Genomic DNA, 72,089 nt, shown 5'->3' on the forward strand with positions numbered 1-72,089 from the left:
CTGCAACAACAGAAAGCCATTTACCCAATACCTGACAGATTGTCCTGCCACAAATCCCTCCCCACCCCAAAAAAAAAGCTCTGTGCTGAGATTTGATTCATAGGAGTTGTGAACTAAAAACAAGTGAATATTTTTATGTGCTTCCAAATCTCCAGTTTCTTCCCAAATCCATGCTTTTGTTGTATCCAAATAAAAGCCAGAGAGCAATATAACCCAAGATTAGCAGTAAAAGAGGAAAGAAATACAAATACAAATTCAAGAATATTAAGATACAACCACAAAAACAAAAACCTGTAACCTTTATTTGAGAAACTATCACTATAGACAATTATTTTTCTTAATAAAATAATGAATGTTTGCTAGCTCTGAACACTGAAAAGTCTTAGACGCTATAGCAATAGCATCAGTGAAGACCCTAACGCCTAACTTATCACATTTAATACCATGTCTTAGAAATAATTTGGTCATTTTAGCCACTCTGACCGGCATGAGGTGGTATCTCAGTATGATTTTGATTTGTATTTCTCTGATGAGGAGTCACATTGAGCATCTTTTCATGTGCCTGTTGGCCATCTGGATGTCTTATTTAGAGAAGTGTCTATTCATGTCTTCTGCCAATTTCTTCACTGAATTATTTGTTTTTCAGGTGTGGAAATTGGTGAGTTATTTATATATTTTGGATACTAGCCCTTTGTCTGGTATGTCATTTGCAAATACCTTTTCCCATTCCATCTTTTGCCTTTTAGTTTTGGTGATTGTTTCCTTTGTAGGGCAGAAACTTCTTGTCTTCATCAGGTCCCAAGAGGTGTTGATGCTTTCCTGTCTCACATTCAGGTCCTTTACCCATTTTGAGTTTATTTTTGTGAATGGTGTAAGAAAGTGGTCTAGTTTCATTCTTCTGCAGGTTGTTGTCCAGTTCTCCCAGCACCATTTGTTAAAGAGACTTTTCCATTGGATATTCTTTCTTACTTTGTCACAGATTAGTTGGCCATACTTCTGTGGGTCTAATTCTGGAGTCTCTACTCAATTCCATTGGTCTATGCGTCTGTTTTTGTGCCAAAACCATGCTGTCTTGATGATTACAACTTTGTAGTAGAGGTTAAAGTCTGGAATTGTGATGCCTCCTTCTTTGGTGTTCTTCTTCAATATTACTTTGGCTATTTGGGGTCTTTTGTGGTTCCATACAAATTTTAGGATTGCTTGTTCTAGCTTCGAGAAGAATGTTGGTGCAAGTTTGATTGAGATTGCATTGAATGTGTCGATTGCTTTGGGTACTATTGACATTTTAACAATATTTAGTCTTCCAATCCATGGGAATGGAATGCTTTTCCATTTCTTTGTATCTTCTTCAATTTTCTTCATAAACTTTCCATAGTTTTCAGCATACAGATCTTTTGCATTGTTGGTTAGGTTTATTCCTGGGTATTTTGTGCTTCTTGGTGCAATTGTGAATGGGGTCAGTTTCTTTATTTGTCTCTCTGTGACTTCATTGTTAGTGTATAAGAATGCAACTGATTTCTGTACATTGATTTTGTATCCTGCGACTTTGCTGAATTCATGTATCACAGTTCTAGCAGACTTTTGGTGGAGTCTATCGGGTTTTCCATGTAAAATATCATGTCATCTGCAAAAAGTGAAAGCTTGACTTCATCAAAGGCCAATTTTGATGCCTTTGATTTCCTTTTGTTGTCTGATTGCTGATGCTAGTACTTCCAACACTATGTTAAACAACAGCGGTGAGAGTGGACATTCCTGTCGTGTTCCTGATCTCAGGGAGAAAGCTCTCAGTTTTTCCCCATCGAGGATGATATTAGCTGTGGGCTTTTCATAAATGGCTTTTATGATGTTTAAGTATGTTCCTTCTATCCTGACTTTCTCAAGGGTTTTTACTAAGAAAGGATGCTGAATTTTGTCAAATGCTTTTTCTGCATCGATTGACAGGATCATATGGTTCTTATCTTTTCTTTTATTAATGTGATGTACCACATTGATTGATTTGCAAATGTTGAACCAGCCCTGCAGCCCATGAATGAATCCCACTTGATTGTGGTGAATGATTCTTTTTATATGCTGTTGAATTCGATTTGCTAGTATCTTGTTGAGAAGTTTTGCATCCATATTCATCAGGGATTGGCCTGTAGTTCTCTTTTTTTGCTGGATCTTTGTCTGTTTTGGGAATCAAAGTAATGCTGGCTTCATAGAATGAGTCTGGAAGTTTTCCTTCCCTTTCTATTTTGTGGAACAGCTTGAGAAGGATAGGTATTATCTCTGCTTTAAATGTCTGGTAGCATTCCCCAGGGAAGCCGGTCAGAGTAGCTAAAATGAACAAATCAGGAGACCATAGATGCTGGCAGGGATGTGGAGAAATAGGAATCCTCTTGCACTGTTGGTGAGAATGCAAACTGGTGCAGCCGCTCTGGAAAACGGTGTGGAGATTCCTCAAAAAATTAAAAATAGATCTACCCTATGACCCAGCAATAGCACTGCTAGGAATTTACCCAAGGGATACAGGAATGCTGATGCATAGGGGCACTTGTACCCCAATGTTTATAGCAGCACTTTCAACAATATCCAAATTATGGAAAGAGCCTAAATGTACATCAACTGATGAATGGATAAAGAAGAGATGATTTATATATACAATGGAATACTACTTGGCAATGAGAAAGAATGAAATCTGGCGTTTTGTAACAACGTGAATGTAACTGGAGAGTGTTACGCTAAGTGAAATAAGTCAGGCAGAGAAAGACAGATACCATATATTTTCACTCATATGTGGATCCTGAGAAACTCAACCAAAGACAAGTGGGAAGGGGAAGGGGAAAAAAAAGTTACAGAGTGGGAAGGAAGCAAATCATAAGAGACTCTTGAGTGCTGATAACAAACTGAGGGTTGATGGAGGGTGGGGGAGAGGGGAAAGTGGAAGATGGGCATTGAGGAGGGCACCTGTTGGGATGAGCACTGGGTGTTATATGGAAACCAATTTAACAATAAATTACACAAAAATACATACATACATACATACATACATACAAATAATTTGGAATCCTTCGAAATTTGATTAATTTCAGGTGTGATGCACAAAGTGCTTCAGATGCAACATGATCATATTTTTGGGCCAGAACAAAAAGAAATCAAAGATGACTGACATTTTGGGGCGCCTGGGCGACTCAGTCAGTTAAGCATCTGACTGTAGCTCAGGTCATGCTCTCCCAGCTGGTGCGTTAGAGCCTGGCTTCCAGCTCTGTGCTTACGGCTCAGAGCCTGAAACCTGCTTCAGATTCTGTCTCCCTCTCCCTTTTTTCCCCTCCCCACTTGCTCTCTTCTCTCTCTCAAAAAAAAAAAAAATAAGCATTAATTTTTTTAAATGACTGAAGTTTGATAAAAAGGATACAAGAAATCAGATGGATGGATTATGTCAATGTCAATTTCTTCATTGTGATATTGTACTATAAATACATAAGGCATTACCACTGGGGAAATTGGGTGAGGAGTATAAAGGGAACTCTAAATCTCTTATGTCTTACAACTACATGAAATTACACAATGATGTAAAAATTAATTTTTTAAATACATTGCTGGTGGGCATCTATTACAAAGAAAAATAAAAGAGGAGAAAGAGAAAAAAAGCAGGAACTTGAATGGACTTGAATGAACTTCCATTTAGCAGAAGCAAGAAAATTTGAACACCAAAAAAGAGTAAGACCTGCAGTTTCTACAAGGATTTGAAAGCTCTATAGATAAAAAGATTCATAATTGAGGCATCAATTATCCTGAATATTGATAAGTGAAAGGAAAAATTCAAATATTTAAACTACTCTACCTGGTAATTATGTTTCAGTTAAGAAATTAAATCATGAAAATATTTTGTATATAGGGGAATTGGACCTAAAAATTTGATTTTTTAAATTATTAATTTCCAGTCTATAATGAGACAATTGACATATGCTATAATTATCAATGCAAACAATACTATTGGGTAAATGGTTGTGAGGGAATTTAGTATAAATAGATCAGACTGATAATATCTGACACTATTGATGGTAAATAGTATGGTTTCTGTTGTTATAAACAGAGTATAAGCCACACAACTTGTGGAATAATTTTGCCAAATAAAATAATTTAAATCTAATCAAATAGCTACATCTAATGATCTATCGAGGAAATAAGGGGTCAGTGGAGGAAAAGTTAAACAATTCTGTTAGAGAGTCAATTACAGTTTGTAGGAAATTCTGAGACCAAAGACCCATTTTTGCCAGGACACAGAAAAAAAAGGAAGGGATGAAATTCCTAACATATTAGAGTGATGTAAGACCATAGCAGCACAGTAAAATGTGTGAGGTTTCTGATATTCTGATTCTAACTGTGTAAATAAGTGCATTTGATTTTCTTTGAACATTCTATAAGAAGTGGGGAAAAATTGAAAGTAAAACACTTAAAATATTACTTAAGGATGAATTGTAACATATTTCAAGCAGGAAAATTGGGAATTACCATAATTACCTCAAAAAACAAAAAAGGGAGAGAGAATAGGGACAAGGAAAAGAAAGAATGATGAGAGATCAAAAGAGGAGGAGGAAGGAGAGGAGGAAGAGAAATACTAGCAGAAAAAACAATGTGTACCACATAACTAAAATTTGGAGTTTAGGTAGATCCTTGACCATTCCAGCAAGGCAAAGGCCTGATTTATTCAAGGTGAAGTAAATTTACTAGACGAAATAAGTTTTAGTGACTTCTTGAGGAAAGACACTTTCTCTCTACTATAATGTCCCTTGCTTTTGGATTTTAGAGTAGATAAATAAAAATAAAGTTTAATCTTTTTTTGTGAAAAAGATCTTTGATATTTGGAGCCATTTTGTGTATTCCTTTTCAGATTTGTGGGCTAATCCATAACTCCAAATATCTGTGGTGGTCAAAGTAAAGATTCTTACTTTATTCTAAAATAGTTTTTTTAGAAGCCTAAGAGTTGAAACATATTTTATAATTTCGCTTAAAAAGCAGTTTGAACATCTTTGTACTAAGGAAGTGATAATGATCAGTCAATTTGCTGTAGCTTTTCTATTCCTACTCAATTTCAAAAATTTCTTTATACCACATTTAACTGAGGATTATTAAAATTCAAATGGATTGTTTTAATTCTGGTTTGGTTTGTCCTACCAATATATAGAATAATTGTATGGCAGCATTAACAGCATGTGATTTTTAATAAGGAAATTATGAGCACACAAGATAGAAACTACCTACTATACTATAATTTTTTCTTACATTTTCTTACATTTATTTATGTAAAAAATGTTTTGCCATTTATTTCCTTTTTCTGAATATCCTTAAAATTAGAAGTGCCACCACGTCCAAGGACATTTTTATTTTTAATTTTAATTCCAGTATAGTTAACATAGAGTATTATATTAGGTTCAGTTGTACAATATAAAGATTCAACAATTCTATACATTACTCAGTATTCATCATGATAACTATGCTCTTAACCCCCTCCACCTATTTCATCTATCCCCCCCTACACTTCCCTACTGATAACCAACAGTTTGTTCTCTATAGTTAAGAGTCTGTTTCTTGGTCAATTTCTTTTTAGTTTGTTCATCTGTTTGCCTTCTAAAATTCCACGAGTGAAATTATTTGGTATACGTCTTTCTCTGACTGACTTATTTCACTTAGCATTATACTCTCCAGCTCCATCCATGGTGTTACAAATGACAAGACTTCATTATTTTTTAGGGCTGAACAATATTCCGTTGTGCATCTTCTTCATCTATTCATCTATCAATAAACACTTGGGTTGTTTTCATAATTTGGTTATTATAAATAATACTAAATAAACAGAGGGGAACAAAATTCTATTTGAATTAGCATTTTTGTATTCTTTCGGTAAATACCCAGTAGTGAATTACTGGATGTTATGATAATTCTATTTTTACTTGTTGAAGAACCATGATACTGTTTACCACTGTGGCTAAGTTAGCATTCCTACCAACAATAAATGAGTGTTCCGTTTTCTCTACATCCTCACCAACATATATTGTATTTTGTTTTTTGTTTTTTGTTTTTTAATTTTAGCCATTCCGACAGGTGTGAGGTGATATCTCATTATTGTTTTGATTTGCATTTCTTTGATGCTGAGTGATGTTGAACATATTTACATGTCTGTTAGTCATCTGTATAACTTCTTTGGAAAAATATCTATTTATGTCTTCTGCTATTTTTAATTGGAATGTTTGGGGAAATTTTTGATGCTGTGTTGTATAAATTTTTTAAGTTCTTTATATATTTTGGATACTAACCCTTTATCAGATATGTCATTAGCAAACACCCTCTTCCATTTAGTAAGCTGTCTTTCAGTTGTGTTGATAGTTTCATTTCCTGTGGAGAAGCTTTTTATCTTGATGTATCCCAGCAGTTTATTTTTGCTTTTGTTTCCATTGCCTTAGGAAGCAGGTCTAGAAAAATATTGCCGCAGCTGATGTCATAGAAAATACTGCTCTCTTGTAGGATTTTTATGGTTGTAGGCTCATATTTGATTATTTAATCCATTTTGAGTTTATTTTTGTGTGTGGTGTAAGAAAGTGGTCCAGTTTCATTCTTTTGCATGTAGCTTTCCAGTTTTGCCAACACCATTTTTGAACAAACTGTCTTTTTCCCATTGGATATTCTTTCCTCCTTTGTCAAAGATTAATTGACTGTATAACTGTGGGTCTTTTTCTGAGCTCTGTATTAAGTTCTATTGATTTGTCTGTCTATTCTGTGCCAGTACTACAGTGTTTTAATTTCTACAACTTTTAGTATATCTCGATATCTGGGATTATTTATTACAAAAAATCTGTAGATCACTTTGGGTAGTAAGAATATTTAAACAGCAACTGTTCTTCCAATTCATGAATATGGAATTATTTTCCATTTGTTTGTGTCAACTGCTTGCATCACTGTTTTATAATTTTCAGAGTGTGCAGGTCTTTCACCTCTTCACTTAAGTTTATTTGTAGGTATTTTATTATTTTTGCTGCTGTTGTAAGTACGATGATTTTCTTACTTTCTCTTTCTGCTCCTTATTACTGTTTAGAAATGCAAAATAAATATTCTATCCTGTGACCTTACTGAATTCACTTATCAGCTGTAGTAGTTTTGTGTGTATGTGTGTGTGTGGTCTGTAGGATTTTCTATAAATGGTATCATGTCATCTTCAAATAATGTTTTACTTCTTTCTTATTAATTTGGATGCACTTTGTTTCTTTTATGTGCTTGATTGCTGTTGCTAGAATTACCAGTACTATGTTAAATTACAGTTGTGATGGGGTGCCTGGGTGGCTCAGTCGGTTAAGCGTCCGACTTCAGCTCAGGTCACGATCTCGCAGTCCGTGAGTTCAAGCCCAGAGTCGGGCTCTGGGCTGATGGCTCAGAGCCTGGAGCCTGCTTCCAATTCTGTGTCTCCCTCTCTCTCTGCCCCTCCCCCGTTCATGCTCTGTCTCTCTCTGTCTCAAAAATAAATAAATTACAGTTGTGAGAGTGGATATCACTGTCTTGTTCCTTACCTTAAGAGAAAAACTATTGGGGCGCCTGGGTGGCTTGGTCGGTTAAGCATCCGACTTCGGCTCAGGTCATGATCTCACGGTCTGTGAGTTCAAGCCCCACGTCGGGCTCTGTGCTGACCGCTCAGAGCCTGGAGCCTGTTTCAGATTCTGTGTCTCCCTCTCTCTCTGCCCCTCCCTTGTTCATGCTCTGTCTCTCTCTGTCTCAAAAATAAATAAACGTTTAAATAAAATTAAAAAAAAAAAGAGAAAAACTATCAATTTTTCAGCATTGAATATGATGCTCACTTTGGGTTTTTTACTTATAGCCTTGATTATAATAGTGTATGTTCCTTCTGGACCTACTTTTCAAGGATTTTTATCATGAATGAATGTTGTGCTTTGTCAAATGATTTTTCTGCATATATTGAAATAATATGTTTTTATCCCTTCTCTTGTTGATGTGATATATCATGTTGATTGATTTGTGAATATTAAACCACTCTTTCATCCCTGGAATACTTCACACTTAATCATGATGAATGATATTTTGATGTATTTTTGGACTTGGTTTCCCTATATTTTGTTGAGGATTTTTGCATCTATGTTTGTCCCAGAGATTGGCCCATAGTTTTCTTTATTTGGAGTGTTTTTATCTGGTTTTGGGAGCAGGGTAGTGCTAGCCTCATAGAATAAGTTTGGAAGTTTTCCTTCTGCTTCTATATTTTTGGAATAGTTTGAGAAAAATATGTATTAAATCTTCTTTAAATGATTGGTAGAACTTACTGGTGAAGGTGTTTTGTCCTGGGCTTTTGTTTGGTTGAGAGGTTTTGTTTGTTCATTTTTATTATTACTGATTCCGTTTCATTGCTGGTAATCAGTCTGTTCAAATTTTCTATTTCTTCCTGATTCAGTTTCAGGAGATTATGTGTTTGTGGGAATTTATGTATTTCTTCTAGGTTGTCCAATCTGTCGGCAAATAATTTTTCATAATATTATCTTACAATTCTTTGTATTACTGTGGCATCTGTTGTTTTCTTTCTATCATTCATGATTTTGTTCATTTTCATTCTCTCTCTCTCCCTTGTTTGTTTGATGAGTCTGGCTGAAGGTTTGTCAACATCTCATAATGTCCACACTAATAGAATTAAAGACAGTAAACAAGAATCTTTCTTCATTCATGTAATCAGCCAGTAATCTTATGCCATTATTGATTGTTTTACTATTAATTTTTATATATTTTTTATAGTTTATTTTTTATGATTTTTTTATTATTCACAACCCTTGTGATTTATTTTCATACATTCATCAGAAAATATTTATTAAAGATAATTTTGAGTGAATATATAAATCTCACTTTCTGTAGAATAGAAGACCAAGGTGTCAAGTAAAATTTTCTCTGTCATTACATAAAGTCAGTAGTTTCAGTGTCTCTGATCTCTTTTTGAATTATTGCATAATTATATGTCAATAATGGAAATTTTATAATATTCAATAGAAATTTGCTATTCTCTGTTACTTCATGATATCCTATATGTGCAGAATACAAATATAATTATAATGTCTAATCTTAATGGATTTAATTATAGTTCCAAGATTGACAGGAACAGTCTTTATTCCATTATGTTTTGGAGCTAATAACTTTTTTTTTTTAATTTTTAGAATTTTCTTTCCTCTATATCCACTACTTCAGACATGTTCTGTCTCAAAGAAGTTAGTTTTTCTAAGTATTTTTCCATTATAAATGCTAACCTACTGGCTTGTTTTCTTGATTGACAGCTTTTTATTCTATATTACTGACTCACTGCCTGGAATTTTATCCTGACTATTTCCTCAAATTTTCAGCTAAGAGATATGATTGTCCCAAATCATAATAATTACTAACAAACATTTGTATTAATTTGGGTTTGGCACTGTTCTAAGCATTTTACATATAAAACATGTTAAATCTTAGCTAACAAAAATCATTTTAACAGAGGGATCTTTGACAGGCATTTTATCTGTTCACTAATATCTAGCTCTATAGTTGCAGGCACACAGAAAGTTTCATGATTCCATCAACCAGAAGTTAGACATACTCATGTGACTTACCCTGGCCAATTAAATATGAGGGGAAATTATTTATTTTACTTAAAGATAGTATTACTTAATTGTCTGAATTCAACACCCTAGCCTCCTCATGGAAACTGAAGGGTTATATGATATTCTGGAGATGCTTTAGGATCAAAACAATCTGGGATTTTAAGCCTACTTATGGAGGGCAGTTGACCTGTCGATTTATCCAAACCAGTAATAGGCTTTGCATGAACAAGGAATAAACTTTAGTTGTGTTAATTCACTGAAGGTTTGATATCAAGATGGTAACCAAGATATTAACAAAGAATTCTCTGGAGATAAAAGCACTCATATACACAAAAGTGATTGATGTGTAGATAGTATTAAAAGTTATTGGACTGGAGGAGATATTCAAGAGAAAACTGAGCCATGCAAACACTCAAATTAAGAAATCAAAAAGAAAAATAGAGAGCAGTAAAGGATTAGGAGAGGAGGAAAACAAAATCGACATAATCACTTTGTGAAAAGCTTCTGATAGATCAAATAAATTCACAATTAAGATTTGACAATTGCATTTGGCAACAGGTGGAATGTTGGTGACATTGACAGAAACCTTTTCAGAGGAGTGATATGGGAAAAATATTAATCCACAGCAATAAACTACACTATATATCAAGAGATTCATTTCATTAATGAAATTGCAAGGTTGAAGTACAATATATATTTGGGCGACACCATAATTTGAGATTGTGCAATTGGAATTATTATTTTGCTGGTCACCTGAACTGCTAAAAGTTTGCTGCACTAAACATACCAATATGAGAACAAACTTGGACTCGAGATATAATCATTTATATATGCCACATTTATATCATTATCGCAATTTGGAAAGAGTACTAGTGGTTGCAATAGGTTTCAAATCTTACTAAGATGTATTTTCCAGACTCTACTGATATGAATAATTTTTAGGATATTTAGCATTTCATATCAAATTCTTCCTGATTAGCAGAAGAGTGTTTAACATAAGTGTATATTTCCCTTATTTCTTAGATAATATGACAGATAGTATATGACCAACACTGACCTCATGACAGTATTACAAAAGTCAATTTATGAGATGCTGACATCCAAACTATACTAACTCTAGCTCATCTTTTATTCTAGTGATTCAGAAGACATTTTGAGACACAGAAAATATTTTAGGTCTTTCTGGGAGCAAATGTTATTGATGCACTAAGTCTGAGAATTCTTGCTATTTTGTGAAGTGAAGAACAAATCACATTTTACTAATATGTGATAATGAGATCACCATTTGTCCTGCCATTGACTTTGCTTGCAACTATTCTCACACTATCAATGTTGTGATAAAATTGTAATTTTAGTTTCTTTTAGCAAAGGATATTGACATGTAAATCATAGTATTGAGGGAGCAATACACTTTCTCAGTACATTGTAGAAAGTTATATTTTGGATTAGTATTTATTCAAAATATATTAATTTTTCACGTATTATGTACTTAAATTTCCATGTTTGTAACCATTTTCATGAAAAACCATTTTATTTTAATAATGTGCATCTATTTAACAACAAAATAAATAATCATAAAATGGATGATATCAAATATATATTTGACTAATTATTAGAATTATTTAAATAATGGAAATCTACAAACTTTAATCAGTAGGTCAAAATGTTTCCCTCTTATTTTCATCACAAGTTAGAAAATAAGAAATTTTGAATATCTTAATAAAAAGATTACAGATGAATATAACAAAATCCCGCTATGTTATGATTGTAGAAATGTTAAATATATTTACTCAGATGTTTCTGTTTTAATACTTATTTCCACACAGAAAGAGCTGAATTTCTTCCATGAACAACTAATGACAAAATTAGATTTTAATTGACAATGTCAATGTTCCACTATCTATTCTTTTTTTTTTTTAATTTCTTTCTTTTTTAAGTTTATTTACTTTGAGAGAGACAGAGACAGAGTCAGTGGGGAAGGGACAAAGAGAGAGGGAGAGACAGAGAATCCCAAGCAGGCTTCACACTGCTTGCACAGAGCCTGATGTGGGGATCGAACTCACAAAACCATGAGATCATGACCTGGGTTGAAATGAAGAGTCAGACCCTTAACTAACTGAACCACTCAGACACCCTTTATCTATCGTTTTTAAAAGTACTAATATAGATAACGCGTTTTTATAATTTCTATTCTATGTATAAAGGGTGCAAGACCTCAGTTTTCTTATAACAGAACTCAGTGAGAAATCTGAACACTAGTGGCCAGGTATTTGTCATCAGTGTCTAAAAATGACAGACATTTACAAATAGTAACCTTTTGAAGAAAAAGGAAAAAATCGCCTCCAATTCAATGTTTTAGTAGTAACTGAAAAGTGGTAAATCTAAAGTAAGCTCTAGATTCTCTGTGTTAATTGAAAAATAAATTTACTGGCTCACCTGCGGAGAACCTTATTGATAATGCGCAACTGTAAACATAAGTCTGGCCTGAGTGATTGCACTGAAGCAGAAGTAAAAGCTGAATAGTGCACCTTAAATCTCTTCTACACAGTTCAGACAGAAAAAAATCTTTCATTTTCTCAATTTCTTTTGGTTTTACTCTTGGAATTATGGGATTTGGTGAAGTAACAGTATAGGAAACTAAATGCATTAAGTCTATATCTCATTTTGACAACTAAACTTGTACTTAGAAAAACTCCACTGAGTCTGGACTTGCTTCTCTTTCAATTTTTTCTTATGTGGAATTTCTGTATTAATTTTTTTACAACTTACTTATTTGATTCTGCTATCCTTAGCATTCTACCTATTGAATAGTGTAGTAATTAATATAAATAATTTACAGTGAACTTAAAATACTGTATATTTTTTCACTTACATGATATTTTCCTTACTTTATACTTCTTAATTTACTTCTATTCTGTGCAAGGTAGGTATGCCATAATGTATAAAGAATGAACCTTTATTTTGCTAAAGATCTTATAACACATTAAAGGATAAAACAATTATGATAATACACACACATACGCACACATACACAGAAAGTTACATCATCCTAGTGTTATGAAGTGATATTACACTTCAGAGGAGACATGGATTCCTATAAAAATATTTTCTGTAAGGGAAGAATTTATGAATTTAAACCAATATGTTATTGACACAAGAGGTGAATTTGGAGTAATGGGCATAGACCAAATCATGAATATTCTTACAGGCAATATTTTGGAATGTTTAGAGTTTATCCTGATAACATTAGGAAGATATTAGGGAGAAAATACAATTAAATCAAATTTAAATGTTAGTGTATCACCCTCTCTGGTTGACTACCAACAGTGGTCTTTTGTCAATTTGTTAATTAAATTCATAAGCAGAAGAGACTCCCCTTATTACCAAGATTACTTATCTTTAACAAAGAATGCAAGATAGACAACAATACAGATTTCATGGCAACAGCCCAGCGGGAGCTGATGTCCTAGTCACTCTGTACTTGCAATATAATGATAAAAAATGACCATAAGTAAATAAAGACCATCTGAGTTAGGGAAACCATCATCTTTAAAATTGCCTAAACTTTTAAATCTTGTAATTTTATAATTAATTAGCTCCAATTGTCTAGAGTAACTGCATGTCCTCAATTCTGGCTGCTGACTATGTGATTAATGAAAAACCAATAGTAAATTATGGTGCACGGGGAACAGATGCTCATTTGTCTTGAAGCCATTAAATATATACTCCTATAAATTCCTTGAATTTTTGTTGTGAAGAAGATTGACCAAGGGTCCTATATTCAAGGGCTGCTGAAGCTAGAGGAAAAGTGACATTCAGAAATAACTATAAACTCTTTTCTTCCAATTATACACTGCATTCTAGCCATAATATAAAATATGGATACAGAAGACAGTGATTTAAATTGGGCAATGGTCCTTAGGATAAAGAAAAGTTTATGTAGTCTATAGGTAGAGCTCACATAAGTTGATACTTGGTAAAATTTCAGGGATGATTTAGTGGGAAGAGTAAAGGATCATAAAACCTATAGTCCATGTTAGATAAATGGATGAATGAATACGATAGATATTCATTCATATAAAGAATAGTGGATCAGATGATAACAGGCTGGTATTAGAAATTGGAAATGGGGAATATGAAAAAATAATTAACTGAGTTCATAGACTTCTTAGAAACATTATTCAGGTATTTTGGTTTGGCTAAACTATTAGTTTATAATTATAAAGATAGTGCTAAAATCAGGTCCTTAGTATTTAACTAAGAAGGGAAAACACAATTAGTATATAATTAAGACAAAATTAAATTTTAATATTGCCTTCTCCCAGCACTACAATTAATGAGGATGAAAAGTAAGGTACCTAGAAAAGCATATGATAAAAGTTATCATATACCAGCTTGGAATTTACTCTGTGCAGCATGGAATTTGTTAGGGAGGGAGCAATGAGAAATGCTGGTGGCCATGTTGTAGAGGTTAAATTCCAGACACGTGCAGCCAAAGGATACAGATTTACTTCTTGTACATAAACCCACGTATGACAGGTCAGGAATACTGGGGCCCTAAATTTGCTTCCATATCTTGACTGTTGTAAATAATGCTACAGTAAACATAGGGGTGTATGCATCTTTTTGAATTCGTGTTTTCTTTTTCTTTGGATGAGTATCCTGCAGTGGAATTACTGGATTGTATGGTAGTTCTATTTTTAATTTTAGAAGAAACTTCATAATGATTTTCATAGTAGTTGTACCAATTTACATTCCCAACAACAGTTCATGAGGGTTCCCTTTTCTTCACATCTTCACCACTTGTGCTTTTTATTGTAGCCATTCTGGTAGGTGTGAGGTGATATGCCAATATTGTAATTTGCTTTCCCTGATAGTTAGTGATGTTAAATATCCTTTCATGTGTCTATTAACCATCTATATGTTTTCTTTGGAAAAATGTCTATTCAGGTCCTCTACCCATTTTTAATAAGATTATTTAGGGTTTTTTTGGAGGGAGTGTTGAGTTATATAAGTTTTTAATTATTCTGGACATTATGCTAAATGAAACAAATCAGACAGAGCAAGACAAATTCCATATAATGTAACTTATATGTGAACTCTATAAACAAACATATGAAAAAAAACAAAACAGAAACAACTCATAAATGCAGAGAACAAACTGATGTTGCCAAAAGGGAGAAGGGTGGAGGGATGGGAAAAATTGGTGAAGGGGATTAAGAAGTACAAAACTTTCTGCTACAAATAAATCACAAGGATGAAAAGTGCAGCATAGTGAATATAGTCCATAATATGTAATACGGTTGCATGACAGAGGTTAATTAAACTTTTCATGGTGAGCATTTTGTAACATATAAAGTTGTTAAATCAGTATGTTGTACACCTGAAACCAGTATAGCATTGTATAGTAACACACACACACACACACACACACACACACACACACACACAAATGAGGCAAAACAATGCTATACATTTTAAATAAAAACAAGTTTTATTCTTTTGCATGCCAATGGTAGTTAAGAACAGAGATTTGGAGATACTCACTTGAGTGTTAACTTTAGTTCTACTTTCTACCTATGTATTCTTGGGCCATTTATTCAACCTGTCTATATTTCTGCTCTAACATAGGTATAATACTCTAGAGAGTAACGCTACATAGTGATGTTATTGTGTCCTTTTACAGGTGCCATGGCTGGGGGCTCATGATATGCCTATATTAACTTTGATCACTCACATAAAAAAGATTCTAGTTTCTCTACTGTATTTCTATTATTTTATTTACTCTTGCAACTAATTAGCAATCTGTTGGGAGACACTTGGAACCATGCAAATATCCTTTTCCCCCTGACTCAGCCCCTTTATCAGTCTCTGAAAGCATTACATTTTTTAATAATATACATATTTATATAAGTGCCTTTCTTTTCTTTCTTTTTTTAAAAAAGTGTTAAGCTTTTTGTTGAACAGGTTACAGAAGAGGTTTACTCAAAAAGACCAAAGCCCATGTCATCATCAGACTCCTTGAATTCTTTTTTCTTTGCTTTTACTTTATTCTCAGTTGCAACAGCAGTGATGGAGGGTGCAGAAACTCCTGCTGGTGCAGCACCCACTGCTGGGGTGGGTCCACTTGCCCCTACATTGCAGATGAGGCTCCCTACATTGGCATTGGCCTAAGCCTTTGCAAACAAACCCAGTCAGAAAGTTTCAACATTTACATGTGCTGTTTTGTTTTGTTTTGTTTAATATAATTTATTGTCAAGTTAGCTAACATACAGTGTATACAGTGTGCTCTTGGTTTTGGGGGTATATTCCTGTGATTCATTACTTACATACAACACCCAGGGCTCATCCCAACAAGTGCCCTCCTCAATGTCCATCATCCATTTTGCCCTCTCCCCCAGCCCCGCCATCAACCCTCAGTTAATTCTCTGTATTTAAGAGTCTTTTATGGTTTTCCTCCCTCTCTGTTTGAAACTATTTTTTCCCCTTTCCTTCCCCCATGTCTTCTGTTAGCTTCTCAAGTTCCACATATGATTGAAAACATATGATATCTGTCTTTCTCCGACTGGCTTATTTCACTTAACCTAATACCCTCCAGTTCCATCCACATTGTTGCAGATGGAAGTATACCCGCTGTTTTAATAAGGGCATTGATCTTATTCTCTGAGACCAGCACCTCCTTGTCATGCAGGATGAATGCCAGGTAGATGCAGGCAAGCTCACAGACAGAAGCCACTAGGCAGACAGACAGAGGAGTGCTGACTGGTGTTTGTTACCAGATGAAATGAGGCCTCACCTCAATGGGGAAGGTATAAGTGCCTTTCTTAATAGAGTAACAGAATAATAGTTATGTTTAAACCTGAATAATATGCCTTACTCATTTTTGTACTTCAAGTAGGCTAATTTAGGTCCACTCCACTGGTCCATGATAGACATTCAATAAAGTATGTTTGAGAATAAATTAGCAGTTGTTCATTGGTATTAGTTAAATCAATGAAATTTAGCTTTGGTTTAATTACTTAAACCTTAATCACCGTTGATAATTGCCTTACAAGTAAAACAGCTACTACTAATGTTGCTTCTATAATTTGTCATTAATAATCAATTTATGTCACTTTTATGAGGTCATAATTATTATGGGTATAAAAAATCACTTTTACAATATTCATTATTAACATTTATTCTCTAGAATCATAGAGAGGCCATCTTTTTCACTTGCCAGCATGCTGTGCTCAAAAGCTCAGTCTCACATTGCTTCCTCCTCTCATCTCTACCATTTCAAATCCACATCTATTTCAAGACTCAGCACACATCAACTCTGCCATAAAGCCTTTATTTATTATTACAGTTCATTTTAATTTTACCCTTCTATATATTATAATGTCATATTCTGATAATAGTATGTACCAATTATTTTGCCCTAATTATAATCAAATTATACAAGGAAACTTTTTTCTATTTGATGGCATATACTGAAACAAATATATCCTTTAAAAATCCCATAGTGTTTTAAAAATTATTTTATTTAGAATATGTTTTATTTAATATGATATCTTAGTCCTCAGCAAATTATCAAAAGTTTAGTATTATATTAATGTATATAGAGCATTACAATAAATTAATTATGCAAAAATAAATTATTTTGGCATATCTTGACAAAAAAAGGTCTTTGCATGGTTATGGTTTATAAATAAATGATAAGGAATATTATAATTAATTAATAGTAATCATTATTTTTATTTATTTTTTAATGTTTATTTTTGAGAAAAAGAGAGAGCACAAGCAGATGAGGGGCAGAGAGAGGGAGACAGAGTCCAAAGCAGGCTCCACACTGTCAGTGCAAAGCCCAATATGGGGCTCAAACCCTTGCACTGTGAGATCATGACCTGAGCCAAAGTCGGAAGCTCAACAGACTGAGCCATCCAGGTGCCCCTACTTTTATTTTTCATAACAGATAAATAAGTGATTTTTAAAAATTGTGATTCAAAAGATAGTCCCTATAGACTCAGTTAATATTTGGATTAAAATAAAATCAGATGCATTATCTTCCAATCTACCTGTGTGAATCATGTTTCCATATGTTTGTTACTTAATAGAGTTAAGTCTTGTGAACAAATTACTGGGAAAATGGAAGAGTAGGATCACCCTAAGCTCACCTCCTTCTATGGATACAACTAGATAGGTAATCCAGTGTAGGTAACCCAGAAAATGACCCAAAGCCTGGCAGAACAAACCCTACGACTAAATATAGAGAAGAGGCCACATTAAAGAAGGAAGGAAAGGATAGAAACATGGTGGGTAGCTAAACCAAACCGTAGTCTGTCTGTGGGAGGGAGGTATCCACAAATGCAGGAAAGGGAGAGAAACAGACTTTCATACCAGTGAGCCTACATGTGGAAACACAAATTACCATAACATTTGGCTTTGAAAACCAAGGGGAGCTGATTTCATGAGTTCTAACAACCAGCAGGACTTAAAATCTGAAACTTTACAAATCATCAGGATCTGCTCTGGGATAGCTGGTGGGGACATAGGAAACTGAGTCCCTGCTCTTAAAAAGACACAACAACAAATAGCCCTCAGAGATACAACAATAGAAGCCACAGTTTGAAAAATGTCTAAGGCATACACATGAGGGAGAGTTATACTAATCTCAGAGCATGAGCTGGAAAGACAGAAATCCTTGGGAGACTCCTCCAGAAACAAGGGAGATGGAAAGTGTCATTTCCCACCCCTGCTCCAGCATAAACACATGGGAACCTGTGGAAACCAGTGCAGCACTCATGTTTGCTATCTGACTTGCTTATACATCCCCCCTGTTCCATGTACTATGGCAGATCTGCCCCCTCAAGTCAGACCCGCCTCGGTCCCAGTGCTGTGGGTTCCCCTGCCAAGAGGACAAGTGCAAATATTGCTAACACCATGTCTCCTGACCCACATATTTTTCATATATACACCTTCCAACCCATCTGGACTTGGTCTTACTTGCAAGAGTGGCAGATCCCCTCTTGCAGAGGTCCAGTGCACTAACCTTGCTAAAACATCCCCCTCCTGTGCATGTTGAGGATCTGCCGCCTCCAATACACTCTCAGACAGAGTCCATTCCAACCACAGCCACAAGCCTGGCAGTGTGCAAGCAGCTCCAACAGGGGCCAACACCACTTCATAGTGATTTCTGCCCCAGGAAAAGGGAAAGATAACCACATACAGAAGTCATATCGTGACCCCAGCAGTATGCAGGGGCATATAGCTGGTCAGATTACAGACCCTGGCCACCTACAAAATCTTCTTAGGGGAAAACATGGAGGAAACACCCTGCAGTTTGGTACAATTTCATCTCTGGCAAATGACTGGTCTGACTCAACTCAAGCCCAAGGCAGCCTCAGACTGGTTCACTATCACCATATGATCAAACACAGCCTCATCAGGCAAAGAGACCCACTTCAGATGATTCAACTGAAGGAAAATAGCAGCTCAACAATAACATCAGGGAAAGGCAACACATAGAGGAGACACCCTTGATGTAGCAGCTTCTGATAAATAGGGGACACTCCACTACAGTGCAATACAGGACCTCTTCTTCATAAGACCACTACTTTCAAGAGCAATAGACATAGCTGACTCTCCCAACATGTAGAAACAGACACAGAGAGTTAGACAAGATGAGGACACAGAGAAATATGTCCCAAATGAATGAACAAGACAAACTCACAGCAAGAGATGTAAGAAAAATGGAGGTAAGTGATACTCCTGATAGAGAATTTAAAGTAATAATCATTAAAGTACTCACAGAACTTGAGAAACGAGTGGAAGACATCAATGAGACCCTTAACAAAGAGAAAAAAATGGAGATGAAGAACATAATTAATTAGATTTTAAAAATATGGAAAAATAGCAGACTAGAGTCAGCAAAGAATACATGAGTGACCTGGAGGACAGAATAATGGAAAGTAAGCAAGCTGAGCAGATGAAGGAAAAAAATATATATGCAAAATGAGAGTACTTAGGGAACTCAGCAATAATATAAAGTGCAGTAACATTAGCATTATAGAGATCCCAGAAGAAGAAAAGAGAGAAAAGGGAGCAGAAAATTTATTTGAGAAATAATAGGTCCAGGAGGTAGAGAGTGCCCTCAAGAAAATCAACCCAAAGAAGCCCACACCAAGACACATAGTAATAAAAATGGTGAAAAGTAGTGATAAAGAGAGAATTTTAAAAGGGGAAAAAGAAAACAGTTTCACACAGGGAAATCCCAGCAGGCTGCCAATTGATTTCTCAGCAGAAACTTTGCACATCAGAAGTTTGTGGCATGATATATTCAAAGTTCTGAAAGAAAAAAAAAATCTGTAGTTTAGAATACTCAATTAAAAAAGTCTGTATTTCATAATAGAAGTGGAGATAAACAGTTTCCCAGACAAACAAAAGTTAAAAGATTTATGATTAATATACCAACCCTACAATACATGTTAAAGGAGACTCTTTGAGCAGAAAGGAATGACCATAATGAGTGAGAAAATTATGAAGCACAAAAGGAGTAAAATTATGTATATTATAAAAATCAGTCAAAGAATGCCAAAAACTGAACGATGTGAAGCATGAACTATATAACTAAATTGTGGGGTGTGGAAAGAGGAATTGTGGGGTGAGGAAAGAATGGAAGTGATCATCAGCTTCATGTAGAACTGCTACATACATAATTTTTTTAACGTTTATTTATTTTTGAGAGAGAGAGAGAGAGAGAGCAAGAAGGGGAGGGGCAGAGAGAGAGGGAGACACAGAATCTGAAGCAGGCTTCAGGCTCTGAGCAGTCAGCATAGAGCCCGACACAGGGTTCAAACCCATGGACCGTGAGATCATGACCTGAGCCCAAGTTGGCTGCCTAAACAACTGAGCTACCCAGGTGTCCCTAGAACTGCTATATACATAAGATGTTATATATAAATCTAATGGTAACCATGAATCAAATACAGTAATAGACATGCAAAAAATAAAGAGAAAGTATTCCAAGTATACTATTAAAGAAAGCCAACTTATTGTGAGATAAGTAAGCAAGGGAAGAAAACAAAAACAACTATAAAACTAATTATATATATATATATATATATATATATATATATGAACATATATCCATATATTATGGTAGCATCTGAAGTGTCCATTGATAGATGAATGGGGAAAAATGAGGTATAAGTATAAATATATGTATACATGTATACATATATTTATACTTATACCTCATTTTCCCCGTATATATATATACGTATATATATATATCACCTTTTTTTTCCCATTCATCTATCAATGGACACTTCAGATGCTACCATAATTTAGCTATTTAAAAAGTGTTATAATAAACATAGGGATGCACAAATATTTTCAAATTACTTTTTTTTAATTCCTTGGGTAAACACCCAGTAATGGAACTACTGGGTCATATAGTAGTTCGATTTTTAACTTTTTGAGGAACCTCCATAGTGTTTTTCAAAGAAGCTGCACCAGTATGCATTCCCATCCATGGTGCATGAGGGTTAGTTTTTCTTCACATCCTCACGAGCACATGTTGTTTCTTGTGTTTTTGATTTTAGCAATTCTGACAGGTATGAGGTGATACCTCATTATAGTTTTGATTTACATTTTCCTGATGCTAAGTGATGTTGAGCCTATTTGCATATGTCTGTTGGCCATCTATATGTCTTTGGAGTCATGTCTTCTGCCCATTTTGTAATTGGATTTTCAGGTTTTGTTTTGTTTTGTTTTTTGATGTTGAATTGTAGAAATTCTTTATATATTTTGGATACTAACCCTTTATCAAATATGTTATTAACAAATATCTTCTTCCATTTAGTAGGTTGTCTTTTAGTTTTGTTGATAGTTTCATTTGCTGTGTAGAAGCTTTTTATCTTGATGTATTCTAACAGTTTATTTTTGCTTTTGTTTCCCTTGCTTTAGGAAACATGTCTAGAAAAATGTTGCTACAACTGATGTCATAGAAAATACTGCTCTCTTGTAGGATTTTTATGGTTGTAGACTCATATTTGAGTATTTAATCAATTTTGAGTTTATTTTTTATATGGTGTAAGAAAGTGGTTCAGTTTCATTCTTTTGTATGTAGCTGTCCAGTTTTGCCAACACCATTTGTTGGTCTTTTTCTCATTGGATATTCTTTCCTCCTTTGTCAAAAATTAATTGACAATATAATCTTGGGTTCATTTCTGAGTTTTCTATTATGTTCTATTGGTGTGTCATGTGTGTGTGTGTGTGTGTGTGTGTGTGTGTGTGTGTGCGTGTGTGTGTGTGTGTGTGTGTGTGCCAGTACTATGCTATTTTGATTAGTACAGCTTTGTAATATAACTTGAAGTTTGGAATTGTGATTCCTCCAGGTTTGCTCTTCTTTTTCAAGGTTGCTTTTGTTCTCTGGGGTCTTTTGTGGTTTCATAAAAAAATTATGGTTGTTTGTTCTAGCTCTAAAAAAATGCTGTTGGCATTTTGATAGGGATTGTATTATAGTATAGACATTTTAACAATACTGGTTCTTCCAATCCATGAGATTGGAATGTCTTTCCATTTCTTTGCGTCTTCTTCAGTCTCTTTCATCAGTGTTTTAGTGTCCACAATACAAGTCTTTCACCTCTTTGGTTAGGTTTATTCCTAGGTATCTTATGGATTTTGGTGCAATTGTAAATGGGATTGATTCTTTAATTTATCTTTCTTCTACATTATTATTAGTGTATAGAAATGCAACAGATTTCTATACACTGATTTTTTATCTTTTGATTTTACCAAATTCATGTATCAGTTCTAGAAAATTTTTGGTGGAGTCTTTTGGGTTTTCTATATAGAGTATCATGTCATATACAAGTAGCAGAAGTTTTACTCCTTCATTGCTAATTTGGAGACCTTTTATTTCTTTTTGTTTTCTGATTCCTGTAGCTAGGACTTCTAGTACTATGTTAAATAACAATGGTGAGAGTGGACAGCCCTATCTTGTTCCAGAAAAAGCTCTCAATTTTTCTCCACTAAGGATATTAGCTATAAGATTTTCGTATATATGACGTTAACATATTTTCCCTGTATCCTTACTTTGTTGAGGGTTTTTATTACGAATGGATGTTGTACTTTGTAAAATGTAGATGACAGGTTTAATAAGTAGATTAATGTACATACAAGATTTGTCTTTGGAGGACACAAGATGAGTAGATTTCTGCACCCACCCACCAGAATCTCAAAATTTTACATAGAGGACTTACAGAGGTTCAATCACATAGAGTTCAGTTGGTTTCACCAGTATATTACTCTCTCAAGGTTGCCTACTTGAAGTGACTCTGGCTATGGGAACTGTGGATAGAACGTGCATTCCTAGGACAGGGCAGCAGTTAAGGTATCTCTGCTTAGGTACATTTCTGTCCAGCTTCTGGGTCAATTGGCAATCACATACTCTCAATGACCTCCCTGACACTTTACCTCTCTTGACTGCTGTTACAATCTTACATGTCCCCTATCTGTAAAATGCCCTGAGAAGTCATCAAGAGGTGTTATTAGCATGGAGGTTATTCATTTGGTGGCTAGCTGACTGCACTGGAGGCAGATGCCACAGCAACAATACAAGCACATGCGAGGAAAAGCCCAGATTAAGATGATTCCCAAAACAAGTAACAATTTTTTCCACCAAGAGTCCCCATGATCCAACCGGCAGTCATGTCGTCTTGATGACCTCTCTTCCCACAATAAAGAGATAGAAAGACACAGAGCTTCTGATTTTCAGGTATGAAAATATTTAACTTCACTAAATATTTCCAAATTGGTTATATACAGAGATCTCTCATATATGGTTTTTGAGAGCCCCTTGTTCACCATACCTTCACTGGTATTTGACAGTTTTAGTGAAGTCACACTTTTCTCAGACCTCTTATTTTTCCATGTGAAGGTATTTCAGTTACATTAACTATCATTTTCACTGGAGAACCTGAATGCTGGAGAAGCCAGTGACCATGCCCAGTGATTTCTCCTCTTGTCAGATCTGTGTGTTTGCAGAGAAGGTAAATTCTGATCTTTCAATATTATATAAAAAATGTGGTAGAACAGGCTCTGACCCTTTGCATGTGGCCTGTCTTTGATCAGTGCTGCCTCTGACTAGATGGGCACGATTATCAAATTTAGTGTGTTGCTAAGCCCATTTGCCTGCATGCTCAAGCCATGGCTTTCATTTAAGCCTTTAGCAGTGGTGTAGCTGAATACTTGAAATCTATTATTTGATTTCTTGCTTAGACTTCAGGTAAGGAAGAAAAAAAATAAATCAATCTCTTAAAACTGCAACAAGCATTATAACAATTTCAATATTTAGTTAAGCTCACTTCATTTTAATTTGCATCCCTGATTATTGGTAAGATTGAGTAAAATTTTGTGTTTATTTAACATTTGTATTGTTTTTCCCCAAAATGGTCTGTTCAGATGTTTTATCCAATGAAAACAAAATGTGCAGATACAGTGACAACAGTTTCAGAAATTTTCTCATTTTTATAATGTTCAAATCTAAGACAAACCTGAATTAAGTTGTTGAATATTAAGGCAAGAGAATACTTTTGTTTATGCGATCAAAACAAACTAAAGAAATTAAATACAAAAGGTAAAAATGAGCTGTTCCTAAAATTTTCATAGCAGTATTCAATATCAGAAAATAATATTTATAGAGTTCCAAGTTGAAAATATACCAAGATATCCAAAGGATATTCTATCCGGTTATTTAAGCATAACTGCAACAGGCAAAAATTTTCAAACATGAAAAAATTTAGATATACGATGCATGAGATACTGTTGAAATTTTTAAGATGTGAATCAAAATAATTTAAGGATAGCAAAATCACCGTACAAGAACTAGTGATTAGCATAGACAGTTTTTAAGTCGATGAATGCCAAGCAATTTCACTACTTATATGGTTACAGAATAACCTATGTAATAATTAAAACAATAGTTAACTATTTCATAGGACTTACTTTGTGAGGCAGATATAGTACTGTTATTCCCATTCAATGCATAGAAACACTGAAGAAAAGTTAAATGAGTTGATTACATTAACAAAGTTATAAGTGACTAACTTGTAATTCGATCTGGGAGGTCTGACTTCAGGGTCCATGTTATTAATTATGTTATATAAAACAGAAAGTAAAGTATAACCTTAGATAGAGAAATAATTCAACTATTAAAACAATACCCAGCAATAGTAAAGATGAAAGAAATCCAAATCTATTATAATCAGTAACAATAAATGTTGACACTTCTAAAAAAAAAAAAAAGTTAAAATAAATGAATTGCATTCTTAGGTGTGTTTTTCATAAACTTTTTTTCTTAATCATGCTGTCATCTCTTCAGAAATTGTCTTTCATGGTGAAAATTACTTATCTGAAGTATAGAAATTCAATTTTAATTCAGTTGTGTTTGTTTTCTTTACAATACAGAAATAATTAATTATACATAGTAGTTTTTAATAAAACATCATCCCTAGTGCACTTTTTATTTTCATAGGCAATATGTATCTTTTTACCCAGCATATGAATAGTAAGATGTCAGACAATGAGTAATGCACTAAGTTTAATGATGGTCTGGGTGGAGAAATCCAAGGTATTTATTGTCCTTTTTTCTTGAGTTTTATATGATAAATTATTTTTGATGAACTTGTGACATCTTTTATTTGTTCAAACTTTCTAAATTACATTTATTACTGGTACATTATAGTCATAACTTTTATCTATGTATGTATCTACATCTTTACCCTGCATTGCTATATTTAAAAATCTTTTCCTGATTAGTTACCCATTGCTAGCTCATCCACTTAGCCCTTAACCACTCTATATACATATGTGCATTTGAATTTTTATTTCAAAGTTAACATTCTACATTATATGCATTTAGTTTCCTCAACTTGTTTGCATATTACTGAAACTACTCAAATGTTCTACTTTGAAAAACATAAAAATTTTCTCATAATTATCAATGATAACAAACAAGATAAAAATTCCATTAAGAAGTTTTATTCAATGTAAAAATGTTTAAAATAGTTTATCTATTTATTTAAAATTATTCTAAATGTTTTTATTTATTTTTGAGAGGCAGAGAGAGAGACAGAGCATGAGCAGGGGAGGGGTATAGAGAGAGGGAGGCATAGAATTTGAAGCAGGCTCCAGTGTCTGAACAGCACAGGGCCCAACATGGCACTCAAACTTGTGAACCATGAGATCATGACCTAGGCCAAAGTCAGACATTGAACTGACTGAGCCACCCAGGTGCCCCTTAAGTAGTTTACTTTTAAGATATCACAATCTTGTTACTTTCTGTGAGCCTCTCAAATGTTAAACAAGTATGTTGATAAAGTTCTTCAAATATTTTTATTAGAATCATAAGCATCTTTACACTGCACATTAAGTTGTCTTCTCTAAATTAAGATTTATTAAGCACTGATTATGTGCCAAAAATCATGCTAAGTGCTTTATACATATCACTCAATTAATTCCTCATAGCAATTATATTAAGTAAATATTATGGCTTCATTTTATAAGGGAGACTAAAGGATAATTAATAAGTAACTTGCCTAAATTTATAAGATAGACACAATATATTGGAATCTAGGTCTGATTCCAGAGTTTGTATTCTTAACTTGTGCAATATATTCATTCATAATTTTTTTTGAATTTTTTCCATGTTTTAGTTTCACAAAAACATTAATGAAAGACAGCCTGGGAAGCTTTTAATCTCTTAAGAGATGTTTGGAGCTTCTGGAGAGTTCTCAGTTATGGTAGACTGCATGTTTGTGGGTATGGAAAAGAGGAATGAGAATTAATGTAAAAGTACGCTATGTTAGAATTGAGGGAAAGGTTGTAAGAGATGGTTATCCAGGGGCGTGTGAGTGACTCAGTTGGTTAAGCATCTGACTCTTGATTTTGGCTCAAGTCATGATCTCGTGGTTCCTGAGTTTGTGCCCCACATTGGGCTATGTGCACTGACAGTGTGGAGCCTGTTTGTGATTCTCTCTCTCTCTCTCTCTCTCTCTCTCTCTCTCTCCTCTCTCTCTGCCTTCTCTCTAAATAAATAAATAAATAAATAAATTTATTTTAAAAAATGGTTATCTGTGTATGAGGGCATAGCTGTCCTTGAAAGTTAAGGTAAAACTGAAAATTTAATCTTAAAAAGTAATCAGTGAAGAGTTTCACAAAATAAAACAAGTAGTATATTCTGAAAATAAAAACATTTTAAAAATTTGACACTTGTTTTCTTAGCATTGGTTATAGTCTGAGTGTGATGGATCAGAGGAGAGAGCACATGGTGAGTGACAACACCCACAACTATTGTGGTGATCAATTCTTAAAGCTATAATTAATCTACTGCTATTTTGTGGCACAAAAGACAGTTTTAGCCAGGAGGAATATGCTAACTGATAGGTAATTTTTAAAAAAATGTACATTGCAGAATAATTGCCCCTTATGCCTTAGGTGACATAATGAGGCATTAGTCTAAAAAACATTTTTATTCCCTAAGAATTGCATGAACATTTGTGCAAATGAATTTGATGATACCTAATTGGTATTATAGTATTAACTTTGTAAATAAGCATATGGGAATTAGTCAGTTTTATCCTGTTCATAATTGACATGAGTAGAATATTTCTAGAGTCAATTAAAAAACATTCAAAGTTTACTATTCCTATTTTGTTCTCTAGAGAGTTTCTGTTCATATAACATCAATCATCAATTATCAATATTGTGGTGCATATATTTAAATATATCTGCCTATTTAAAGGGCATTTGAAAAATGTCTTTTTTTTTTTATTTTTTTTTTTAACGTTTTTATTCATTTTTGAGACAGAGAGAGACAGAGCATGAATGGGGGAGGGTCAGAGAGAGGGAGACACAGAATCTGAAACAGGCTCCAGGCTCTGAGCTGTCAGCACAGGGGCCCGATGCGGGGCTCGAACTCACGGACTGGGAGATCGTGACCTGAGCCGAAGTCGGCGCTCAACCGACTGAGCCACCCAGGCGCCCCGAAAAATGTCTTTATATTTTATAATTCCCTGGTGTCTTATTTTTGTAAAGAAAGTTACACAGAAAGCTGGGTCTAACACTGAATTCATAGAGCAGTTTCTGAAAATTTGCCAACTTAATCTGAATTTTGTGTATTTCAAAATGTCCATTTATTTGGTGGCATTTAATTAAGGAGAGATATTAAATTGTGGAAATTAATGTTGTACTGTCTGTTACTAATTCAACTTTTATGGTAACTATCATAAAGTTTTCTAACAGGTTGCATATAGAAACTACTCATTGATAAAAATGAGTACTACTTTTATCACTCTCTTAGCAAGTCTAAAAGTTAAGAATTTCTTTAGAGAATACAACTACTTCAGCAACTGTCTTTATGGCTACCATTAGCATATTAAACTTATGTAATTGTTATCTATAATCAGATGGAAAGGATACTTGCACTAGAGACAGTGTGATGATAAGAGTTTACTATAAAAACTGAATTTATTCCTCATATTTTAGTTTGGTCTTGTAAGTAAAATGTGAACACATGTACTAGATAATTTCTATTATTTCTATTATTTAAGTACATGAAATATGTGTAGAGAGAATGCATAAGAAGTTATACATAGATTACCTTAAGCAGAAAGAAATATGTATATCAATATATATATATATTTACCTTAAAAATATAATTCTCTATTTTTCATTTTGTTGATTCACTGCATCATATCAATTGATTTGCAAATATTGAACCATCCTCTTATTCTGAAAGAAATCCAATTCATCGCGGTGAATAATCATTTTCTTGTATTGTTGAATTCAGTTTGCTAATGTTTTATTGACGATTTTTGCATCTAGGGATATTGAGCTATTCTCTTTTTTTCTGGTGTCTGGTTTTGGTATCAGGGTAATGCTGGCCTTGTTGAACATATTTGGAAGCTTTCTTTCCTCCTTTATTTTTTGAAATAGTTTGAGAAGAGTAGATATTAAATAGATACTTTAATTGTTAAAATTCACCTGTGAATCTGTCTGGTCTTGGAATTTTATGTTTTGGTAGTTATTTGATTACTGATTCAATTTTGTTACTAGTAATTTGTATATTCATCTTTTTATTTCTTCCTGATTCAGTTTTGGAAGACTGTATTTTATAAGAATTTATCTGTTTCTTCTAGGTTGTCCAATTTTCTGACATATTATTTTTCACAATATTTTCTTATCCTTTAAATTTCTGTATTGCCCATTATTTTACCATTTCTCTTTTATTTCTGACTTTATTTATTTGAGTCCTTTCTCTCTCTCTCTCTCTGTTTTTAATGAGTCTAGCTAAGAGTTTATAAATTGTGTTTATATTTTCAAAGAACAAGTTCCTGAATTTTTCATTGATTGTTTTCCTTTTTTCATTTCTTTCTTTCTGCCTTTCTTTCTTTTCTTTCTTTCTTTCTTTCTTTCTTTTCCTTTTTCTTTTTCTTTTCTTTCTTTCTCTATGCCATTTACTTCTTCTGTGATCTTTATTATTCCCTAAATTCTATTCTCCTTGCCCTTTATTTACTTTTCTTTTTCTAGGTCCTTTAGGTGTAAGATTAGATTGTTTATTTGAGCTTTTTCTTGTTTATTGAGGTAAGCTTATATTGCTACATATTTCCCTCTAAGAACTGCTTTCACTGCATCCCAAAGACTTTAGACTATTATTTTCATTTTCATTTGTGTCCATGTATTTTTCTATTACCTTTTTTATTTCTTTCTTGACCGATGGATTGTGTAGTAACATGTTGTTTAGCCTCCATGTGTTTTGTTTTTGAGTTTGTTTATTTATTTATTAATGATTAATCATGAGCTGTAAGTTTAATTTATGTTCAGAGTAAAAGCTATAACAAAATTAGCTTGTTTATGGCCAACCACATATTGGGTTATAATACAGATCTGTGCTAAAATCTCAGTTTAATTTCTGTGCAGAAGGTTCTCAGTAATTGTTTTCTTTTTTTTTGTTTTGTTTTGTTTAATTTATTTTTTAAATTTACATCTAAGTTAGTTAGCATATAGTGTGACAATGATTTTAGGAGTAGATTCCTAATGCCCCTTACCCATTTATCCTCCACCCCCTCCACAACCCCTCCAGTAACCGTCAGCTTATTCTTCACATTTAAGTCTCTTATGTTTTTGTCCCTCTCCCTGTTTTTATACACTTTTTGCTTCCCTTCCCTTATGTTTATCTGTTTTGTGTCTTAAAGTCCTCATATGAGTGAAGTTATTTGATATTTGTCTTTCTTTGACTGACTAATTTTGCTTAGCATAAGACCCTCTAGTTCCATCCACGTAGTTGCAAATGGCAAGATTTCATTCTTTTTGGTTGCTGAGTTATACTCCATTGTATATGTTTACCACATCTTCTTTCTCTATTCATCCATCAATGGACATTTGGGCTCTTTCTATACTTTAGCTATTGCTGATAGTGCTGCTATAAACATTGGGGTGCAAATGCCCCTTTGAAACAGCATCCTTGTGTCCCTTGGATAAATACCTAGTAGTGCAATTGCTGGGGGATATGGTAGTTCTATTTTTAATTTTTTTGAGGAATCTCCATACTGTTTTCCAGAGTGGCTGCACCAGTTTGCATTACCATCAGCAGTACAAAAGAGATCCTGTTTCTCCACACCCTCACCAACATTGGTTGTTGCCTGAGTTGTTAATGTTAGCCATTCTAACAGGTTTGAGGTGGTATCTCATTGTGGTGTTGATTTGTATTTCCCGGATAATGAACGATGTTAAACATTTTTTCATGTGTAGGTTGGCCATCTGGATGTCCTCTTTGGAGAAGTGTCTATTCATGTCTTTTGCCAATTTCTTCACTGGATTATTTGGTTTTTGGGTGCTGAGTTTGATAAGTTCTTTATAGATTTTGGATAGTAACCCTATATCTCATATGTCATTTGCAAATATCTTCTCCCATTCTGTCGGTTGACTTTTAGTTTTGCTGATTGTCTCCTTCGCTGTGCAGAAGCTTTTTATTTTGATAAGGTCCCAGTAGTTCATTTTTGCTTTTGTTTCCCTTGCCTCTGGAGACGTGTTGAGTAAGAAGTTGCTGCGGCCAAGATCAAAGAGGTTTTTGCCTGCTTTCTCCTGGAGGATTTTGATGGTTTCCTGTTTTACATTGAGGTCTTTCATCCCTTTTCATTTTGTTTTTGTGTGTGGTGTAAGAAAATGGTCCATTTTCAGGTTCATTTTCTGCATGTTCCTATCCAGTTTTCCCAGCACCACTTGTTGAAGAGACTGTCTTTATTCCATTGGATATTCTTTCCTGCTTTGTCAAAGATAAGTTGGCCATACGTTTGTGGGTCCATAGCTGGGTTCTCTATTCTGTTCCATTGATATGAGCGTCTGTTCTTATGCCAGTACCATACTGTCTTAATGATTACAGCTTTGCATTACAGCTTAAAGTCTGGGATTGTGATGTGTCCTGCCTTGTTTTCATTTTCAAGATTGCTTTGGCTACTCAGGGTCTTTTCTGGTTCCATACAAATTTTAGGATTGTTTTTTCTAGCTCTGTGAAGGATGCTGGTGTTGTTTTGATAGGGATTGCATTGAATATGTAGATTGCTTTGGGTAGTATTGACATTTTAACAATGTTTGTTCTTCCAATCCAGGAGCATGGAAGATTTCTTTTTGTATCTTCTTCAATTTCTCTCATAGCTTTCTATAGTTTTCAGGGTATAGATTTTTCACCTCTTTGGCTAGATTTATTCATAGGTAATTTATGGTTTTTTGTGCAATTGTAAATGGGATTGATTTCTTGATTTCTTTTTCTGTCACTACATTCTTGGTGTATAGGAATGCAACTGATTTCTGTGCATTGATTTTATATCCTGCAACTTTGTTGAATTGATGGATCAGTTCTAAAAGTTTTTTGGTGGAACCTTTTGAGTTTTGCATATAGAGAATCATGTCATCTGTGAGGAGTGAAAGTTTCACCTCCTCCTGGCTGATTTGGATGCCTTTTATTTCTTTGTGTTGTCTGATTGCTGAGGCTAAGACTTCCAATACTATGTTGAATAACAGTGGTGAAAGTGGTCATCCTTGTTTTGTTCCTGACCTTAGGGGGGAAGCTCTTAGTTTTCCTCATTGAGGATGATATTAACATTAGGCCTTTCATATATGGCTTTTATGACTTTTCTTGAGAGTTTTTTTTTTTTTATCAAAAAAGGATGCTGTATTTTGTCACATGCTTTCTCTGCATCTATTGAGAAGATATTGTGGTTGTTGTCCTTTCTTTTATTGATGTGATGTATCACATCAGTTGTTTTGTCGATATTGAACTAGCCCTGCATCTCAGGTCTAAATCCCACTTGGTCGTGGTGAATAATTTTTTTAATGTATTATTAGATCCAGTTGACTATTACCTTGTGGAGGATTTTTGCATCCATGTTCATCAAGGAAATTGGTCTATAGTTCTCTTTTTTAGTGGGGATTTTGTCTTGTTTTGGAATCAAGGTAATGCTGGCTTCATAAAAAGAGTTTGGAAGTTTTCCTTCCATTTCTATTTTTTGGAACAGCTTCAAGAGAATAGGTGTTAACTCTTCCTTAAGTGTTTGGTAGAATTCCCCTGGAAAGCCATCTGGCCCTAGACTCTTGTTTTTTAGGAGATTTTTGATTACTAATTCAATTTCTTCACTTGTGACGGGTCTGTTCAAATTTTCTATTTTTTCCTGTTTCAATTGTGGTAGTTTATATGTTTCTAGAAAATTGTCCATTTCTTCCATATTGCCCATTTTATTGACATATTATTGCTCATAATATTCTCTTATTATTATTTTTATTTATGCTTTGTTGTTTGTGATTTCATTCTTGATTTTATTTATTTGGGTTCTTTTCTTTTTCCTTGTGATTAAACTGGCTATTGGCTTTTCAGTTTTGTTAATTCTTTCAAGGAACCAGCTTCTGGTTTTATTGATCTGTTCTACTGTTTTTTGTTGTTGTCGTTTTGTTTTGTTTTTTGTTTGTTTGTTTGTTTTGATAGCATTGATTTCTGCTCTGATCTTTATTATTTCCTGTCTTCTTCTGGTTTTGGGTTTGAGGTTTTTTTCTTATTATTGTTTTTAATTTTTTTTTTTAATGTTGGGCCAGGGGAGGGGCAGAGAGAGAGGGAGACACAGAATCTGAAGCAGGATCCAGGCTCTGAGTTGTCAGCACAGAGCTGTATTCAGGGCCTGAACTCACAAACTATGAAATTATGACTTGAGCTGAAGTCAGATGCTTAACTGACTGAGCTACCCAGGTGTCCCTTATTACTGATTTTTAGTTTCATGTTGTTCTGGTTGGTAAGATGCATTTCTAAAAATAAAATTATTTATGCTTAAATTTCAGAATATGGACACGTTATCTTAAATCAAGAGTATTCACCCCTGGAGAGTGTCTTTTTATCCATTCAGTGACTGCAAAGGTGTATTTAGTATTTATTACTAACAAGCATTCTTATGTTTTAAGATGCAGATATAATAAGATTTCTTTACTAATCATGTCCAATTCCATGAAGTGAGAGAGAAAAATTAAAAGACAATTACTATGTAGTTCTCTCAAAAGGGAAACCAATGGGACACCTGTGTGGCTCAGTCAGTTGAATGTCTGACTCTTGATATTGTATCAGGTTATGATCTCAAGATCATGGGATTGATTGCCATATTGGACTCCACACTGAGCGTGGAGACTAAGATTCTCTTTCTATCTCCTGGGTAACCTGGGTGGCTCAGTTGGTTAAGTGTTCAACTCTTGGTGTCAGCTCAAGCCATGATCTTATGGTTCGAGAGTTTGAGCCCTGTTTTTGGCTCTGCACTGACCATGTGAAGCCTGATTGGATTCTCTCTCCTTCTGTCTCTGCCCGTCTCCTGCTTGAGCTGTCTCTCTTTCAAAATAAATAAATAAACATTAAACCAAATATTCCTTATCTCTCTCTGCCCCTTGCCCCCGCTGGTGTTTTCTCTCTTTTTCTCCAAAATAAAATTTTAAAAAGGTAACCAAGAGTCATTTTGGATAATTCAAAAAGTGCTTAAAGCCCATCCTGGTGAATTTGGTAAGCTCTCAAGAGTCAGACCTGAATTTCAATATATTTTGTTTTAGTAATTATATACATTCAGATAAATTTACCTACTGAATATGTCTTGATTTTTGTGTAAAATGGAATAGTTATAATGATTATGTAATATAGTTGATACCATAGATAAATAAATAAATGACCACTTTCAATGGCCCTGAGCACATAGCCAGGGCTTAATAAACCTTATTTATGTCCTACTATTAATCATTATAAAATTTTTAAAATTATCTCTCTCTTTATCCTTCCCTTCTTTCTCTCCTTGCTATTCTTACACACACATTCACACACACACAGAAAATCTTTCATACAACATCCATTCTCCATCCTAAATCTTGACTGCCTTATTTCTTGTACTAGTTTACTCTTTACCTGTATTTTAACAAAGAGCTATTGAACAAAATTCTCTCCTGTACAGCCTGGCATGATAAGGTTTACATCAGAATAATAGCAGATGCTAGATCACTAAACTTAACCTTGGATGAAAGGCGATGAGGAGAGAAAAGTTAGCGGTAGGGAAATGGAATGAGAACAGGGGAAGGATCCAAGTTTGAAATCTTTAATGTAGAATGTCAACAATTCTATGATCTCTTTTTCTTTGCCCAGTAGTCCTTAGAAAACAAACCTTCATTACTCAAGTTATCACCTGAGTCAAAAGAGAAGGGATAATTTATAAAAGATAGGAGAGTCCCTGCTTCCATCAAATTCCTTTTCCCTCCTATAAAGCAGTAACAGGTTACTGCAGTGGCTGTGTCAGGTGTAATAAGGATTTTGGACAACAGAAATGCCTCCTGGACTCTTGAATATTCTCCTATTCTTAAAATTGCAATTATAGGCACATAGCCTTACTTCTATTTTTGAAAGCTTAAACTCATATGTTTTCTTCTAAATGTATCAAAGATCTCTAAGATCTCGGATGCTTACTTTTTTACTTCAAATAATGTTAAAAATAAAAGAATGCATAAAACTATGAGGGAAAATGACTAACTTAATTGAAAATGAATAGAAAATGTAATAATAAATGTATTAAGACTTTAAAATTTTACCTTGGACAAGTCCTGTTGATGTTTAGAGATCTATGCTGATGTTTATGGATCTACAGACTGCCAAAGTAAAATGCATAGAAGAATATTCCATGTCTTGTTGAATATGAACAAAACATTTTAACAGAAACCTCAATGATGACTAAGCCACTTCATCCAAAGGTAGGGATTACATAGTCTCCTTGATTAATTCTAAAAAGAAAAGTGACAGAGATCAGTAATTAAATACAGAATATAATCAATGAATAAAACTATTCAAATTATTCAGTTCCCAAATTCCTTTTTTCTCTTAACAATATTTATTTTTCTCTCTGGAAATCAGAGAAATATATATTTATCTAGATAAAAGCAACTACTTACCATTTTTGCTTTACCAATATACATGAAACTCTTCTTAATCCACCCACAGAGACAATATCTAAGTCCCTGAAATAACCCATTTTTAAACTCCTTGATGAAGTCAATGAACGAATATCTTAGAGGACTATGCATTCCATAATATATTCTGAACACCACACCAAGCAATTCTAAGCTTTAATTTATACACTAAAAGGGTATGAGTAGACACATATTTATTTTGATTATTTAGCTGAATTATGATAGCACCACATATAAAATCATATCATCCACAGTAGTCACAGCATTTTTATCTGTAGCATATAAAACATGACTCTATTTTAAGTTAGGATTCATAGCATTTAGAGAGAACAGTGCTTGCTTCGGAAGCACATATACTAAAATTGGAACGATGCAGAGATTAGCATGGCTCCTGTGCAAGGATGACATGCAAATTCATGAAGCATTCCATATTTTTCTGTGGATCCTGAGAAACTCAACAGAAGACCGGGGGTGGGGGGAGGAGAAGGGGGGGAAAATTACAGAGAGTGAAGGAAGCAAACCATAAGAGACTCTTAAATACTGAGAATAAACTGAGGGTTGATGGGGGGTGGGAGGGAGGGGAAAGTGGATGATGGGCATTGAGGAGGGTACCTGTTAGGATGAGCACTGGGTGTTGTATGGAAACCAATTTGACAATAAATTTCATATTTAAAAAAATAGAGATAACAGAAAATGGTAAATTGGATAAATCACTGGGGAGGTGGAGATATATAACACTGTCCAATTAAGTACTTACAATTCTTAAAGAGCTGAAAAAATATCTGCTAACTTCTGGTAGAGGGAAACCTGGAAAATTATAATCAGTAAAATGAGAGGCCATGATTTTTAAATTATTATTGTTTATCCTGGTACCTGGTAGTCTGTATGCTTCTTGTTTTTCTAATTAATATAAAGGAGCTCTCCTTTGGAAAAGAGATGTAATTATTTTCAAACCCTGACATACTAATTATACAGACTTAATTTAGATGCTGTTTCCTTATCTGTATAAGGGAGACTATAATAACTTTCATGTGTGTGATAGTTAAGGTAATAATGTATGCAGAACACCTAACAATGCCTGATACATACTGGAAAACTACTGGTTAATAAAAATTCAATTAAATTGTTTGTTTTATAACAAAGTCTATTACAAAGAAAACTTCACTGAGAAGGAAATATTGTTGACTGATTTGATACTTCTTTTGAAAACTTTAGCTTACAAGAGCAGTTTTTTTTTTTTTTACTTTTAGGTTGATGTAATGTGAACTGAAGATGTTAATCAAATCATGCCTTTTGCTGCTGAAATATTGGACTTGTGGTACTAGATATAAAGCATGATGTGTTGACCTGTCTATGGTATGTTTACCAATGTGTAATAGAAAACTGACAGCCTGTCTCCTGCTTTCAGCCATCTACATGCAGGAACCTTGGTAATATATTTTTAGATCCAAATCTGAATGTCTTTCTCTAAATGCATCAAGAGAATTTAGAGTGACTATGCACAGAACAGTGATATAGTTTTCTACCATGAAAAGTGTATAGAAGAGTGAAAATTGCTAAATTATTTTTGGCAAATTCCAGAATAATGTTGATTACATAAACAAAATAGAAATACGGGAGTAGAAATGTTTAAAGAGAGAGAAAGAGAGAGAGCAAGAGAGAATGAGAGACAAACAGGAAATTCTGAAGTAATAGAAGGTGAGGCACATAAATAAGTAAACAAACAGATAAGTTTATCTTCAGCTCTAGAACATTCATCTAATTGAATGTACTTTAATGCTGAAGAATGTTTAATAAGCAAGTAAATAGAAGACAGGTACATTTTTAAGAAATACTACATCTCAAGTGTTAACATTAGTATGCAAATATTACCATTTTTTCCATATAATTAATTTAACAACAAATATTCTAGGAAGAAAGCCTTTTTCTTATTCTAATTCTAGTTAACTCCAAACTTACTAAATCACTTCATTATTTTTCACCTTTCTTTTCACAGGTATAAGCTCACAACTTTATCATTTGCAAGTAACTATAGGTAATGAGACGGTAACTTGTAATAATATCTACACTACAAGTTTGATACCAATATAATTCAATGATTTATCCTTATAGAGTAGAGAAAAGCAGTCACTGAAGAAGGAGCATTGCTGAAGATGTCAGGTATTGGAAAAATTATTCCAGACTAATCAATTACATAACCCTCTCTGAAAGAGTATGAATAATCAGTCACACTTAGTTTCTTCAATATTGGCTGAAGTCTAAAGGAATATTTAGTCTTGACTGCTAAGTAGGAGTATATGTTGGGTTCAATATTCCTTAAAAAATAAAAGGAATCTGCTTTATTGTTTGCCGCTTGAGATTTGCTTAATATATCTTTTAGATTCCGCAAAATAAAAAAAAAGCATTTTAATAATGTGTCTTAACATAGAAAATATATTTGAATAGAAGAAAAATGCTGAAAATAAATGCAACACTAAATATCAATTGTCCATTGTCTTCATATAATCTTCCAGAAATTCACTTTTATTTTTAGTTTTAAGCTTTTTAAAATGTTTGTGCAGAAGACAGAGGGAGAGAGAGACCTGGGGAGAGGCAGAGAGAGAGTAATAAAGTGAATCTCAAGCAGACTCCACACCCAGTGTAGAACCTGATACAGGGCTCGATCCCAGGACCCTGAAATCATGACCTGAATTGAAATCAAGAGTTGGATGCTCAACCGACTGAGCCACCTCAGTGCCATTAGGAATTCGCTTTTAAACTCTAATTTTTCTCATTGTCAAGAAAGATATTTTGACTTTAAAGGAAGATGGCAAAGTCAGAAGATCCTAAGTTCACCTTATCCCATGGATACAATTTGATAACACCCACATGACTGTAGATAACCCAGAAAATGATACAAAGACTTGCAAAATAAACTCTCCACAGCTAAATATAGAGAAGGGGCCACATCAAAGAGGGTAGGAAGGGCAAAGACAGCTTCCAGAGCTAAAAGGGTCTACTGGACTGTCTGTTGGAGAAAGGAACACTGCAAGTGTGAAGAGCAGAAAGAAAAAGACTCTAACACTAGGAAGCCCACTTAGGGAAAATGAATCCCCATAACATTTTGCTTTGAGAACCAGAGGGGCTGAATTTTATTAGTTCTGAGAGTCAGCAGGACTTAAAACCTATAACTTTAAAAATCAGCTGAGTTGGCTCTGTGAGAGCCAGGAGGGTCAGAGGAAACCTAGTCCCCACCATCAAAGGGACAACACAATAACATCCCAGAGATACTGCATAGAAGCACCAATTTGAAAATTGTCTGAGGTACATGTGGAACATATTTATTTACTAATCTCACAGCATCTGCTGGAGGGGAAGGGATCCATGGGAGACTTCCCCAGGAACAAAGGCATTGGTAGGTACAATTTCCCCCTGTTCCCCAGCATGAATACAGGGATAGCCGTGGGAACCAGCCCAGGGCCAGCACTGGCTACCTGACTTTCTAACAGCACATTCTGCTCACATATTCTCCTATGGACATGGCCTCTACAGCCACGCCTGGGGTCCAGGCCCCCTCCCACAGCAGACCCTTACAAACATTGGGGATCTTACTCCTGCACATACTGCAGATCCATCGCATCAAACTCAAACTCCCTGTGACTGCAGGACCCCTCTCTCATTACATCAGTGCAAACCTTGCTAACACCACATATCTCACCACTGCGTACTTCTCTGGATCTGCCACCTTTAACATTGCCTCCTTAGGTGCCCAGCAGCTGCAGGTCCCTTCCCATTGGCAAGGACTCTTGCCATTGGCAAACCACCCATGCATTTTCCTGCAAGTCTGTATTTCTGTATCTCTGGAAAATGCCTGTTCTGACTCAACCAAAGTCCAAGGCAGCCCCAGATTGGCCACCTAACAACATAGGGACCAAACCTTGCCCACAACAAGCAAAGAGAGACATTGCCAATTACAGGACTGAGGCAAAGGTTGGTTGGCCACAACACTGTGTACACAACACATACAGTAAACACCCCTGAAGCACCAGGTTCTGGTTAACAGGGGACATGACACTGCAAGGCATTGCAGATGTCTTTTTCATAAGGGCACTACTTTCACAAGTGGGTGATGAAGCTGACTTTCCTAACACATAGAAACAGACACAGAAATTTACACAAAATTAGGACACAAAGGACTATGTCCCAAATGAAAGAACAGGATAAAGTCACAACAAATGAGGTAAACTAAACAGACATAAGTAGTAGGCCTGATAGAAAATTTAAGTTAATGGTTATAAAGATACTCACTGGAATAGAGAAAAGAGTCAAGTACCTCAGTGAGACCCTCAACAAAGAGATAGAAAACCAATAAGGAACAAATTAAAAATGAAGAACTCAATAAATAAAATTTAAAATATTAGATAAAATAAATATTAGACTAAAAAGAGTAGAACAGATAGTGACCTGGAAGACAGTAATGGAGAGCAATCAAGCTAAACAGGAGAGAGTTAAAATAATAAAAAATAAAAATAGATTTATGGAACTCAGCTACACAATCAAGCATAGTAACATTCACAGTATAGTCATCCCAAGAGAAGACAAAGAAAAGGGGGCAGAAAATATATTTGAGGAAATAATAGAAGAAAAATTTCACAAATCTGGGGATGAAAAAAGACATCCAGATCCAGGAGACACAGAGATCCCCCAACAAAATCAACACAAAGAAGCCCACACCAAGACACATAATAATAAAACTGGCAAAAAAATAGTGATAAAGAGATAATTAGAAAAGGAACAAGAAAGAGAAAACAGTGACATACAAAGGAAACCACATCAAGCTATCAGCTGATTTTTCAGAAGGAACTTCCTAGTCCAGAAGGGAGTGTCATGATATGTTCAAAGTGCTAAAAACAGAAAACAAACAAACAAAATAACTCACAGCCAAAAATACTGTATCCAGGAAGGCTATCATTCAGAATAAGAGGGGACATAAAGAGTTTCCGAGACAACTAGAAGTTAAAGGGCTATCTAAACCAGCCCTATAAGAAATGTTAAAGAAACCTTTGGAGTGAACAGGAAAGACCATAAGTAGGAGAAAGAAAAGTAGGAAAAATTAAAGCAGTAAAAATAAGTGACAGTAAAAATAAGTATATCTATAAAAAATAAGTTAATGGGTTAATGGATTCACAACATAAAAGTATACTAGGCATGGCATAGTATATATAATACGTGTGGGGGATAGAAGCAAAAATGGGTTCACACTTAAGCAACTGTCAACTTAATATAGACTGCTATATGCATAAGGTGTTATGTAATAACTTAATGGTAACCACAAATAAAATACCAGTAGTAGATATGCAAAAAAAGAAAAAGAAAAAGAAAAATGAATTCACATATAGCACTAAAGAAGGCAAGCAAACCATGAAAAAAGACAGCAAGAGAATAAAGGAACAAAAAAAGAACAACCATAAAAGAGGTAACGATATGATAATCAATACATACATATCAATAATTATGTTGAATGTAAATGGACTAATTTCTCTAATAAAAAGATATGGAAGTTTTTTCTGGAACAGTTTCAAGAGAATAGGTGTTAACTCTTCCTTAAATGTTTGGTAGACACAGGAAAAAGTCTGAAAAAACCTCCAAAAGCATGGAGGTTAAAGAACACCCTACTAAAGAATGAATGAGTCAACCAGACAATTAGAGAAGAAGTTTAAAAAAATATATGGAAACAAATGAAAATGAAAATACAACAATCCAAACCCTTTGGGACGCAGCGAAAGCAGTCTTGAAAATACATTGCAATCCAGGCCTATCTCAAGGAACAAGAAAAATCCCAAATACAAAATCTGACAACACTCCTAAAGGAAATAAAAGCAGAACAGCAAAGACACCCCAAACCCAGCAGAAGAAGAGAAATAATAAAGATCAGAGCAGAAATAAACAATATAGAATCTAAAAAAACTGTAGAGCAGATCAATGAAACCAAGAGTTGGTTTTTTGAAAAAATAAACAAAATTGATAAACCTCTAGCCAGGCTTCTCACAAAGAAGAGGGAGATGACCCAAATAGATAAAATCATGAATGAAAATGGAATTATTACAACCAATCCCTCAGAAATACAAACAATTATCAGGGAATACTATGAAAAATTATATGCCAACAAACTGGACAACCTGGAAGAAATGGACAAATTCCTAAGCACACACCCACTTCCAAAACTCAAACAGGAAGAAATAAAAAACTTGAATAGACCCATAATCAGCAAAGAAATTTAATCAGTTATCAAAAATCTCCTAACAAGTAAGAGTCCAGGACCAGATGCCTTCCCAGGGGAATTCTACCAGACATTTAAAGCAGAGATAATACTTATACTTCTCAAGCTGTTCCAAAAAATAGAAAGGGAAGGAAAACTTCCAGACTCATTCTATGAAGCCAGCATTACTTTGATTCCTAAACCAGACAGAGACCCAACAAAAAAAAGAGAACTACAGGCCAATATCCCTGATGAATATGGATGCAAAAATTCTCAAGAAGATACTAGCAAATCGAATTCAACGGCATATAAAAAGAATTATTCACCATGATCAAGTGGGATTCATTCCTGGGATGCAGGGCTGGTTCAACATTTGCAAATCAATCAACGTGATACATCACATTAATAAAAGAAAAGATAAGAACCATATGATCCTGTCAATCGATGCAGAAAAAGCATTTGATAAAATTCAGCATCCTTTCTTAGTAAAAACCCTTGAGAAAGTCGGGATAGAAGGAACATACTTAAACATCATAAAAGCCATTTATGAAAAGCTCACAGCTAATATCATCCTCAATGGGGAAAAAATGAGAGCTTTTTCCCTGAGATCAGGAACACGACAGGGATGTCCACTCTCACCGCTGTTGTTTAACATAGTGCTGGAAGTGCTAGCATAAGCAATCAGACAACAAAAGGAAATCAAAGGCATCAAAATTGGCCTTTGATGAAGTCAAGCTTTCACTTTTTGCAGATGACATGATAGTATACATGGAAAATCTGATAGACTCCACCAAAAGTCTGCTAGAACTAATACATGAATTCAGCAAAGTTGCAGGATACAAAATCAATGTACAGAAATCAGTTGCATTCTTATACACTAATACTGAAGCCACAGAAAGACAAAGAAACTGATCCCATTCACAATTGCAGCAAGAATCATAAAATACCTAGGAATAAACCTAACCAAAGATGTAAAAGATCTGTATGCTGAAAACTATAGAAAGCTTATGAAGGAAATTGAAGAAGATATAAAGAAATGGAAAAACATTCCATGCTCATGGATTGGAAGAATAAATATTGTCAAAATGTCAATACTACCCAAAGCTATCTACAGAATCAATGCAATCCCAATCAAACTTGCACCAGCATTCTTCTCAAAGCTAGAGCAAGCAATCCTAAAATTTGTATGGAACCACAAAAGGCCCCAAATAGGAAAAGTAATAATGAAGAAGAAGACCAAAGAAGGAGGCATCACAATCCCAGATGTTAGCCTCTACTACAAAGCTGTAATCATCAAGACAGCATGGTACTGGCACAAAAACAGACACAGAGACCATTGGAATAGAACAGAAACCCCAGAACTAGACCCACAAAAGTATGGCCAACTCATCTTTGACAAAGCAGGAAAGAATATCCAATGGAAAAAAAAACAGTCTTTTTAACAAATGGTGCTGGGAGAACTGGACAGCAACATGCAGAAGGATGAAACTAGACCACTTTTTTTACACCATTCACAAAAACAAACTCCAAATGGAGAAAGGACCTGAATGTGAGACAGGAAATCATCAAAACCCTAGATGAGAAAGCAGGAAAAAACCTCTCTGACCTTAGCTGCAGCAATTTCCTATTTGAGAAATCTCCAAAGGCAAGGAAATTAAAAGCAAAAATGAAATATTGGCACCTCATGAAGATAAGAAGCTTCTGCACTGCAAAGGGAATAATCAACAAAACTAAAAGGCAACCAATGGAATGGGAAAAGATATTTGCAAATGACATACCAGACAAAGGGCTAGAATACAAAATCTATAAAGAGCTCACCAAACTCCACACCTGAAAAACAAATAATCCAGTGAAGAAATGGGCAGAAAACATGAATAGACACTTCTCTAAAGAAGACATCCGGATGGCCAACAGGCACATGAAAAGATGCTCAACGTCGCTCCTCATCAGGGAAATACAAATCAAAACCACACTCAGATATCACCTCATGCCAGTCAGAGTGGCCAAAATGAACAAATCAGGAGACTATAGATGCTGGAGAGGATGTGGAGAAACGGGAAACCTCTTGCACTGTTGGTGGGAATGCAAACTGGTGCAGCCGCTCTGGAAAACTACCTGGAGGTTCCTCAAAAAATTACAAGTAGATCTACTCTATGACCCAGCAACAGCACTGTTAGAAATTTACCCAAGGGATACAGGAGTGTTGACGCATAGCGGCACTTGTACCCCAATGTTTATAGCAGTACTTTCAACAATAGCCAAATTGTGGAAAGACCCTAAATGTCCATCCGCTGACAAATGGATAAAGAAATTGTGGTTTATATACACAATGGAATACTACATGGCACCGAGAAAGAATGAAATATGGCTTTTTGTAGCAATGTGGATGGAACTGGAGAGTGTTAGCTAAGTGAAATAAGTCATACAGAGAAAGACAGATACCATATGTTTTCACTCTTATGTGGATCCTGAGAAACTTTACAGAAACCCATGGGGGAGGGGAAGGAAAAAAAAAAACGTTAGAGTGGGAGGGAGCCAAAGCATAAAAGACTCTTAAAAACTGAGAACAAACTGAGGGTTGATGGGGGGTGGGAGGGAGGGGAGGGTGGGTGATGGGTATTGAGGAGGGCACATGTTGGGATGAGCATTGGGTATTGTATGGAAACCAATTTGACAATAAATTTCATATTAAAAAAAAATGTTTAGTAGAATCCCCCTGGAAAGCCATCTGGCCTGGACTCTTGTGTTTTGGCAGATTTTTGATTACTAACTCGATTTCCTTACTGGTTATGGGTGTGTTTAAATTTTTCTGTTTCTTCCTTTTTCAGTTTTGGTAGTGTATATGTTTCTAGGAGTTTGTCCATTTCTTCAAGATTACCCATTTTATTGGCATATAATTGCCCATAATATTCTCTTATTGTTTTTATTTCTGTTGTGTTGGTTGTGATCTCTCCTCTTTCATTCTTGAGTTTATTTATTTGGGTCCTTTCCTTTTTCTTTTTGATCAAACTGGCTAGTGGTTTATCAATTTTGTTAATTCTTTCAAAGGACCAGCTTCTGGTTTCATTGATCTGTTCTACTGTTTTTTTTGTGGGGTTTTTTGGTTTTCAATAACATCAATTTCTGCTCTAATCTTTATTATTTCCTATCTTCTGCTGGTTTTGGGTTTTATTTGCTGTTATTTTTCTGGCTCCTAGAACAATATGTTTCTCTCAATAGATGCAGAGAAAGCATTTGACAAAATACAGCATCCTTTATTGATAAAAACCCTCAAGAAAGTAGGGATAGAAGGAGCATACCTCGAGATCATAAAAGCCATATATGAACGACACAATGCTAATATCATCCTCAATGGGGAAAAATGGAAAGCTTTCCCCCTAAGGTCAGGAAAAAGACAGGGATGTCCACTCTCACCACTGTTATTCAACACAGTTTTGGAAGTCTTAGCCTCTGCAATCAGACAACTCAAAGAAATAAATGGCATCCAAATAGGCCAAGAGGAGGTCAATCTTTCACTCTTCACAAATGACATGATACTCTATATGGAAAACCCAAAAGATTCCACCAAAAAACTGCTAGAATTGATTCATGAAATCAAGAAAGTTGCAGGATATAAAATCAACACACAGAAATCGGTTGCATTTCTATACACCAAGAATGAAGCAATAGAAAGAGAAATCAAGGAATTGATCCCATTTACAGTTGCACAAAAAACTGTAAAATACCTAGGAATAAATCTAACTAAAGATGTGAACAATTTATACACTGAAAACTATAGAAATCTTATGAAAGAAATTAAAGAAGACACAGAAAAATGGAAAAAGATTCCATGCTCCTGGATAGGAAGAACAAATATTGTTAAAATGTAATACTACCCAAAACAATCTACATATTCAATTCAACCTCTATCAAAATAATCCCTACCAGCATTCTTCACAGAGCTAGAAAAAATAATCCTAAAATATGTATGGAACCAGAAAAGACCCCGAATAGCCAAAACGATCTTGAAAAAGAAAACCAAAGCAAGAGGCATCACAATCCCAGACTTCAAGCTATACTACAAAGCAGTAATCATCAAGACAGTATGATACTGGCATAAGAACAAATACTCAGATCAATGGAACAGAAGAGAGAACCCACAAATGGACCCACAAATGTATGGCCAGCTAATCTTTGACAAAGCAGGAAAGAATATTCAATGGAATAAAGACAGTCTCTTCAGCAAGTGGTGCTGGGAAAACTGGACAGCGACATGCAGAAGAATGAACCTGGACCACTTTTTTGTACCATACACAAAAATAAACTCAAAATGGATTAAAGACCTCAATGTAAGACAGGAATCCATCAAAATCCTCAAGGAGAAAGCAGACAAAACCTCTTTGATCTTGGTGGCAGCAACTTCTTACTCAACACGTCTCCAGAGGCAAGGGAAACAAAAGCAAAAATGAACTACTGGGACCTCATCAAAATAAAAAGCTTCTGCATGGCAAAGGAGACAATCAGCAAAACTAAAAGGCAACAAACAGAATGGCAGAAGATATTTGCAAATGACATATGAGATATAGGGTTAGTATCCAAAATCTATAAAGAACTTATCAAACTCAGTACCCAAATAACAAATAATTCAATGAGGAAATGGGCAAAAGACATGAATAGACACTTCTCCAAAGAAGACATCCAGATGGCCAACCGACACATGAAAAATGCTCAACATCACTCATCATCAGGGAAATACAAATCAAAACCACAGTGAGATACCACCTTACACCTGTCAAAATGGCTAACACTAACAACTCAGGCAACAGCCAATGTTGGTGAGGATGCAGAGAAAGAGATCTCTTTTGCATTGTTGGTGGGAATGCGAACTGGTGCAGCCACTCTGGAAAACAGTGTGGAGCTTCCTCAAAAAACTAAAAATAGAACTACCCTACGACCCAGCAATTGCACTTCCAGGCATTTAACCATGGAATACAGGTGTGCTGTTTCAAAGGGATACATGCACCTCCATGTTTATAGCAGCACTATCAACAATAGCCAAAGTACGGAAAGAGCCCAAATGTCCATCGATGGATGAATAGATAAAGATGTGGTATATATATATATATATATATATATATATATATGGATATACATTCATATACATGGATGAAACTGGAGGGTATTAAGCTAAGTGAAATTAGTCAGAGAAAGACAAAAATCATATGCCTTCACTCCTATGAGGACTTTAAGAGACAAAACAGATGAACATAAGGGAAGGGAAACAGATGTAATATGAAAACAGGGAGAGGGACAAAACAGAAACGACTCATAAATATGGAGAATAAATTGAGGGTTACGGGAGGGGTTTTGGGAGAGGGGATGGGCTAAATGGGTAGGGGGCACTAAGGAATCTACTCCTGAAATCGTTGTTGCACTATATGCTAGCTAATTTGGATGTAAATTAAAAAAACAAAAGAAAAAGAATATAAAAAAAGAAGAGAAAATAAAACTTAAAAAAAAAAAAGATATGGAGTGACAGGGGTACCTGGTTGGCTCAGGGGTTAAGTATCTGACTCTTGATTTTAGCTCAGGTCATGATTTCATGGTTCATTAGTTTAAGCCCCATATCTGGCTTCATGTTGACAGTGTGGAGACTGCTGGGATTCCTTCTCTCTCCCTCTCTCTCTGTCTCTTTCCTGCTCTCTCTCTCTCACTCTCAAAATAAATAAATGTGAAAAAAAGATATGGGGTGACAGACTGAAAAAAAAAAACAAATCAAAAAGCATGACCCATGTTTTTCCTGTCTACAGGTGATTCATTTCAGACCTAAAGACACATGCAGATTGAAAGTGAAGGGACAGAAAAGCATTTGCATGTAAATGTAAGTGAAAAGATCATAGTAGCAATACTAATAATGGATGAATAGACTTTAAAAGAAAGATAGCAACACAAGACAAAAAAGGGAATTATATAATCATAAAGGGAACAGTTCAACAAGAAAATATAACATTTATAAATATTTATGCAACCAACATGAAAGCACCCAAATACATAAAGCAGCTAATAACAAACATTAAGAAAGCAATCAATAAGAATTCAATAATAGTAAGGGTCTTTATAGCCCTACTTATATCAATGTGTAGATCATCCAAACAGAAAATCAACAAGGACACAGAGACCTTGAATGACACATGGGACCAGATGAGTCTAACAGATATATTCAGAACACTGTATCCTAAAACAGCAGAATACATGTTTTTCTCAAGTGTACATGGAACATTCTCCAGAATAGATCACATATTAAGCCACAAAAAAATTCTCAACAAATTCAAGTTATACCAGGCATCTTTTCTGACCACAATACTAGAAAACAAGAGATCAATCACAAGAAAAAAATCTGGAAAGACTCCGAAACATGGAGGTTAAATAACATGCTACTAAATATGCTACTCAACCATGACATCAAAGAGGAAACTTAAACAATGCATGAGGACAAATGAAAATGAAAACATAATTGTCCAAATTCTTTGGTATGTAGCAAAAGCTGTTCTATGAGGGATGTTTCTAGCAATACAGACCTATTTTAAGAAGCAAGAAAAATCTCAAATAAACAACCAAGTTTTACAACTAAAGGAGCTAAAAAAGAACAAACAAAACCTAAAACTAGCAGGAAAAAAAGAGAAGAATAAAGATTAGAGCAGAAGTAAAGAAAACAGAAACTACAAAACAAACAGCACCAAAAAAAAAAAAAAAAAAAAAAACCAACTAGAAAACAGATCAGGAAAACAAGGAGTTGATTCTTTGAAACAATTGACAAAACTTTTAGAGAGATTAAACAGAGGACTCAAACAAAATCAGGAATGAAGTAGGAGAAATAACAGCCACCACAAGAATACAAAGATTGTAAAATAATATCCTGAAAAATTATATGCCAACAATTTGGAGAACCTAGAAGAAATGAATAAATTCCTAGAAATATATAACCTTCTAATACTGAGCAAGAAGAAATTAAAAAAAAATTGAACAAATTACCAGCAATGAAATTGAATCAGTAATCAAAAAATCTCAACAAACATAACAGGATCAGACAGCTTCACAGGTAAATTCTACCAATCATTTAAAGAAGAGGTGATACCTATTATTCTCAAACTATTCAAAATAAATAAATAAATAAATTAATTAATTAATTAATTGATAAAACAGGAAGGAATACTTTGAAATGCATTCTGAGACCAGCATGACCTTGATGCTAAAACCAAATAAAGACACTCCAGGAAAAGAGAATTCCAGGCCAATAACTCTGATGAACACAGGTGCAAAAATAATAAATATTAGCAAACTGAATAAAAAAAAACATTTAAAGAATCATTCATCATTATCAAGTGGCATTTATTCCTGGGATGTAAGGGTGTTTCAATTAAAAAAAAATGGGGGGGGGCAGAAGACATGAGCACACATTTCTCCAAAGAAGATACACAGATGGTCATTAGCCACTCTGGAGAACAGTATGGAGATTCCCCAAAAAAACTAAAAATAGCGGGGTGCCTGGGTGGCTCAGTCAGTTAAGTGTCTGACTTCAGGTGAGGTCATGATCTCATGGTTCATGAGTTTGAGACCTGCATCAGGCTCTGAGCTGACAGTTTGGAGCTTGGAGCATGCTTTGGATTCTGTGTCTCCCTCTCTCTCTGCCCCTCCGCTGATCATACTCTGTCTTTCTCTCTCTCAAAAATAAATAAAAGATAAAAATATTTTTAAAAAACTAAAATAGAACTATACATATATATATATATATATATATATATATATATATATTAGAACTATATATATATATAATAGCATAAGATTTCACTCATATGTGTAATTTAAGAAATAAAACAGATAAACATATGGGAAGGAGAAGAAAAAGAGAAGAGATGGAAAAAAAACAAAAGAGACTCAATGATAGAGAACAAACTGAGGGTTGAGGGAGGGAAGGTTGGTGGGAGATGGCTAAATTAGTGATGGGTATTAAGGAGGGCACTTGTGATGATCACTGGATGTTATATGTAAGTGATGAATCACTGAATTCTAATCCTGAAACCAATGCTTCACTGTTAAGTAAAAAGAAAGAGAGAGAGAGAGAGAGAGAGAGAGAAAGGAAGGGAGGAAGGGGGAAAGCAAATAGAACTACCATATGATCTAGTAATTCCGCTACTGGGTACTTATACAAATATCTTGAAAACATTAACTTGAAAATATGTTTATTGCAGCATTATTTACCATGGCCAAATTATAAAAGCAGCACAATGCCCATTATAGATGAATGGATAAAGACATTATCCATTTGCAACAACATGGATAGAACTAACATATATAATGCTAAGTGAAGTAAGTTAGTCAGAAAAAGACAAATACTTTATGATTTCACTCATGTGGAACTTAAAAAACAAGCAAAGAAAAAAAATGAGAGAAACCAAAACACTGTCTTTTAACTATAAAGAACACACTGATGTTTAGAACAGATTGATGGTTACCAGAGGAGAGGTGTGCAGTGGAATGGGTGAAGTAGGTAAAGGGTTTAAGAATACTCATCATGATGAGCACAGAATAAAATATGTAATTGCTGAATCATTATATTGTATGCTTGAAACTAATATAACACTGTATATTAACTATACTGGAATTAAAAGAAAAAAGACAAATATTTTTTGGAGATTCAGAGGCAATAGAAACTCTAAAGGTTTCAAATACATTAATAAGGTCTATCCTTCTGTTATTTGAGACAGTGTACACAAGCTTACATCAAGGGATATTTTTCCAAACATTTCCCTATAAGAGTTGCCAAGATTTTGACCATGACGAAATGTAAAAGTAATTGGTATAGTGCTTCCTAAACTGTCCCTAAAGTGTTTTTGGAATGGTATCATTGCAGCTACTTTTCAACTCTGAACTGTATAAAATTATACAAATATTAACACAAGCTGATCTTTTAATATCATTTTCTTGGAGTCACAGAGCTCTATAATTTCTGGTCATGTACATTGTAGCTTTTAATAACATCTTGATATTCCATAAGCGGTTTTGATTTTTAGTAGTTATATATCAAGATCCATGGTCTAATCACATGCAATTTAAGTTATAGTGTAATTTTGCCATTACAACATATCAATACACTGTAATTTTGATGGGTTGGTTTATCTGGAAGTTTTCATGAGAAGAAAAAACTAAAAAAATCAGACTAAATTGTGACAGTCTTGGTATTATTAATTGCATATATAATTTTACCTAAAAAAGTAAATTCATTGGGAGATTGACTGCCAAATATTTACTTTTTATGATGCCATTTAATATCATTAATGTGTATATAGAAATTATGATCTTTATATTTGAGCCAAATATTAAAAAAAGAAGACATAAGTCCTGTGACTCAAGGTTCTTTATTAATCACAGATAAATAGTATTAATAGCATATTAATAAATATGCATTAAATAAATGCAGCCATAAAGATCATTGTCTCTATAATTGTACATTTTTTGCAAACAATATTTTTGAAATGACATATTTATGTATCTTATTAAAGCTCACTCATAAAACCTTATTTTTCTCAACTGACTTGAAGAACCCAACAACACAGATTATTGGATTAAAATTAACTGTTTCAAATTAATCTTGAACTTCATCAATTTAGAGACATTAGAAAAATACCAGATAGAAAAGAAACAATTGTAGAGAAAAACCTTAGTGCTTCAGACTTCTTCATATACCAGAATTATTTCTCAACTTTGTTCTCTGCATATTTATTTCCCAGTCACTAAGTAAATTAAATCAACAGTTTTGGCTATGAGCTTATTTTGGAATATTATTTTTAACTAACCCAATATATGATTAGGGAAAGATTCTTTATATACTAAAAAAATACAGAATGAAATGACTTGTGCTAAAGAAATTATATATACATATAAAATTCTGTACACAAAAATATTTGTGTGTGTGTGTGTGTGTGTGTGATATAGTTCACTAGTTCAAATGAAGACAAGATCAAGTTCAGTGTGGTTATGTAAACTTTAAGCTAGGCTGTGAAAATAGCATCTAATTTAGCTATTTCTAGCCCTACGCTTTTCCCAGAGTGTTTTTTTAGTGCCTGTGTGCCTGTCTTTCTGTCAAGTAATATCTCTATTATCCTTCCCAGAAATGTAGAGTTTCATTTCCTTCATGAGATTTTCCTACTCTATACACTTAACATTGATCCTCATTAGCCAGCTTACATCAACATCAGTGAATTTCAGGATTTAATGTGTGTTCGAATGGAAGAATTACTTTTATATTTGGGTTTGACTTAGTAGGAATAAACTTTTCTTTATTACTTAATTCGTTAAATATTTTTTTGAGACTGAGTTGTTTCGATTTTATCAATAAAATGTACTTTTTATATAGTTTTTATTTTGAATTAGCTGAAAGACATAGAAATATACGTTATATATCATGCTAGATAATTTGCATAAAGAATATTTTTCACTTCGGGGCTGGCTCAGTCGGTTGGGTGTCAGACTTTGGCTCAGGTCATGATCTCATGGTTTGTGAGTTCGAGCCCCGCATTGGGCTTTGTGCTGACAGCTCAGAGCCTGGAGCCTGCTTCAGATTCTGTGTCTCCCTCTCTCTCTGCCCCTCCCCCAATCACACTCTGTCTCTCTCTCAAAAATAAAATAAACATTAAAAAAATTTTAAAGAATGTTTTTCACTTCTAAAATGTGAAAAAAGACTCCCACTTCATAAATGCAAGGGTAAAAATGAAATAAAGCATTTAGCACAAGACTTAGGTGCAATAAATGGTAACATTAAATTAAGAAGGTATTGGGGTGCCTGGGTGGCTCAGTTGGTTGAGCCAGCAACTTCGGCTCAGGTCATGATCTCAGTTTGTGAGTTCAAGCGCCGCACTGGGTTCTGTGCTGACAGCTTGGAGTCTGGAGCCTGCTTCGGATTCTGTGTCTCCTTCTCTCTCTGCCCCTTCACCACTCATGCTCTGTCTCTCTCTGTCTCTCAAAAATGAATAAACGTTAAAAAAACAAAGAAAGAAGGTATTGGCCATATCCAGTTTTATGTAAAGAATTAAGCTGAGTTGTTCTAAAGAAAAAAATAGACAATATGAACAAGCAAGTCTTATAAGACCATAAACCAAAACCAAATATTTACGTAGGAAAAGGTCCTATTTTTTTTCTTGCAACATGGTGATGTGTAATTAAATTAAGAGCATAATTCTATTCCATTCTTATCAGTCTGGCAAAAAATAGAGTGGGCATAGTACTCCTTGTTATAAAACATGCCATGAAATGAGTACTTTTGTAAACACTGTTCCAGGGAAGACATGCATAAATGACTTTGGAAGGTAAATGTGGTGGTATTTTTTTTCAGAAATTAAAATGGACATAATTTTTGCTAAGGAAAAGTAAATCTACGTTTATGAATCTATTGTGCTAAATCACACAAATAAATAAGTACATGTCTTTTCACATCAGCATTTTTTGTAATTATTTTTTTTCCTACCTTTGCGTCAACAGGGAGAAATAAATGAGTAAAATATGGTTCATCTATAATATTTAGCAGTTTAAAAAATAACAGGTTTTTACTGATAAGTGATCTCCAACATACATATTTATAAATAGAGACCCCTTCTAAATTCATACTTACCACTTATTTTCTTTTCATTATTTACTTTTTTAATTTTGACATAGTATCCAATATCTGCTGTGTACATTAAGAAAACATAACTAATATGATAACCAAAATTTTAAGATCCATAATTATTTCAAATGCATTAATTGATTAAATATTTGTGATTCTACTTTAATACATTCAAATTTGTGTATTGTCAAACAATTTAAAGTTTGATATATTCAAAGTAATCTCCATGAATTTACACATACATATATGTCAATAATGTGCATATGTAGAAATATAAATACAGTCATTCTCTTGCTAATTATTTAAAGCATATACCATGATATTTCAGATTTAATCATTGAGCAACTTTAAGTATATTCTGTAGAAATACATAGTTTTAAATATTAATTGCACTTTGCTTCTTTATCTAATGCATTGAATGAGATTGTTTTTCCCTAAGGTCTTGCCTCAAGGCACACTCTGATGAATGAATGGATTATAGGTACTAACATAGAGCAAGTGTTTTTAAACATTTTAAAATTTGTAAAGAAGTAGATACAAGTACTTTTTTCCTGTGTGTTAAAGAATAGTCTTATGTGTGTTTTACCTGCCCTAAGAAGTATATATATATATCATATATATGAGTTTAGTTTAATGTTAAGGTAAACTGATTTATAAAAATCAAAATATATATTGATAAACATGTTGGTAATAATGTTTGCAAAATAATATTTTTATTTACAAAGATTTTATATTGGACTTGGTCTTATTTGCTGATGGTGCAGAACCTGCTTGGGATTTTCTCTTCCTCTCTCTCTTCCCTTCCCCTATTCATGTTTTTTATCTCTGGGTGTCTCTATTGTCTCCTTCCCAGTCAAGAGAATTTTTCTTGTGTGACATTAACCTCTGTCCATTATAAAATAAGACAAGAATAAAATCATGCAATATAAATGACTTGGTACTTCAGAATTTTTGAAGTATAAGGATTTCCTATTAAAGAAAAAGAGAAAAAATCTTTTTTTCAATAAGTGAAGTTCAGATGCCAAGATGAGAGTGTAAACATATAGCTCATAACACATAATATTAATTTCATAATAATATTCATTGATTTTAAATTAATGTCATTAATATATACATTATTTCTCCCTTTGAACAATAAAGATTAAAGCCAGTAATTTGGAAACATTTGAAATGGAGCAAAAATCTACTGCACATATATGATGCATTCCATATTTTTATTAAAATATAATTAAATTTTGTTTTTGTTTTTGTTTTATATTTAGAGATATATAAAGTGCAAGCAGGGGAGAGAGAGAATCTTAAGCAGGCTCCACACTGAGTGTGGACACAGAGGCTCAAAACAGGGTTCAATGCGAAGCCCGATCCCACAGAAATCAGGAGTCTGAGCTCAGGTGACTGAGCCAGCTAGGAGCCCCTATAATTAAAACTAATTTCGTGAATGTATAGTTCACATCTTTAAAAAAAATAGAAATCATCTTAGCATATGGTAGGTTTTGGTGTTATTTTGACAACTGGTTCATTGTTTTTCTTGAGTTAATTACAATGTTATTTACCTATATTTCAATTGTATTACTATTTAATCATTGCTCGTCTTTTGTATTGGAATTATAGAAACCATTTTTCCTTTATTGTCTGGTGGGCATCACTATTTCATCTGGATAGAAACTTTCAACTTGTAAACTTTTGAACCTATTCAAGTAGTTTTAAAAATATCTGTTCAGCTAAAAAAAAAAGTATACATATATATATATATATATATATATATATATATATATATATATGTAAAGTGAGACCAAAAAAAATTCTACTTGTGAAAACAGCAGAGTGGATGACTTTTGCAATAACTCTTCTGATGTGAACAATAAAAAAATGGGCAAAAGCAAAAATAAATATATATGTTTTGGCATCAGACATTTGTCAAATGAGTGAAAAATTGATTCATGAAAAACAAGGAAATACATTTAGAGCAATAACCAGATCTGGGGCTGCTTTAATCTTTAAGAAGTTTTGTAATTCCTAAAACAGTAACACAGAAGATGAGAAGAAAAAATAAATGCTTTGCAGATTCATGAGACAGACACTAAATAGAGTTCAGGGCCCACCAAAGTTGAGTGATTCTGGTAAAATCACAGGTTTTCTTGCAAGAGCCTACAGGAGTATAATCTAGGATTAAGAATAAAATCCAAATGAACTGAGTCTACCTGGGATTGACACATATATTCAAATAATTTTCTTTCCTAAGTGTATGTAGGGTGATTGGATACTTTGACTTTAATTAAAAGCATAAAATATATCTACATTTTATATGTACGGTCTAAAACTCACTAGAAATACCAAGTCAGCTAAGAAGACAATATAAAACCAAAAATTAGTAAACAGACAAACAAAAAACAGAAATGACCTATTACCAGATAATAATTTTAGAATAACTTTTTCATAACATAAATAGAAAATTTTAATATCCTCATAACTATTAGAGAAAAATGAAAACTGTAAGAAAAATAATAGAAATTCTAGAGTTAAAATATACCATGCAAAATAACTGAATTTAAGATTCAATCATAGGTTTAAAAGAAAGTTAAGCAGAACTGTAGAAAACATTAGGAAACAAATATATATAGCTGAAGAACTATCGAGAATAAGTTTCCGAGTAATACAAGATCAGAAAATATAGAAAGAGTACAAAATTGAAATGGATATAACCACAAATTTATGTGTCATGTTAATTCCAGAAAGAGAGGAGAAAAAATGATGCTTCCAGGAAGAAATAGCACCCAAACTATGATTATATGGGAAAGATGGCCTGCCATGCAATATAAGCTTATATGAACAATGCTTGTATGAAGATTCAGCTGGAAATTGTTAATGACTTACTAAAATATTGGGTGAATATGAAACCTATATAGACCTCAGACATAGGAAGATTCACACACATTTTCAAGCTATTCCTCCAGGAATAAAATTTACCATATCCATGATAATATTACAAGGAAGATAGGCGAAAAGGCAGAACCTAACTACTTTAGGGGATGTAATAGTGAGATGTACATAGTGACTTGCTTCTAGTGAACAGAGTATAGAATTGTAAGAATAGTAATCTTAGAATGGAGAAATTTGGCAGATACTGCTATAACCAAATAATCACTGTGAACATCACTCATAATTAGTTATATTTATACCATGTACTCCTGATGGGATGCAATAGAGCATATAAACTCTGATATTCTTCCAAAAATAAATGTCCTTAACCACAGTATAATTATGAGAAAACATCAGACAAGTTCAGTTTGAAGGACATTGTATGAAATACTTGACCATTACTCTTCAAAAGTGTCAACAAGGAAAAATTTCTTTGGAAAAATACCAATTTTTAATGACAGAAGCCAGAGTGGTAGTTATCACAGGAAATGGAACATGATGTTGATTGTCAAGAAACACGACTGAACCATGTAGAGGGATGCAAATGTTCTTTTCTTCATGGAAATGGTAGTGGTGGGTGCATTGGTCTATACTATCTATATTTATAAAAATTCAGCAAGCTATGCAATTGAGATTTCTTTACTCAACACACCTTACTTACTACATGTTTTTGCACAAATTATTTTATACCTCAATGAAAATATTATAGATAAAAGTAAGAAAACAATCCTAAAAGATACATCTGAGTAAATAAGAAGACATTGTCCTTTCTTGGAAAGGATGGTTTAGAAGTTTAAAACTGCTAACCTATTTCATATAAATATGCAAATTTAGTGTAATTCACATATAAATACAAACAAGTTTTTCATTCTCCCAGAAATGGCATAATAATTTTAGAGGTCATATAAAAAAAACAAATATTTACACATAATAAAAGACATCTAATAAAAAGGCCAATGAGAAGGCAAATATTCTCTTCATATTGAAATATTTATCAGACCTATATAATTAAAACGGTGTACTGGTACATAAATAGGTCAGGGCAACAAAATATAAAGTCTAGAAACAGAAACAAATACATCAGGAAATCCACTATCTGTTAAAATGTTAAATAGGCTAAGTTGAGATATTTTGATAGTGTTTGCAAATGATAACACTTGATTCACAACTCAAATTAAACACTAGAAAATTTTAGTATTGGTAAAGTTTTAATTATTAAAAACATAAATATCTTAATTTAAAACATCAATTAATCGGCATCTGCATGTAGGGAAAACTTCCAACTATGATTCAACGTTGAGATGAAAAAAAATAAAAGAGGGGCGCCTGGGTGGCTCAGTTGGTTGAGCGTCCGACTCTGGCTCAGGTCGTGATCTCGTGGTCTGTGAGTTCGAGCCCGCGCATCGGGCCATGTGCCAACAGCTCAGAGCCTGGAGCCTGTTTCGATTGTGTGTCTCCCTCTCTCTCTAACCCTCCCCCATTCATGGTCTGTCTCTCTCTGTCTCAAAAAATAAATAAATAAATAAATAAATAAATAAATAAATAAACGTTAAAAAAATTAAAAAAATAAAAGATTAACAAAATAATTACAACTTTTAAAAAGAGTTCATAGTGAAAGAAAACCATAAACAATGCCAAAAATTAAACAATAAATGAGCTGGAAAAAATATTTGCAATATATATCACAAATTTTCTTTAAAAGCCAATGTTCCATGTATATGTCTCTTACATATGTGTATATATATGATTATATATGTACATATTTATATTATTTATACACATATATATACATTATATGCATATATATATGATTCTCTATTACACATATGTGTGGGGGTGTGTGTATGTGTGTGCATGATTCTCAAAAGTTGAGAGGATCAAAGGACAAAAAAATGAATAGCAGTTCATATTATAGTATACAAATGACTCTTAAACCCATGAAAAATTAACTCTGCATTATTCACAGTAAGAGAAAAGCAAATTTAATTACATTGATGTGCCACCTCTGAACTCTTTCTTTGGAAATATTCAAACACTTGACACAAAACTATTTTAGTGAGGCACTAATGGACACTAGTGCTCTCAGACACTGCAAGTGAAAGTGAAATATAGTAAAATACCTACGGAAAAAATTGGCAATATCCAACTATATATGCATTTATTAATGTTAATATATTGGTTGTGATATAAAACTATAGGTTTTTAAGATATTACCACTGGGAGAAACTAAGTACAGGGTGAACATTATCTCTGTAATATTTCCTACAGTTGTATGTGAATATTAAATCTTCTCAAAGTAAGAAATTTAATTTAAAAGAAAAAAACTACACAAGTTTAAACTAATGGTTATTTTTAGAGGGAAAGAAAGATTTTAGTAAGGAGGACAATGGTAATTCTGTGCTGTTTTAATTTTCTTAACAACCTGAATTGTGGTTAAACAGGAGTGTTCATTTTGTGATGTCATTAAAGTGAACAATTGTAAGATTTTGAATTTTCTATATTAATGTTATATTTCAATTTGTAAACAATTTATAAAAAGTCAATGTGGAAAATTTAATCTTAACTTGCTAGAATTTTGGCTTAATGATAAATTTTTTATTAAAAAGTAGGCACCATGAGTGGACTCAGTAGAAACACTGAGATGTAGGGAGCAGAAAAGGAGTAATTTTCCCTTTTAAGCTTGTACACACAGAAAGAATTTTCTAAATTAGTTCTGGGGTTTCTTGAATTGTGTCATTAATCTGATTAGATCTTAAAGCACTGCTAATTCTGTTTCTAGTTGCTAAGTGACCAATGATAGTCCATGGCATGATCTGACAATAGAAATGTGCAAAATTTCTCCATTGGATACTTGCAATCAAATATTTATAAGAAGCAAGAATCTTGATGACAATATTTTAAAATACATTTGTCAAACTAATAAGTATAATGAAATTGTCTGGCTGCTCCTAATGTCACTGGACAAAGTGGGGGAAAAAAAGAATGAAGCCAAGATTTAAATTCCCAGCTAGAAAACCACATAAATGACATGAAATCTTCTATATCTGCCTTAAAATAAACCGCGAACTCTTATAGGCACAGGGCTGTGATTGACAAACTTCAAACTCAGAATCTTATTCTGCAAATTGGGGAATTACCACTCAATTTAAATTCCCAGCCTTGAAGATGTCTTACTGTTCAAAAAAGGACAATGACTGGGAAGGATGAAGATCCTGAATATTGGAATGGGATGTTTGAAAGACATGATAGTCCTAGGGAATCGAGCCCTTAAATTCTGATGAGTCTTCCTTGCCAGTTGAAGCAGCCACTCTATCCTCAGTAGAAGCAAGCAACCCATTATTAATAGAAGTCCTCCTCCATCTGAGGGCATTAAATTTACATTCCCTGAATAAACTCTAATGACCTTCCCTAGAGCAGTTGCCTTGTAAGACAATTCTGTTTCTCTTCAGGATCCGTCCTACAGTCCTTCTTTTCTTCTAAGCATATAACTAGACTCAGTTCCATCAGGGCCCTAAAGACAAAGTACAAAGTTAAGACCCATGAGGAGGTACAATACACTCCAAAATAAATAGTTGCTTTCTAATTTGTATAGACAGAAGTCTGGGGAATATTGTCACCAACCTGACTCCCTGAATTTAGGACTAACCTCCAGAACTCAGAAACTCCTAGAGGCTTTTGTTTAACTGTCAATCTTACCTTTTAGAAACTAGCACATTGCTAGAACAAAAATAAATAAATAAATAAATAAATAAATAAATAAATAAACAAACAAACATGTTAGAGGAATCAGAAAGTGCCAGAAGTGCCAAAGTTAACTTAGCCCCACTGTAATGTTGAAATCCCCCTCTGAACATTCATCCCAAGCACTGATAAAAGAAGCCTGCTTTACCCTGTTTGGAAATAACAAGTTTGGAAATAATTCCCTGTGATCTTATTTGTACAAATAAAGATGATCTTGTGAAGCAACAAGCAACAGTATGTGTGTGGATGGATATTAAGTGTGTGAAAAAATGGTAGAAAGAATGGAAAGCTGGATGAGACTGAATTTATTGATATGGGCTCACTGAGCAGGGATTCTGCATTTAATATGTTGTTAGGGAATTAGGGCTCTGTTTGGCATGTGGCTAAAACATGTACCCAAAAGTGGCTTACAGTGAGTGAGTTAGAAATGCCAGGCCTGCCTTGTTTAACTAGAGAACAGGATTCAAAGTCTTAGGGGTGTTAAAATGTTAGAGTGGACTTGTCATTTAATACTTGGGGTGCCTGTGTAGCTCAGTCGGTTGAGCATCCAACTCCTGGTTTCAGCTCAGGTCAGGATCCCAAAGTGGTGGGATCAGCCCCCAGGTCAAACTCTGCGCTAAACATGGAAACTGCTTGAAATTCTCTCTCTCCACAACTTGTGCTTGCACTCTCTCTTTATAAAATAAAATAAAATAAAATAAAATAAAATAAAATAAAATAAAATAAAATAAAATAAAATAAAAATAATGAAATATTTCTTGTATAAACATAATTATTATCATAAGTTAAATTTCTATTTTATCAGAAATTTTGACAGAATTAAAAGGTGTATGGAACATTTGTCATTTAACTTTCCTTACAACAGTGAGATCTAGGATTCTAAAAATAAATTCTGAAATCCTGTGCCAAATAAATTTGCCTAAATCAAATTCAATTACTTGGATGAGTATATAGACTTTATAGAAGAATGGCTTCCTATATATATTCTTTTTAGGAGAGTAGGCATTATTCTAAATTTATTTTTCCTGGCTTTGTAAGTTCTAAAAAAAATACTGCATATTCAGCCAAATTTGAGCTGACTTTTTAATATCCCTCATTATTTTATTTCAGCATGAATGGCCATTCATACATTTCCCTGTTACCAAATATAGTACTCATGGGTCATGAAGATATTAACAGCTCACACTTGTTCCAAACACTGAAGCATTTCAAGTGTAAATAAAATATATTGGTCAAAACAAAGACTCTGACACCACACCATATGCCACAGTGCTATTTTTACACCATGATAACAAACCCTGAGCTCTAAAAAATTACCCTGATCTTTCTCATTAATTTTTGCCAATTTCCTGAATAAGCCCTGCATATTTTTGCTTTGTCTTGCCTTTTCTCAGTTCATTACTTTATTCAACAAACATCTATTGAACAACGACTATGTATCAAGCAATCTCTTATATACTGTAAAACTAGGCAAAAAAAAAAAAAAACTGTCTTAAGAGAGTTTTATATATCAATGGAAGAAAGACATAGAAAAAATTTTACACACACACAATGGCACAATATTAGATAATGATAAGGATTTAGGAGAAAAAATAAAGCAGAGAGATGGTATATAAAGTCTGGGGAGAATGGACACTGACCTTTTATTTAAGTGATCAGGAAAGAACAAACTAATCAGAGGGACTGTGATATATTTAGGTATAACCCCAACAAAATACATTCAAGATCTTTTGCTAAAAATTATAGAACGATGATGGAAAAAAAACTAAAAATGTATAAATACACTCTATGTGTGTATGTATATATATATATATATATATATATATATATGTTATATGATATATATATATTATATGATATATGTATATATATCACATTGTCTGAAAATTCTTCGAGGAAAGAGGAGCTAAGTCATTGAACTAATAATGTTCCCATTTACAATCCTGCATTGGCTAATAATGTACAGCATGGTGAGGGCCATCGCGAGGACTGCTCTCAGACAAAAAAAAACATGCAGTTAGATCATTGCTGGACAGCTGTATTAATCTGGCTTTGAGAACACTTTATGGTTTGTTGTGATGCTGCTGTGCTGACACCAAGGAAGAAAATCCATCATTGATAATCCACCATTATCTAAGTCCTAGCACTTTCCTGTGTTATAGTACAATGAAATTGCTTAACATTATCAAGTGAAGAGACACACCTGTACCTTTCTCCAAACATGGGCAAGCTTGTATCCATTCCTTTGAGTTTCTCTACCAGTATTTTCCATTCTCTCTGTGTGTCTCTCTCTCTGTCTCTCTCTTTTTTCTCCTGAGGGCTTGAAGTTAAGCTGGTTTAGTGGTGGTAAGGATCTCAGTTTTTATCTGCTTATTGCCTGTAGATCTATATAATATTTTGAAAGGAAAAAAAATTGCTTAAAAGGTACTACACTATAAAAAACAAAACTGGAGATCTGGACAGTGATCAAGATCTAAATATAAAGCTACATTACTCAAGGAAGTGTAGTACTGATGTGAGGTATAATAATTAGACAAATAGATTAAATAGAGCCCAGGAAAAAAAAAATCACCCATTCATGTAATTATAGCAATATGACCCAGACTAGAAAAATAATGATTATAAATTCCTCCCAGTCAACCTGTACTGTTTCTAACATACAGAATTTAATTCAGTATGTACTACCTTTTTCAAAGGAACAAATGAGAGGGTAGCCATCATATGGCACTCTTTTGTTGAAACGGTGAGATTGCTGATTACTCTTGTGTTGTCTTTGTTATTAAATAAATTCTGTTTTATGTACAGTGAAATATGAAGTTGCCAGTAACACATACTGGCAATAGAAAGTTTGCTTTGAAGAGTTCTGAAAATAAGTGTGATTGCCCTGAAATCTTGAAGAACTAGATGATATTTGAGGATCAGATCCCCTCTAAGATATTTTCTATTTTATTTCCATAATTTCAAATTTTCATGTAAAATGTAGTCAAAATTAATCTTTATTTCAGGTTCTTTGTAAATCAAATGTGAATATTACCTAGAGTGAAATTTCACCTTAATTTCTCAGGTTCGTTCCTCATACTAATTCTATGTGCAGCCATTGTCAGATCACCATATACTATGTTTTCTACTCCCTTACTGATTCCAATACCTTTTGTTCAGTGTTTAATTTACAGACCTTAGGAAATAGTGCAACAGTTTTGACAGAATGCCTTTAATGGCTGCTGTCAATTTTTCCTAAACACATTTATATGCAGAGAATTAAAATCAGTTTAATGAATCTTGCCTGGAATTGAAAAAAGTATTTTTTAATAGAGCTCTGTTAAGTGTGTGTGTGTGTGTGTGTGTGTGTGTAATCAACAGATCTGGCATCATTTTATTTTAACTTAACAACAATGCGTAATGGCTTCAGGAGTAGAATTTACTGATTCAACACTTACATATGAATATTTTTTTAAATTTTATGAGTTATTATGAATGCCAAAGGAGAAGGTTATCGGGAAGATGAGCAATGAAATAAACACATTGTATTAATGATGATACACATTTAAGAAAGTGTAATTTATCAGAGAATAGTGGAGAAAAAATAAAAGGAGAAATTCTAAAAGATTATAGAACAGGGCTTATCAATTTGATTTTCATGAAATTAAAAAAAAAAAACATCAACAATTCTTAACATATTGAACCACTGCTCTGATTAAGCATATGAAAAAAAGTGATTTGAACATCTAGTACATGATGTTTGGAAAGCCTGCAGTGGCCTGCAGCTACAACTTCCATTTCAAAAGAAATTGTCAGCAGGGAAGGGAAATCAGTTAAGATAAAGTAAGAAATGAAAGAACCTTGACTCAGGTTTCTAAGCAATACATTTTAGACATTGGAGGAAAATACTGCCTGGATCTATCTTTAGAAAGAGACTTGGGAGTCTAGCTTATTAAAGAGATAGACATTATTGTGAAACCTCTCCAATATTTAGATGAGATTGGTCTAGTATACAATCATCTTTGATGATTGCACATCTATAATTTTAAATCGTACTTTTCATATATGTAAAATTGCTTCAATAATTTAATACATCTCATAGTGTTTTGAGAATTAGGTAAGACAATGCATGTAAAAGGCTTAGCACAGTGCTTGACAAGTATCAAACAGTAAATGGTAGTATGTAATCAAAACATATGAAAAATAATTTACTACCTATTCAGTAGTGGTAGTAACAGCAGTAGTATAGTATTAATACTGTAAATAATATGACCTCTAAATACAGTATCTCATTTGTCACACACAACAAATGTACACATCTCTGACAAATATAGAAACACATATTAACCCAAACCTGGCTGAATCTAGAATTCTTATTAATGCATATCACCTGATATGTAGTAAAGAGTGCATTGAATAACACATAAGAATATTCCAAGTATTAGATAGCCATATCCACTTCTCATTATAGAATATGTAAGGATTTTTTAAATATTTAGCCATTTGTGTCAGGAAGTAATTCTTTGGAACAAATTCAAACACCACATGAATTCTTTCACTTAAAATCTTTAGAGCCTCTCCCAATCCTGATGTTATTATACTGTATTTTTTAAGAATTTTAAGTAACCGATCCTGATGTTAAATAAGTGTACAATTTATGGCATACAGACTTTTTCTGAGTGGATATAAAACTCTAGAAGATATTAACCAAAGAGAGGGTCCAGGATGATAAGCTGTTCTACAGAGTTTGTTTGGTGCTGAAGATGGACCAGGCAGGAAAAGAAAACAAAACAAATTAATGTCTGGTTTGTATCTGCCAGATACTGAGCTGGGTTTATTATTAATTCACACATTCTCTCAATAATTCTGAGAAGCAGTTTCCGTGAATCTCATTTTACTAAGAAAATAATTAACGTAGAGAGGTTAGTAAAATTCCCAAAGACAAAGCATTGCTGCCAAGGAATTTCATGGTCTATTTTCAAGTATCTCCAAAGAGTAAGCACTCACCTTTTTAGTGATGTATGCTTTATGAAAAAAGCATAGAATAAATGTGCTGGAGCGTTCTTGAACTTGAATTTCACTTTATGTGATGGCAACATGTCTACCATAACTCAATTATCAAATTCATAATTCTCAATGGTATTTAAGACTTGACAAGTGAGATACTTTCCACTTACCTGTGAAATATTTTAAGTTATAACTTTTATGGGTTTCCTCATTTTAACATGCTTGGCATAAAACTGGTAAAATATATGTCAACATACACAAACAAAATTACATCATCAAAGCTCTATCAATAAGTGTATCCAAGCATTTGGGATTTCTTCAAAAATAATTTGTTAACATGGAAACTCAAATCCTTATGCATATGTCATTATTGCCTTCATAAAAGATGCCACAGCTAATGGCAAGTTAGAAAGTCAGAGCTAGAAAGTATTTACTTCATTGCATAACTTACCAATAAGTTTATATTAAATATAATTGTTGACATATACAATAATGCAGTTATATAATGATTTACAAAGTAATTTTCACATGTAAATGTATTTTATGTTCCCTGAAATGAAATATTGATAGCATTTTTCTTTTGAACTAAAAGTCTAAAGTAGATAAAATTATAAGAATTCATTGTCTAAATATCAAAGTTATGCTGAATGTGTGTGTTGCTTTTTATTGCTTTATTTTTATTTATCCTGTATTCTCAGTATGATTAGAATAATTGTTACTATTTAAGTAACCATCAGAAATTTCCCTAGGAAAAACACTGATTAAAGTGAAGCCAGAATAAAAAATTTCAGATACTCAAATCTTTATGAACTACCCTCATTATGTATCATAGTTAAGTACCAGTTCAAAGGCCTTTGGGGTTTATAATCATTATCATTCCTCTTTTAGACATGCCATTTTATCTATACTGACTACAAAGTAGAAACTATTTGACTTAATATTTCATATAGAGGACAAATTAGTATGTCCCTTAAAATGAGGTTAATATTAGAAGATGGACCAAATGTCTATCTCTTCCTCTCCTTTCTGTTACATAAACATACGATGACCCGTTGTTTCTGGAGGTTAGAGGGTTTAAACTTAGAAACAAAAATTATATTTTCACAATAATTACTAGTAGTCTTTCAGTCACTTCCCTTTTAAGAATTCAGCTATCTGCAGGATACACTTTTCTTCATTTAGACAGAGTGGATTACATTATTTTCATCTTAGATACTTTATTTGAAATAGTGATCTAATAATTGGGAGCTTCTTCAATCCTAGTAGACTTTTAAATAGATTTTTAAAGATAATGACTTATTTTGATTTATTGCCAATTTAAGGTCTCTTTTTTGAATATTTATTTATTTTGGGGAGACCACAAACAGGGGAAGGGTACAGAAAGGGGGACAGGGGATCTGAAGAGGGCTCTGCACTGACAGGTTGACAGCAGTGAGCCTGAGACAATGTGGGGCTGGAATTCACAAACAGCCAAAGTCAGACACTCAACCGACTGAACCACCCTGGTGCCCCACCAATTCAAGGTTTCTTACTGGTAACCATTCAGTGAGGTATATTTCCATTTGAGAGGTTTTCAGATTTTGGAAATGTAATACACTTTGTATGATGATGATGCATACCACTCTCAGGATGGGCTCCAATAGCAGTTCCTAACTAAGCATATTTCATTTTTCAATAAAAATACTAATTATAACGATAGAATGCAAATAATCATTTGCATTTGTTTTCATTTCAAATTATTTTCACCAAAATAATTCCAGCAAGTCAGATTTTGCAAAGAAAGGGTATTCTGAAAAACTTTTCTACTTTATAAAAGAAAATTGTAGAATTTAATATTGAAGATGACAGATTTTTCAATATATATGCATATTTCATATCTGGTCACAAAGTCTAAAGCTTAATTGCTTTTTAATGCAAAATAATACAATCTAAATAACTAAATTACCAGTCAAGACCCTACCACACACACACACCCAACCCCTATTCCTATGATTTCCAGTGTGCTCTTCTCTGTAATACAAGAAAAATGCTAATTGACTGCCAAAAGAAAAAAAAAAAAAAGAAAACTTCATTTTTCAAGAATTGCTCTTAGATCTACATTTCATCCCATTTTTCTTAATTGAATATGTGCCTCTGTCATAAAACAATTGAGTTTTGTTTTGTTGTTATTGTTTCGTTGGGTCTAGAATATATTTTCGCATTCACTATTATTCATTTTCCTTTTTGCCCTATTTGGCAGTTAATATGAATTATGACTCGGAGTCCTACAAAGTTTATAGCCTCACCAAGCCTATTTAGTCAGTACATGGAAGAGAGATTTAGAAGTACAATAGAACTAAATGTCTTTTTGAGTCTTATGCTTTAGCAAAATACTACTAAGATATAAGAAGGTGTTGGGGCACCTGGGTGGCTCAGTCAGTTGGGCGTCCAACTTCAGCTAAGGTCATGATCTCAGAGTCCATGAGTTCCAGCCCCGCTCTGGCTCTGTGCTGACAGCTAGGAGCCTGGAGCCTGCTTCGGATTCTGTGTCTCCCTCTCTCTCTGCCCCTCACCCTCTCATGCTCTGTCTCTCTCTGTCTCAAAAATAAATAAAAACATTAAAAAAATTAAAAAGAAAAAAAGAAGGCGAGGCAACATGGATTAAAACCAAAAAATAATAAAAAGGAGATTGTAGAGTCATATCTGAGACTGAATTTAGATCTATCTCTTTGAGACTGTTTAACATTGGGCAGATTACTCATGTTCACTTAATCATACTCTATTCCTTCCTTTTGCTCTAAGCATTTTAACCACAACCTATTTTAAAATCTCTTTCACATGCTTTTATTATCTGTGGCTCATTTCCTTTTAATTTTCTCATTTCTTTTCACTTCTGAATTTATTTCGTTTCTGTGGGTTTCCTGATGTGCTTTGTCATTTTATCTGTGAGCTCAGTTTTTTTTTTTTAATTTTTTTTATGTTTATTTACTTTTGAGAGAGAGAGAGAGACAGAGTGTGAGCAGGCGAGGGTCAGAGAGACAGGGAGACACAAAATTGAAGCAGGCTCCAGGCTCCAAGCTATCAGCACAGCTTGATGAACCCTGAGATCATGACCTGAGCCTAAGTCGGACACTTAACCAACCGACTGAGCTACTCAACCGACTGAGCCACTCAGGCACCCCTTTGTGAGATCAGTTTTAATGGAAGCTGCTCTCTGTTGAAGAAATCAGCCCCTCCATAAGACGTCACTGCAAATCAGTAGTTAGAAAAATAAATGATAGGCTGTTAATATTTTAAGGGAAAGAAATGGAAATCCCTACTTATATTAAACCATTCAAATTCCTTCAAGTAGTTTTTTAAAATTTTGCTGTTAGGCTACAAAGCCTACTTCTTCTTATGTTGTGGCTGCCCTTAAATCTTCTTCACCTTGCTAAAATTCCATAACATTATTTCTTCTTTGCTAACCCCTAAGCAATTTTAGAAAGCATTCTAGGTTGTACCTATACACATAAGAAAACCTCCAAATATAATATTTACTTATGAGAAATGTGAAAGAAAACGTTACCAAGTTACTGGCGTGTAAGCATGTTTGCCCTTTTCTTATGCAATGCATTTTTAATTAAATAGTAAAATTTATATTAAATTTGGTATCTGGGGAGTTTTTTTTTTTCTATAACATTTTCTTAGGAATCAACTATATGTCATGAGATGTAAACGTGTTAGTATATAGAAGTTTATATTAATTTTGCTAGAGCCTAAGAGTGTCATGAGTTCTAGATCTCTCTTTTTCTCTCTTTCATTTTTGAGTTGTTTTGTGTTTTAATTTTGAGTGTGAGTTTCTGTGGTGGCAAGTGATAAATCAGGGTCCAAAACCTTTTCAAGGAGCAAGATTTTTTTCTTTCTTTCTTTTCTCTCCTTCCTTCCTTCCTTCTTTCTTTTTTTATTTCTTCTCTTTTTTTCCTCTTTACTGTGAAATAAAATCCAGTTTACAAAAAATTTTTGCAAAGCAGCACAAACGATACTTTTTTCCTCTTAATTTCAGACAAAGTTGTCAACATGGTGCTACATCATTTTAAATAATGCTTTAGTGTGTATTTCCTAAGCACAAGGAAAGTATACTACCTGATTACAATATAACAACCAAAACCAATAAATTCATATTGATACAATAAAGCTAAGAAATTTTCACAAAATACCTCATTAATGTCTTTATAACAAAAATATCCAGGCCAGAATCATTTTTGTATTTAGTTTTCATGTCCTCGAGTATTGTTCAATATGTTCAATATGTTCAATATGTAGCTCACTTTTGTTTGTTTGTTTGTTTGTCTGTTGCCTTTCATGATTTCGACCTTTTTAATGGTTCTAGTCCATTTGTAGAATATCTTCCAATGTGGGCCTGATATTTCCTCACAATTACGTACACTTATGCACTTTTGGCAGTAACATCACAAAATGATGCTCTATTCTTCTCATTGCATCCTTTAAAATAACATGGAATTGTAGATTTGTTTTTATGCTATTATTGTTACTTGTGATGATTTACTTTGACTAATTTGTTCACATCGTTCAAATAAAAAATACATTACAAAGGTTTCTTTTGAAATGTTTAACTTACATTTGACATAGGAAGAAATCTGTGCAGCAAATATCATCCCTTGTTGTTCAACAGGCTTTGCTCCCAATCTCTTTTTTTTTCGTATTTACAATACCCCCAGATTCTTCTGCTAATGCAGGAAAGGTTTGTGATGGATCTAACCCATTTATGGTAATACATCTATCTAGGTATGAATATGTGATTTGATTCTGTCCAGTGAAAAGTAAGAAAGGTCTTGGCAAGTATTTTGGGAAAGTTTTTTCTTCCCTGATAGAAGAAAAGAAACACAGCATTCTAATGTTTTCCCCGTCTTTTGTTTTATTTTTGCCTGAAATGCCTACATATTTTGGTTTGAAGTGCAGGCAGACATCTTGAAAACTTAACCAGGGAAGTGATTAAATATGGTGGAGCAGAAACACAGAAAGAACTTGAGAATTTCCTGAAATCATTAAGCCTTCAAAACCACCCATCATAGCTCTAAACTTTTTTTACATGACACAAACACTCTAAAACTATTCACAAATAATTATTGAAAATTTTAACATAAGCAAATCCACTTAAAATTGAATTTTCACAGTATGTCACACATGCTACTTAATCCATATATGCTAGCTGTTTTGTTATTGATATTCAAGCCTATGAGTTATCATAACAATAAATAGCTTAAAAGACTAATATGGCATAGAAACATCACAGAAGAAATGAAATGCATGAAAATATACTTGCACTTAAGGATCCCACATTTTAATAAATATTGATTGGGACACTAAAACAAATTATGAATGGTTTCGTTTCTGTCACCCATACTTCAGTTTGAGGCCACAGTTTCTGTTGGTATTACCTGTTGTTGGTTCATAGGTCCCTGAACATCATATTTTGCCCAAAGCCTTTTCTCATAGAACCATGACATTGCTCAACTATACAACACGATGAAAATTCCCGTGTTTACACTTCCTGAATTTGTCATAGAGTGGGTTGTTAATTTCAATATACGTATCACATTTACTTTAAGTTTAAAAATTGTACATCTGAACTCAACACACCAAAGAAATTAAATGTACTCCCAAGTCTCCCTTAGTGGGGGTTTTCAAGTGTACTTACCATATCCCCTTTACTTCTAGCAGTGTATATTAGTTTTAACTGTTTCTGCATTAGATACAAACAGAATTGCAGAATTTGTATTTGTTTATCTCTGACTTCTCTCAATATCCTGTTTGTGAAAATCATCCATATGGTTGCATGCAGTTGCTAGTTAATTTATTCTCATTACTGTCACAATGCATTTTATACATGTATGCAAAAGGTATTCATTCTACTCTTGATGGATATTTAGGTATTTTTATATATTACAAATAATGTCATTATAAACATACTAGTTCATCTCTTTTGGTCAACATATGTCTGCATATATCTTGTATATATGAATATTCAATATATATTTATATACATATACATAGAATTGCTAGATAATACATTTATACATGTTACAGTTATTAGACCTTGCCAAGAACTTTCCTAAGTGGTTACCAATTTATTCTCCCACAAACTGTGTATGAGGGTTTTAGTATCCCAACATTCTGGCCAACATTTGATATTTACAGCCTCCCCCGCCCCCACACCCCATCTCCGCCATTACTGTTTGTTGTGTTGTTCTATGACACTGTGGATGTAATATGCATTTCCCTAATGATAAAATATTAAAAGATTACGAAAATGACTTAGCAATTAGATAGTGAAAGTATGTCAAATACTTTATTTTTGTACTTAATTAATGAGGGAAGTTGATAGGGTGTTGAAACCAGTTCGAAGTTCATTTTAGCTGCTGGGAAGTCATGGCAATGTAGTAAAAGAGTGTTAGGATAATTTTATTTTTTTTTTTTTTAGATACAAAATTAGTTGTTGTCCTTTAGAGCAATATATTGTAATCTTTAAATTTATCTTTTCCCCACAGAAATATTTTGTATCTTTCCTTGAAAATAAGCTACAAAATAAATCTGCCCTTACAAAATGTACAATAACCCAGTCAGCAGAAAATCAATTAAAGGTACAAGGCCAGAAATGCCCTACAGGAATAGCTAACAATCTTTTTGCTTATTTCCAAGCTTCAGATAACTTTTCTAACAGTCTCCCACTACTCTCTGCCCCCCCTCTTTTTTTGTATGAGAAAGGATCCTATTGGCTAGAAAGGGAACAAAAGAGGCCTAATCGTTTCATTGTTCTAGAAATCTACTTCAAGGTCAAATTCCATTAAGAGTATTTGGCTATAGAATATACAGGGTTTATAGAATGTGTATATGATTTATGCCAATAAACCAAGTTTCTGAAAACTATGAAAGGAGCTATCAGACAATAAAATAAGTCATAAAATATGCTTTTAGGATATACAAATACTAAATTCAAAATGTTCCAGCTTGCTAGGAGACTGGACCTTAAATTAACACTAAAATATTACGAAAATTGATGACTATGTTGCCATTTAAATTGTATGGGGTACATGGTACAATGTGAAGGGGCAGTTCACACCTATTCTAAATAGACTGAGTGGTTACAATGTTAAAAGTCATATTTTATTATATTGTGAGCTTAGATGTGATGACTTTTATCAGATCCTTTTTTTATAGGTAAGTTACATTTCCTTGTCAGTCAAACGAGAATTGGTTTATTTAAAAAGAGAGAGACAGAGAGAGAGATAAGAAAGAAGGTTTGGGACATTAATGGATTTGTGCAAATTTAATTTGGTTCCATTCCTGTGTCAGTTGGGGGAACTCAAGGACCAGATCTCACTTTACATAGATTTTTCTTCTCTATGTGACTTTTTAATTGTTTTTTAATCTGAGATTGTTTTCTTAACTTATTAAATAGTGTTATCCTTGGTAG

At 33.8% G+C, this 72,089-nt stretch overlaps 1 protein-coding gene and 1 non-coding gene across 2 annotated transcripts; one reads left to right on the forward strand and one right to left on the reverse strand.

The window, feature by feature from the left end:
* Nucleotides 1-15,580: 15,580 nt before the first annotated feature.
* On the reverse strand, nucleotides 15,581-23,296 carry LOC122201166 (60S acidic ribosomal protein P1-like). Its single transcript, XM_042907111.1, has 3 exons — nucleotides 23,287-23,296; nucleotides 16,270-16,334; nucleotides 15,581-15,769 (listed from the first exon to the last, which is right to left on the reverse strand). Exons 1-3 carry the CDS (start codon nucleotides 23,294-23,296, stop codon nucleotides 15,581-15,583), a joined length of 264 nt encoding a protein of 87 aa, XP_042763045.1.
* A 12,150-nt stretch (nucleotides 23,297-35,446) lies between these two features.
* LOC122201471 lies at nucleotides 35,447-35,550 on the forward strand. Its single transcript, XR_006194183.1, has one exon. It is a non-coding gene; the product is annotated as a U6 spliceosomal RNA (small nuclear RNA).
* Nucleotides 35,551-72,089: the final 36,539 nt, after the last annotated feature.

The sequence above is a fragment of the Panthera leo genome, chromosome D1, assembly GCF_018350215.1.
Source record: "Panthera leo isolate Ple1 chromosome D1, P.leo_Ple1_pat1.1, whole genome shotgun sequence".
Classification (NCBI taxonomy): Eukaryota; Metazoa; Chordata; class Mammalia; order Carnivora; family Felidae; genus Panthera; species Panthera leo.

Excerpts from the sequence above, each read along its gene's own strand:
- LOC122201166 (XM_042907111.1), bottom strand. Across the intron at positions 15,770-16,269 it reads TGCATGACAAGGAGGTGCTG|GCCAATGCCAATGTAGGGAG; the intron begins GTCTCAGAGAAT and ends GCAAAGGCTTAG.